The sequence below is a fragment of the Amborella trichopoda genome, chromosome 3 (genome assembly GCF_054954075.1).
Source record: "Amborella trichopoda isolate Santa Cruz 75 chromosome 3, AtrichopodaSantaCruz75HAP2 v2.0, whole genome shotgun sequence".
NCBI classification, from domain to species: Eukaryota; Viridiplantae; Streptophyta; class Magnoliopsida; order Amborellales; family Amborellaceae; genus Amborella; species Amborella trichopoda.
Genome location: NC_142338.1, coordinates 56123716 through 56182466, shown reverse-complemented (window position 1 = coordinate 56182466; position 58751 = coordinate 56123716). Strand labels below are relative to the sequence as shown.

At 34.4% G+C, this 58751-nt stretch overlaps 3 protein-coding genes and 1 pseudogene across 4 annotated transcripts; 2 read left to right on the top strand and 2 right to left on the bottom strand.

The window, feature by feature from the left end:
- Positions 1 to 338: 338 nt before the first annotated feature.
- On the bottom strand, positions 339 to 3017 carry LOC148782986 (AP2-like ethylene-responsive transcription factor AIL1 pseudogene; annotated as a pseudogene).
- A 1516-nt stretch (positions 3018 to 4533) lies between these two features.
- BHLH92 (basic helix-loop-helix (bHLH) DNA-binding superfamily protein) lies at positions 4534 to 6206 on the top strand. Of its 2 annotated transcripts, none has more exons than XM_006838784.4 (3): positions 4534 to 4970; positions 5339 to 5644; positions 5853 to 6206. In XM_006838784.4, the coding sequence occupies exons 1-3, from the start codon at positions 4680 to 4682 to the stop codon at positions 5922 to 5924; spliced, it is 669 nt and encodes a 222-aa protein (XP_006838847.2). In that variant the 5' UTR covers positions 4534 to 4679; the 3' UTR covers positions 5925 to 6206. The 2 variants fall into 2 exon arrangements, with proteins under 2 accessions (XP_006838847.2, XP_088717650.1); XM_088861524.1 differs by having other exon boundaries at positions 4535 to 4970; positions 5915 to 6206.
- A 4191-nt stretch (positions 6207 to 10397) lies between these two features.
- On the top strand, positions 10398 to 24364 carry LOC18429497 (Signal recognition particle, SRP9/SRP14 subunit). The gene is made up of 4 exons (XM_006838783.4): positions 10398 to 10828; positions 10947 to 11015; positions 23734 to 23827; positions 23996 to 24364. The coding sequence occupies exons 1-4, from the start codon at positions 10757 to 10759 to the stop codon at positions 24070 to 24072; spliced, it is 312 nt and encodes a 103-aa protein (XP_006838846.1). The 5' UTR covers positions 10398 to 10756; the 3' UTR covers positions 24073 to 24364.
- Positions 24365 to 33693: 9329 nt separating this feature from the next.
- WRKY39 (WRKY DNA-binding protein 39) lies at positions 33694 to 37026 on the bottom strand. Its single transcript, XM_006838782.4, has 3 exons — positions 35481 to 37026; positions 35228 to 35353; positions 33694 to 34235 (listed from the first exon to the last, which is right to left on the bottom strand). The coding sequence occupies exons 1-3, from the start codon at positions 36125 to 36127 to the stop codon at positions 34091 to 34093; spliced, it is 918 nt and encodes a 305-aa protein (XP_006838845.1). The 5' UTR covers positions 36128 to 37026; the 3' UTR covers positions 33694 to 34090.
- Positions 37027 to 58751: the final 21725 nt, after the last annotated feature.

Here is a 58751-nt window from a genome sequence, read left to right as displayed (position 1 = left end):
TGAAAACTTATCCTTAAAAAATAAGCATGAATGTATGTGCTCCCCTTGACGTTGTCACTACAACAATGGTGTGAAGAAGTCATCTGCTACATGGCGAGGCGCTAGGAGCTAATAACGTGTGAGACAACTGAAAAATGTGCATATACCGGAACTGATGTTGTTGTCTACATAGCGAGTATATTAGAGATGTTGACTTCATCTCTACTCATCTCATCTCCATATCTCCTATGCTCTCCCCCTCAAGTTGGGTGTGGATATGAAGAAACACCCAACTTGCGAAATACATTTTTTTTTTTTAGTACAATGATATAAAAAAAAATGCCAATGAAATTGGGCTTCTAGATAATAGCCCACATCTTAAAAAAAAATACCACCCTTTTTCTTTTTTTTTCCTTCTCTACTTCTTCGTTTTTTTTTTTTTTTTTTGCAAGATCACTACCGATCAGCGTCATGCTTGAGCATAATCTCTTGACTTCGTATTTGCGAATGTCGAAATTTGTGACTGCGGAGACACCTAGGAACTTAATGACTGCGATATCGTAGGCCTCGGCTGCCTCCTCTTACATACCGAGATAGAGGTCTTTGTTACTGGCAACTCTGCCAATGCGAGCTTGCCATCATTCGTGTTGATGATGCCTTATCACTCTACGGTAAACAGATGCCCCTTTGGAAAAGCCACTGCTTTTCCTCCTTAAGTTGGCCACAAACTCCTGCCTCATCATGTTCTTCATCTCCTCCAACTCCTTTTCGTCAGCGCTGCCAAATCATAGGCCTTTTCTGCCTTATCATATCCACCAAGATACACTTGTCTACCCTTCATGGTATGGCCTTCCTTTCTACAACTATTGTCCCATAGATGAGCTTCATATCTCCCGATCCAACGATGCCTGGTAGCCCCACGATAGTCCAACGATGCCTGGTAACCCCACGATACTGTGAAGTCCTCTGACCAAAGGTCTCAATGGATTTCCTTGGAACTGTAGTTTTTGGAGAGAGAGAGAGAGAGAGAGAGAGAGAGAGAGAGAGAGAGAGAGAGAGAGAGAGAGAGAGAGAGAGAGAGAGAGAGAGAGAGAGAGAGAGAGAGAGAGAGAGAGAGAGAGAGAGAGAGAGAGAGAGACATGGATCAGAAGCTACGGATCAAGGAACTGGTCTTGAAATTTCCCGACTTCAGATCTGGGGATGACGAGCTCAGATCTGATTTGAGACATCTATTGCAATGATACCATGTTAGAATTCGAGGGAACATAGAATGTTGTATATTAATATGAACCCAATATATCCATATCCTAACATGAATCACTGGCATAAATGAGAGCAGAAGTCAAAAATATATTCGTAAGATTAGAATATCGGAAGTGAAATAAGCTTCGAAGAGGATAAATATAGGAAAGACTTTAGAACCAGTTCGTATCCCGATACAAGTTTGGAAATGCACGGGGGAGATTGCCATTGATTGGCTAACCAAGTTGTTCAATAAGGTGTTGGGAATAAAGAAAATGCAAAACAAATGGAGAAAAAAACTACTGTGGTACCTATTTATAAGAACAAATGAGATATACAAAATTGTGCGAATTATCGAATGATCAAACTTATGAGCCACACTATGAAGATGTGAGAGAGAGAAAGAGAGAGAGAGTGATTGAGCAACAACTAAGACATGAAACAAGTAAATCAGAAAACCAATTTAATTTTGTATTAGGGAGGTCAACAACTTATAATACTTTCCTACTTAGGCAAACTGATTGAGAAGTTTAGAGTGAAAGAAAATGACCTCTACATGGTCTTTATTTATCTAGAGAAAGCTTATGATATAGTACCTAGAGATTTGATTTAGTAGGTATAGGAAAATAAATATGTCTCCAAACATGACATCAACTTAGTAAGAGACATGTACGAGGGAGCACTGACTAGTATACGAACAACTAGCGGATAGACAAATGAGTTTTCAGTAACAATAAGTCTACTCTAGGGGTCAGCATGGAGCCCATACCTTTTTGCCTCAGTTATTGGGTGACTTAACTGGGCACCTACAAGATGGGGTATTGTAGTGCATGTTATTCGTGAATGACATAGTTTTGACCGTTGAGACCTAAAATGATGTCAACATAAGAAATAAATCCTATGTTGTATTCAGACCTACTTTAAATATAAGATATTGTATCTACGCTTCCCAAATATGCATATTACAATATACACGTTCCATGTTAACCTGATAGACAATATATACTTTCCTTTCACACTCCCTCTCAAACTTAAGACGCTATGAGAGAGAGTAGCTGGAGTTTGAACAGTAATTGCAAAAAACGAGCAGTTGGATCTTTAGGTGCATAGCGCGACCAGTAGAAACAGTGGTTGTCAAGCTCAGATTGCTTGATCAACAAGCACAAAAAGCAGCGGCAGATCAACAAGTTTCAGAAGCAGGAGGCTCAAATAGAGCATATATGACAGATAATGGATCCAGAAAACAAGAAAAGAGTTGGAGGAGATCAAACAAATCAAATAGTCGAAACACCCCTTGGCATAGAGATAGATCAAAGAGTCGAAACACGACTCGACAGAGAGATAGATTAGAGAGTCGAAACACAACTCGATAGAGAGAATAGATCTGAGAGTAAAATACAACTCGGTAGAGAGTTGAACACGACTCGATAGAGATGATAGATCTGAGAGTAAAAAACAACTCGGTAGAGATTCGAAACATGACTCGACAAAAGTTGCACCAACTAAGTCAGCAATATACTCATTTTGAAAATCAGCCACAATGCTTCAGGGACGAAGAATTGACGCAATAAAGATGAATTTGGCTCTGATAACACGTGAAGAGTCTCAGATTTCTCTGAAGAGACTCAATGTCCATTAATCGTATGAATATATAGCCTTGTCTTTTATAGACAAATTACAGTTGAGAAAATATAGAAATAAATCACAGCTTCCTATACTATACCCAAACTAACCATAAATACAAGATATTGTATCTACCCTTGCTAAATATACATATTATAATATATACCTTCCATATTAACCAGGTACACAATATATAGTTTCCTTTCACAGATACATCTCTAAAGAGGAAAAACATGGCAGAGATAAAGAGAAAGGAAATGGCTGGAGCAAGATAGAGTTGAAAGATACTTGTATGAAGAGGAAGAGATAGAGCAAGAAATAAGAAATAAAAGTACGAGGATCTTTTAGAATGAGAATAAAGGGAGAGATATGAGATTTTTCAGAATGGGAATAAAGACAAAGAGTGGGTGGGGGGGGGGGGGGGGGGGGGGGGGAGAGAAAGGGGAGTTGGGTTAGTCGGGAGAGATGAGAGGAGATTACTATTTCTAATATGAACCCTAACACTATACGCCCATTTATATATTTAATTGTGTTCATCCCTTTAAAGAGAAAATTAATTTTTGGAAAAAAGATATATATAGACCTCAATTTTTAAAATCATAATCCTAAATAATACCCAGGATCCATGAAAATCCCACGTATATAAATAGAATTTGAGATACATATTTTAACCTACTTGTGAGGTTCACGAGATTAGAGAGAGATATGAGGGTTCAAGGGAAGTTGAGAGAGAGAGAAGGATGGGGGGAGGGGTGACCGGTTCACAAGTGAGGAAGAGAGAAGAAGAAAGGGGCACTTTTCTAGACCTTTGATGAAGGGTCATTAAAAAAAAAGAAAAAAGAAGATAAATATTGTAATTTGATCAATAAAAAAATTGCAAAGTGGTAAATGTCATTCTTTTTTAACTTTGATGGAGTCATGGCCTTCTCATAGACTGGGAAAGTTATTTGGCATTATAGTTTTAGAGATTGGGCCATTAATCAAATTTCAAACCTCTTGAAGGATATTTACAATGGTATTGGTTAGGGAAAGCAACTCCGACGTATATGCTTTCGCCAAATCTACTAACCCCCTCCTTGCCTTGATCGTTAATAGTTCTTAAGGCCCTCCTTTGTTCCCCCACCATCCCCCTGCTAGTTACGTTTTGCTTTTGTTTATCATCTTCTATCCCATTTGTTATACATCTTTTTCCTTTAATTTTTTTGGACTAAGGAAGCGAAAAACAATTTTTATGAGCTCAAAATATAGAAAACAATTTCTAGCAGAAAAAAAATTTCTGCCCCAAATTTTAGATCCAAACCCGGTGACCCAAATTATAGATAATGCTCAATACATATAACCATACAATAGACATTCCAAGAAAAAAAAAAAGTATAACCATGTAGTGCAATATATTATATTATTAATTATTAATATATTATTATATACTGTATAATATTTTTTATCTATAATTATATATTTTTGTTATAACAATATATCATATAAATCTACTCAAATGGGTCCCCATGGATGAAACTTGGGTGGGGGCAGTTTGTAAAGCGGGCCCAAGTCCACGTGGCGATGAACGTAGTCTACACCTTCTCTCATTCTCTCTCTTCCAAACTCTTGGAAACTTTCTAAACTTCTAAATGAAGAATGATTTCAAAATAATTCTAAAGAGCACGCGGGTGAAAGAAATGGTCCTGAACTGAAAGCCTCAAATTGACCATGTTTTCAAACTGAACACGACCATGACCCCCTCTTTTGTCATCACAACACAAACTGCCCTCAAACACCTCACATCTCTCTCTCTAAAATCTAAAATCTAAAATCTAAAGCCTTAAGCAGCAGCTGCAATGGGAAAGAGAGCAGCCATGTGTGATGATGCTTGTTATCAGTTGCACCTCAACGGAGCTTTTGCTCCGTACACAGGCATTTTCTTGGCCCGGAAAACTGGTCTTTCCGGCACCCGGAACTTGAATAAGAGAATGATCGAATTGTTGAGGGCCATTTGGGCTTCAAATAATAGTGGGGCTGGTTCTCTGGAGTCTCAGAGCCATAGGCATATGATGAAAGAGAGACAGAGGAGAGAGAAGATGAAGCAGAGCTACCTTCTCCTTCACTCCATGCTTCCACCTCGTTCCAAGGTGCTCTGTTTTTTATAACAAACAAAGCTTGAACTTTTTTGTGGAAGTGCTGAATATGCCTGAGCTTCTTGGGTTTTGCCCCTCTCTCTCTCTAAATTTCTTTCTCTGGGGAAGAGCTGGAATTTGAATTCACCTAAGTTTCTTGTGTTACTGTATAATTTGTCTCCAATTCGAGCTCTCTCTCAAAACACGTATTTGGAGCTTCAATAAGCAAAAGTTTGGAAATCGTGACCAATAAATGTTTTCTCAAATTCGAGCTACTGGGGACTCTATAATTGGTAGTTTTCAGGAGTATTTTGAATTTCTTGCCGCCCCTCTCCCTCTCTCTTTCCCCCTCTAATTTCATCTCTTTGATTCTCAATGTGCAGAATGATCAGGCATCAATAGTTCAACAAGCAACAATCGAATTGCAAAACCTGCAAAACTTGAAAAATGAGTTACAGAGAAGAAACCATGACCTCAACGAAAGGCTAATAGGCAAAAGGCCCATAACTGAAGAAGAGAAAAATAATGAATTTGTGAATATCAAATTAAAAGTAGGGAACCCAAGTTGTGGAATAGACTCCATGATCGCAGCTCTCCAGTCCTTAAAAAGCATGGGGTTGAGCACCAGAGCCATTCGATCGCAATTTTCGGAGCTTGAATTCGAAGCAACCATAGAGGTAGAAAATAAAGTGAGTACTCACTCTATATCTCTCTCAGATTGTAACATTTTTTTTCTTTTATGCAGAAAGAGAGAGAGAGAGAGGCATAAGCTAATTTTCAAGAACTAAAATTTGATAAAATGTGATTTTGCATAGTAGGAATTCTTATTTTATTTGTCGCAATAATGTCTTTAAAATTATAATAAATCAATATTTTTCCACATTATTTTTTGTAAAGCTTGAGGTGAGGGAAGTGGAGAAAGCAGTGGAAACGGCGCTCATGGAAGCTGAAAAATGCAGGTGGGATTAGATCGGCCCGTGACATCTCATGTAAGCTGCTCTTTCTAAGAAAGAGAGCGAGGCTTCGAGATGGTTCAAATTCAAATTTATGCACACGTGCATGCACCGCATTTGTTGGCGCCGATATTGACCAATGAGATTGGTTGGCGGGGCCAATTTTGGAGGGGAATAACTAACGGTTGTGGGTTTTCTAATGAAAATTGATATATCAATGAACAAATGGTGTGGTGTCGTTAACCACTTGTAATTTTATTTTTCTTTTCGAGTAATACACGGACAAGTAACATTTCGAGGATGCTGCTTCATTCATTCCTAGAAGCTTTTGTGCGTTTTAACATTTTAGAATTGAAGGGGCGTCAAATTTAACTCTCTCTCTCTATGCAATAACTAATACTATAATCTCTCTCTCTCTATACCATAACTACTACTGTAATCTGTCTCTACACCACAACTACTATAATCTCTCTCTCTACGCCATAACTACTACTGTAATCTCTCTCTCTCTCTAAAAATACACCGAAGCTACTGTAATCTTTGTTCTAGTTGTACTCGCCTTCTTGGTTCATGTGATTTAAAAAAATCAAATATCGAACAAGAATTTTTTTCACGGAAAATTACTAAAACCCCTTTCACTTAACTTTCTTAACATTCCTCCCCCAACAACGGTTAAAAACACTAAAAAAAACCTATTATATTATTTATTTTTATTTAAATCATATAATTCTTTGAATTTTGGGCTATAGGTTTATTTTTCTAAATATAAATTAAATAAAAATATTTAAAAATAATTTAAATAAAAACTCTAAAATACCTTTAAATTTGTTTTGGTCAATTTTTTTTATATAAAATATTATTTTTATTTTTATTCAATTATACTTATAAAAGTAAAAGTACAGCCCAAATTTCATATTAATATTATTTTTAAATTAAAATAAATAAATAAATATTTTTGTTTTTGACGCTTGGATGAGAGGAGAGGTTCGTTTAATATGAACCATTAAAAGATGCATGCACAGCTTTTAAGCATACGCAACTTGTGGATGCAAAATTCAACATGGAGGCATCATTGTACTTTTGGCTTATAATCGCAAAATCGTAACACCAAAGGAAACCCACATCAAAAGAGAAACCACAATCGCATCCACGTTACCGTCCACGTGTGGAGCGGACGACGATGACTCTAAGGCCCCATTTGGTTTCCCGGATATGCAATTGATATGGAATTGGCATCTCCTGGAATATGGAATTCTGTGTCTACACTTTGGAAAGGATCGAGACCTGAAAGATAATAGTATTAATATAAATTAATGTAGTAGGATATTATTATATTATGATATGGGATTATATACAAAAAGATACTATTTATCTTTGGGTAAAGTTTATATGAAGCTTAGGTTTTATAAAAATAAAAGTTTATAAAAGGATGTAACCTTATAATGTAAAACTACAAATGCACCTCAAAAATCCATCTGAAAAGGTAGTTTTAATGTTGAAAAACGCTTTGATTGATCATCTCGACATCGAGATGTATGACCATGAAAAATAAAAAAATTTTAAGTCTAAAAAATAGTGCATTTTACAACATATTATCTACACCATCCATTTTCAAGATTTTCATATGTTTATATATCTACTTGATTTTAACCATATTTGAATTTTAAAATTAGATATAAAAATAGATTTTGAGATAATCCTAATAACATTTTACGTCAAAATTATATAACATGATAAATTTTCAAGGTGCACCTTACCTCTACAGCTATGGATGCATCTGAATGCCAACTGCACCCATAAAATAAAGTTTCATCTTAAATCCTCGTCCGGAAAGCACTTTCGCTGATGAAAATCTTTGTGATCAATCTAAAATCAATTTCCAACACCGAAAATAAGATTTGAACTTAAAAGAATAGTACAAATCTTGCTGATCTATGAACACTTATTTTTAGGATGAACTGGATGGTCTAGATAATTTGTTACAATATACTCTATTTTTAGAGCTTAAAGTCCTAATTTGTTTTCACTATTGTGATGTTCACATTCGAGATGATCGATGTAAAGGTTTTTCAACGCTTGAACTATCATTTTTTTTTATGAGTTATGAGATGAGGATTTACTTATTTTGATAGTGTTGAAACTCTTATCAAACTTATTTTCATTATCTTTTGTACATGGAGGTCACAATCATTCATGTCTCTTAAATTTCAAAATGTGTCGTTGTAAAAGTATCATTGAATAGACACAAAATTTCAAAAAAGAATTTATTAGACTTTACAATCCACCACAAACCATTAAATTTGACATTTAATGAGCAGGAATAATTGCGACCTTCATATACAAAAGATAAATTCTCTATTTGTAAACAATCCCTTATAATATTGTTAATAATAAATATTAATAGTATTAATATAATAAATATATTAGTAATATAATATACTTATTAATAATATCAATATAACAATAATATCATAATAATCATATAATAATACTATTAATATAGTAAACATTAGTATTAATAATATAATATTAGTAATAATAAAAATATTAATGACATTATCATAAAAATAATAATATAATATATCAATAATATATCGTAATAGAATGATAATATGCATAACAATAATAATAATAATAACAGTAATAGTAATAAGAATAACAACAATAATAATAATCTCTCAAAATGTGAAAATACATATTCCATCTATTTTAGTACAACACATATCTACGGGTTTTGAACTCAAAATACGGACAATATCCACATGGAGATTAAAATCCCCATCTCCATATCGCATACAAACCGTAAGAATGGCTCGTATCTATGGCAATGGGTCTTGAGGGATCCAAACGACCCCCAAAATTGGGTATTCTACACTCGCAGGTGTTACATCATACGTGATATTTCTACTGTGAAATAAATCTCGTTCATTTCCATTAGACATAAAATAGGGATTCATTTAGATCCAGCATTTCAAAAATCAGATTGGTGGAACAGTTCTCCACAAATCCGTGACAAATTATATGATTGGTGATTCATTTTGGATCTGGATCAGTTTAAATTTAAAATGATCAAAAAAATATATTAAAAATAAATAAAATAAAATAAAAAAAAAAATTTACTCTATGGGGTAAGGCAATGGTTTAAAAACCGGATCGGTGACTCGGATCGGGTTTTTCAAAAATTTATCCGGATTAGAGAATCGGAGATCCGAATCGACGAATCGGAGATCCGGATCGGAATCGGGTGAATCGGTCATAATAAAGCTTCAAAAAAATCCGAAAAAATTATTAAAATTCATTATAAATATTGGTTTTTAGGAATTCAATAAAAAATGAGGGTACTCTATTAAGAATTTTCATGTTTTTGAATGAATATGCGAATATTGATATGTTCTTTCCCTGTATGAACCGCCATTCAGCATTTAATTTACAGTATTTCGTGCTCATCCCTACACTGTTGCTGTTGGGACTCGATATGTGAATTATATGGCTGGGATAGGGTGGCCTCAAAATCATCATCTCTCTCGTTTTCTCTTTGAATAATATGGATTAAAAAAAAAAAAAAACAAATTTTCAAAAAAATCGATCATGGATTAAAAAAAAAATCACAAATTTTCAAAAAATTCTATCATGGATTACAAAAAAAAATTCGATCATGGATTAAACAAAAAAAATCACAAATTTTCAAAAAATTCAATCATGGATTACATAAAATTCGATCATGGGTTACATAAAATTCGATCATGGATTACAAAAAAAAACAAACAAAAAAAGCAAAAAATTCAATCGTGGATTACAAAAAAAGAAAAAAATAGTTCGATCATGGATTACAAAAAATTCAATCATGGATTACAAAAAACTCTATCATGGGTTACAAAAAAAGCAAAAAACAAAAAATTCAATCATGGATTAAAAAAAAACAAACAAACATTTCGATCATGGATTACAAAAAAAAAACAAACATTTCGATCATATATTACAAAACATTCGATCATGGATTACAAAAAATTCTATCATGGGTTACAAAAAAAAAAAAAAAAACAAAAAAATCGATCATGGATTACAAGAAAAGAAAACAAACATTTCGATCATGGATTACAAAAAATTCTATTATGGGTTACAAAAAACCAAAAAATTCGATCATGGATTACAAAAAAATCTATCATGGATTACCAAAAAAAAAAAAAAAATCCGTACGGAATCGCCGATTCACTGTTCGGACTCGCCGATTCCATACAGTGAATCGGCGATTCACTGTACAGAATCGTCCGGTTCTCTCTAGAACCAGACGATTTCCGATTTTTGGGCGATCCGGTTCCTTTTTCACTATTTTCGAGTCGAACCGGACTCGTCCGGTTCGACTCGGCGTTTTTTAAAACGCTGGGGTAAGGATTTAGAGTGGAATTAAAAAATATTAAATAATTTTTTTTTTAAAAAAAAAAATACACAAAAGGCTTTTAAGTGGTTTGGTTTTATCCGGTTCCCATCCACTTCAGAGATCCGGACTGGATGTCTTAACGAGAGGGACGAACATCTTATTGGAAGTGGTTTCGTCTTAACTGGTTCCCATCCAGATCAGAGACCCGGACTGGAGATCGTCGGTTCTAAAACGGTATAGACGAGAGAGAGAATCCTCAAAACCCAAAGCCGAGAGACAGAGAGAGTGTGTGTGCACCACCTCAAAGCCCTGGAGAGTACTTTAACTCGAAGCTCTGAACGTCGACGGTTTCTCTCCTCACGGTTCAGAGTTAAAGTTTCTTATCAAATTTCTTTCCAATTTATTCTATCCCAATATAATCGCTTGATCTCTTAAATATATTTGCTAGTTTTTTTGGGATATTTTTCTCAATGGTTTACATAAGTTCATGGGACGAGTTTGTTGAAAGGTCCATCCAGCTATTCAAGGCTGATCCTCTATCTGTATCCATTTCTATTCAGTTTAATTATTGAAATTCGTGATAATTTTCTTTAGGTTTACTTTATTTTTGGCTTGGGCGGTGATTTGTGAATTTTGATCCTTAATTCTGAATTCGGTAAGTCGAGATACGTGATGAAATACAGGCATTGTGATGGAAAATTGGTTCTCAAGGTCACTGATAATCGAGAGGTATGCTTCTTGTTTCTTTTTATGAATTCTAATCCATTTTTTGCGGTACATTTTCCTTGTGATGAACTTTTTCCCTTGTGATGTTTTATGGATTATCTTGAATTGGGCATGATTCATAAATTGATTGTGCTCGGTCCTATTTTTTTTTTTTTTTCGAGAAGCTATTCTCTCTTCCTTTGTTGGATGCTCTTGATTTGGGATTTAGTAAACTTGTTTCTGATCTTCTTTCCGCCATTGCTGATTCTCGGCCATTCGGGATCGAGGAAGTATGTTTTTACACGATTCTTTTATTGCCATGATTGATTGAAAGAATTTTCTCATATTTTTACCATCAATGTATTGTGGGTGAGTTCCTCATTATTCCTTGGCCGCACTTTCCAAAACCCGTATTCTGGCATGTGAACGCTTCAAATGCATGTCCATGGAACCTTTTAAGAGTAGGATAATGAGTGCATCTTCCTATGAATCATGTTTTGTTCTATTTGTTTGCTCATATGCTTGTTTTGCTTCATTTCGAAGCAGTGGTTTGAACTTTGAACCTCCAAAATAGTCATGCTTCTTTGGATTATAGCGATTTAATTAATTTATTTTTTTTCATGATTTCTTACAGATATGGCTGCGTTGGGATCCCCAACTGCTGAAGTAGCTTTTTTTCTTTGTTGGTCTAGTCCACCTTTTTTGAGCGATACATTAGTATAGGTGCAATTTATGGGCATGGTCTGGTTTTTCCAATTCTTGGAGACTCTTAATTTGCAGGCTCTTGCTTGATGGTGTTCTTTGAGTCAGAGGGAAATTGTTACTAGATATGGGTTTTGCAAGATTCATTGGTACCTAACAATTTGTGAACCAATGTGGGAATCGTATGATTGCTTGTGCATCATAACATGCTGGAGCAAAATCTGGTTGTAAAGCCATTGTGTGTGTTTATTGCAAAACCTGGTAGTTGGTTTTTCTGATTTCAAATGGCAAGCAACTTAGTGGTTGTTGCATTCTTTTTCTTGAAAGGTCATGTGCATGCTTGGCATTATAGTTTGTGTCTTTGTGAACTAGTTGATTCATGTGAAGACTCTCAAAGATGAAACAGTTGGCAGGTGTGGCTAATAACATTGTTTTGTGCAAAAAGCATTGAGATCCTCCATTTTCTCTTTTTGAGTTCCATCTCCAATTCATTTTTGATATTTCTAGGGCATAATCCACTGGAATCACCTGCTTGATGATGACACCTTACCGTTACCTAGCCTATCTACAACATCATACCTTTGTTGTTTAACGAGGGTGATGAAACATGAGCTTACATTATTGTCAATTTCTCCAATTTCCTTCCAATACTCGTCTGCACATCATATGGGATTGCTTTCCCTTGTGAGTCAAGTTCAAGATGCCCAAGAAGCCTGATATGTTTTTTTACCATGCGTAGGCTAATGATTAACTTCCAGTGCATACTATCATCAGTAGAAGTAGAGATGCAGAGGAGCATATAACCTAACCCATTTATCTCTAGAGGCTCATTCGAATACTAGAGGCCTCCAAATGCTTTTATTGCTTTCATGAATTTCCAACTTCAGGTGACGTGAACTTAAATTCATACTCAATATCAGAGGACTTGCTTCTAAGAGGGGGTTCAGAGTCTAGAACCTAGAGCCTTCAAAATGTTGATTATATGAAAAGAAAAAGTTTTCTAGAAAACCTGTGCTTGTATTAGACAAAACTCATTATATCATTATTGCCTTTGCATTCTATTACATCCCATAAAAATATATTTTGACAGAATATGGAGATAACTTGTTATGAAGAGAAGCAATGGTTGAAAACTCGGCCGAGTCCACTCGGACTCAGCAAAGTTGCTCAGACTCAGCTCCTTGCTGAGCCGAGTACTCAAGTGCAACTTGGGGCACTTAGAAAAATTAAAAGAAATTGTAAAAAATTATATAAAAATGTGGAATCAATGTATAAAAATTATATACATAATTTGGACTTTTTTCAATGATTTGTGAGTTTTTCTTGTCACATGGCCAATTTTTATATATTCCTCTTTTTTTGGATTTATCTAACATGTCTCTAACCATAAACCATTTTTTTCTAAATCGATGTTTTATATTTTTTTAGCTTTACTGGGATTTTTATGTTGCCTTTGGTTTTGTTTGACTTCTACAGTTTTTATATTACTTTTAGACGATTTTTTTTATTTTCTTTTATTTTTTAGGGCCTTATGGGTCCTGCACTCTACTTGGCCGAGTTACTTGTCTTGGGCCAGTGCCGAGTTTGTGGACTTGGCCGAGTTACTTGTCTTGGGCCAGCGCTGAGTTCGAAGCCCGAGGCGAGTTGAAAAACATTAAAGAGTAGCGTAACTCTAAAAATAAGGTACAGCCTAACACCTGTAATCTGGAACACTCTGGTGTTGTTGCACTTAAGAATTCGATAGGTTAAGCATTATTAACAACCATTTGTAAAGTACAGCTGACTATAAGAGCATCTTCAGTCTGAAATCTCTGGAGCATGGAAAGGGATATGAAGGGATATTTAATTGTGTCTAAAGAATGTCAGATATTTATTTTCGTCATACCGTTCTGGAGAATGCTGCTGTAAATTTTGATGCATGATTGCCTTCTGCAAGTAATATATCCTAAATCTCTATTGGCATGTATTGTCCTCCTGATTTGGCTATGAAATATTTATGCTCTTGCTGTTTCAGGTTTCGACCATATTCTGGAAGCTCGAAAAGTATCCAGTATGCAGTTTGCAGTTATATAGTACATTATTGGAAAAGTATCCACTTACAATGTGGAATACCTTGCACCAGATCTAAATATAGGTGATGGTTGCAAAAATCAAAATCAGAACAATAGCTAGCTTTTTACTTTCTTTCTTTTTCTTTTGAATGTTAACTTTACAACACTAGATAGTCATTGCATCTCAAAGTAAATGGGATGGCTAAGTCGTTTCCTGATAAAAACTAATTCCACATATTCACTTTAATGCATGGAAACAATATCAAATGATTCATTGTTGTTTCTTTCTTCTAGAAGATATGTTCCTTGGAGTAGGCTACAACATTACCCTTTGACCTAATTGTCCTACTAGGTGGGCTGCCAGAAGTGCAAGTAATTGTGAATTCCAATATGCCAGTAAACCTACTAAAGAAGCAGGTAGAACCAAGTAAACCATATGGGGTGATCTATGCTTTACCGCACTAGTCTTAGAGGCTCATAGTTTACTCAGGGAAGACGGCCACGGCATATCCAATCTTGTGCAACAAGCTTGCTGATCAAAGCATGATTGAGGATATAGTTGTGGTGGAAGAGAACGCCAAAAATAACAAGTTTGAGGAACCAGACCAACCAATGCAAATTGTAGGAGAGAGTATGCAGATATCTTGCAGCTGATATTCATGACCTTGAGATAGATCCTGATCTCACATGGATGTTGATGATGACATGGAGGATCTAGAGATAGCTCCTGAGCTCTATATGGACAGCAGTGGTGACGCCGTCTATGCAATGTCCTAGGTTAAAGCCTCAACACTCTATGTTTACTCAGGGAAGACGGCCACGGCATATCCAATCTTGTGCAACAAGCTTGCTGATCAAAGCATGATTGGGGATATAGTTGTGGTGGAAGAGAACGCCAAAAATAACAAGTTTGAGGAACCAGACCAACCAATGCAAATTGTAGGAGAGAGTATGCAGATATCTTGCAGCTGATATTCATGACCTTGAGATAGATCCTGATCTCACATGGATGTTGATGATGACATGGAGGATCTAGAGATAGCTCCTGAGCTCTATATGGACAGCAGTGGTGACACCGTCTATGCAATATCCTAGGTTAAAGCCTCTGCCGTCTATGCAATGTCCTAGGTTAAAGCCTCAACACTCTATGTTTGGGTTGAAGAAGGCTGTGGGTTTAGCAAATATTTCATGTCAGTCAGCATCATAGTTGATGGGAATAGGACTAGGAATGTTTCCTGGGTCGAGATTGGGGTCGACGGATCATGAGAATCAAGAAGCTTTGGTAGGTCGGGATTGCCGTTCGTACATTATCAAACATATGATACTGGTTCCCATACTGGAAAGGAGCTTGATCCCAAATGCATCAGGAATCTTGATCCCAATTTTCAAGGGACCTCAATCCAAATTGGAGAGGATCTCGACAATATAAGATACCTCGCCCAATGTTCAGGGACCTAGATCCCAATTGGAAAGGGATCTCGATCCGGGAAGGCAAGGGATCATAATCCCAACAGTAAACAGAGTCATAAAATCAGCTTAGGATCACAGTCTCGGGAGCAATGTCTGCATAATAGTTTTATTTTCTTTTTCTTTTTATTTTTTTATTAAAGAATTTTGTTGAACATATCAGAAAACCAATTGTTCTAATTTGTGTAGTAAAATTCATTCTTCTATAAACAAATCAGAAAAAAGTATTCATTATATAGAATATTATTATTTCTTTCATTAGTATGGTTTCCACACCAATATGTCTATGTAAAATAATAGCATTCCTAGATGATGCCAAATTAGTCAAAAAGAATTAAGTTGCAGCAAAGTAATATTTATTGGGGCAATAGTATTAAGTACTAAGATGATGCCAAATTAGTCAAAAGGGCTCAACAATGGTACAACTAGATAGATAGATAGATTTAGAGAGAGAGAGAGAGAGAGAGAGAGAGAGAGAGAGACGGATTTAAGAGAAAACATGAAGGTATCTTCTCGTCCTTTCAGTCTATTGAAGATGGAAGATGAGAGTTGAGTGGAAGGATGCGCATCTTGGCTTGGTTTGCTGTCTGAGGGGAACAAACTATTAGGCCCTTCAGAAGGTTGTACATGTGTCACATGTCCTCCATGTATGTTCATCATTCAAATTTAAATTGCTATAATGCCCATTACATATCTCAAATGCGTGGAGTACAAAACCCCCAATGAAGGGCTTAATAGTAGAAAGTGCATAGGTTAGAGGCTATGATTAGCATAGGATTTCATAGGTTTTTTGAAATGACTATTATCTTGATGAGATTAATGCTATTATTATTATTATTATCCATTGAGGTTCCTCTTTCACCGTACCCATTTAATATAAATGTTTAGGCAACTACATATATTAATGAACCAATCTTTTTTGAGGTCATTTATCTTAAAAGATGAAGCTTCTTTAAGTCCCTTGTAGAGAGTCCGATTTTTTATGCGGGTGGGCCTGCATGCCATCCATGCATCTTGCACTGTACAATTCAGTCGGACGGTGCGAGTTTGCGACCGCAAATTAAGACAAAGTGCAATCTGTTACTGTCCAACTATGTTGGATGGTTGTGATGGCGGGTACACTTTTACTTGGTAAGAAATCCTTTGTATGTTATTTCATGGTCATAAAGTGTTGGGTATTGCCGTCTATGGTCTGTGCACCACATTAAATTCATGTTTTGATGGAACGAAGACACTAAAATATTTGTAGTTTGGACTTTGAAGTATGAACTTTTGAAACAAATTTAATGCCATCTCTCTTATAGTCTTTGGTTTCTTAATACTGATTAGGGTAGAGACACAAAGAACATAGAAATAATAAAATATGTAAGCGTTCAGCCATTGAAAGCCTTTGTGTACGGATGCGCTGCACTCTCTTCCCCTCAGAGTGTCACACAAGTCCAAAACTGGTGCAACTGGTTTATTTATTTTAAATTGTCTCGTGTCTTTTACAGGTCCTTTGCAGTATTTAGTATTACTATTTACTATTGAGTATCGAGTTAATCAATGCTTGAAATTTGAAAATGTAATACTGTAAAAATTGGGCCAATTTAATTCACACTCCTTGCCCCTCAATCTACTGTCTACTTCTTCGTTTTTTTCCCCTTTTTTGTTCTTTGACTTGTCTAGTTTCATTTCAATTTCAATTCTTCAATCCATTTTTATCATAGTTCATTTGAAATTTCGATGTTATAGGGAATTGCGCATGCTCTATGCCAACAGGTTATGAAACTCATATTTTTGGGGACACGTGCTCTCTTTGTACATGAGATCTCTGTCTTTAATATGAGTCTTAAATGTCTAAGACTCAAAGAGCCCTAATGTATTGTATTTAGTAAGGGTCTGGTTTTGATGTGTCCATTGACTCATCTATTCATCTAAGACCTCCTCCCTCCAAAATCCATCTTAGTGATGGATTTCGATCCAAATTTTTTTGGGGATAGACTATCTATAGACCATGGGGTTATGAATATGAACAAATAAATAAAATTTGAATTTTGAAAGTGATATCATTTGATTTTTTTTTACACCCTTAGTTGTGTGCCCCTTTTTTGCGGTCCATCACTCCATCTTAAAGATGGATGTTTGATGCTCAGGATTTAATTACTAATTTATTATGTAACCTTGGGGCGTCAAACACTCTCCCATGTAATATTTAATATGAGGGTTTAATTCTCTAATTTTAGTAAATATCATTATCAAAATATTAGGTATAAGTATAACAATGATAAGTTATTTGGTCTTAAATTTTTAAATTTTTAATAATTATCTAGGGTCTAGTAAATCATCATCATCATAGCCTTTTCCCAATTAATTGGGGTCGGCTACATGAATCCTGGTTTGCCATTTTGCTCTATTAAAGGCCATACCCTTAGTGAAGCCATAGGTTCTCATATTTTTTCGGACTGCTACCAACTACGTCTGTTTGGGCCTACCCCTTGCCCTTTAGTCCTTCTACTTGAACTAACTTGCACCTCCTAATAGGTGTTGTTCCTAGTCGGTGCCACACATGGCCAGCCCACTAAATCTTCTCTCTCTTATCTTGTCGTCTATTGGTGCCACGCCTAAATTCTCTCGAATGGATTAATTTTGAATTTTATCCTTTCTTGTCTTGCCACTCATCCATCTCAACATCTTCATCTTTGCTACTTTCATTCTATGGGCATATTGTTTTTTGTTCATCCGACATTTCGCCTATAGAGCAAAGCTGGTCTCACAGTTGTCCTATAGAACTTGCCCTTCAGCTTCATTGGCATGCGGCAATCACATAAAATTCCAGTTACACATCTCCACTTCTCCCACCCAGCTCTAATTATGTGTGCGACATCTTCCTCAAACTCACCATTTTCCTGGATTATCGACTCAAAATATCGAAAGTGCGGTCTTTTTTGTACTTCCTGGCCATCAATCTTAACTACTTCCTCATCTCTACTCCTATTATTACTAAACTTGCATTCCATATACTCTGTTTTAGTCTGGCTAATTTTAAAACTTTGGATTCTAGAACATTCCTCCAAAGTTCTAACTTTGTGTTGACACCATTTCGGGTCTCATCGATCAAAACTATGTCATTTGTGAACGACATGCACTACGGTACTTCATCATGTAGGTGCCTAGTTAAGTTGTCTATAACTAAGATAGAAAGGTACGGGCTCAATGCTGACCCTTGATGTATACCTATTGTCACTGAAAACTCACTGGTCTCTCACTAGTTGTTCATACACTAGTTAGTGCTCCATCATACGTATCTCTCACCAAGTCGATGTAGTTTCTGGAGATTCCTTTCTTTTCCAACGCCCGTTAAATCAAATCTCGAAGTACTCTATCATAAGATTTTTTTAGATCAATAAAGACCATGTGAAGGTCTTTTCCCCTTCGCCATAAACTTCTCAATCAATTGCCTAAGTAGGAAAATAGCCTTAGTTGTTGACCGTCTTGGCATAAAACCAAATTGGTTTTCAGATACACTTGTTTCATGTCTTAGTCGTTGCTCAATCACTCTCTCCCAGAGCTTCATAGTATGGCTCATAAGCTTGATGTCTCGATAGTTCGCATAATTTTGTATGTTTCCTTTGTTCTTGTAAATCGGTATCACAATACTTTTCCTCCATTCATCTGACATTTTCTTTGTTCTCAACACCTTATCGAACAACTTCGTCAGCCAGTCAATGCCAATCTACCCCAGGCACTTCCAAACCTCTATCGGGACACCATATGGTCCTAAAGTCTTTCCTATCTTCCAAACCTCTATCGGGATACCATATGGTCCTAAAGTCTTTCCTATCTTCCAAACCTCTATCGGGATACCGTCTAAGATCTAGTAATTATAAAGTTGAAATTCATGGAGTCACTTGACTACCGACTTATCTACTGTACATATCACAGAGGCGCAGACATACTCTCGAGTCTTGCCTTGAGTCTTGAGTCCTAGAATTAGTGAAAGCAAACTTATCGCAAAGGTAGTATGTTCCTGCCAATGTTTTAGAGCTTAGCAACCTTAGCTTGATAGTTGGAAGAGGATTTTATGTCATGAAAAGGGGATGCTGAGCATGTTTGAGATTCATAGTTCAGCACCTGCAGCGGTTTTTCAAAACTCAAGTTCAGGAAGTAGGACTTTAGGACTACATTGCATAACTAGTGTATTATATTTAGTTATGGAAAAAGTTTATATAAGGTTGCAACCTTATATTATAGAAGTAAGGTGCACCTCAAAATCCAGTAGAAACGAGTGTTCTAAAGTTGGAAAACCTTCCAATTGATCATCTCGACCTCAAGATGTATGGATATAAAGAAAATAAATTCAAGTCTTAAAAATAGTGCATCTTGTAACAAGTTATCTGCACTGTCTATTTTCAAGATTTTCAAGTGTTTATAGATTTGGTCGATCTGCACTATTTTTGGAAATTTGAATTTCATAATTAGGATTAAATATGGATTTTCAAGCCATTATAGGGTTTATGACATTGGAACTACATCTTCCGTCAAAATTTAGAGTTGTGCCTCAATTGTATAGCATATGGTGGGCACCTTATACAAAGATCATCCTTTAGTTATTTACAATTTTCCCAGCTTGGACGATATTAATTGTATTTATTTATTTGAATTTTGCATTGTCCTCGCCAACCCCATTTAGTTGGGAAAAGGCTTTGATGATAATGATGAATTTTGCATTGTCCCTCCTAGGATCAATAACTTGCAGTCTTCATTCTGTATCGCTGCCTGCCGCTTGTGCCTTATAACCTTATTCTTATCCTCGTTATTACCTGCAAAAGACACATTAGTACTTTGTGAGTTTGTTCATAACTCAAGATTTTTGCTCCAACTTTCCAATCCCAAAAAATATACCAAAATAAAATTTCAGTCCATTAACCTCAAGCCCCTGTTAATGGATCATCAATCCCTTTTTGATGGGACCTTGGTCTGGTGTAATAATCCCCTCATATAAGATGCTTTGGAGTTTGGCTCCCATGAGACTCAAGATCGAGATGCATTGTGTATCTAGATCGAGATCCCTAAGAAAAGGAAACCAAGATCCATGAGAAAGGGGATTGATATCCACATTTCGGATCGTGAGAACTGGATTATGGAGCCGGAGAGCTACCTAGGGGATTGACATCCACATTTCGGATCGTGAGAACTGGATTATGGAGCCGGAGAGCTACCTATGAGATGATCTTGGTACCTACGGTCCACATCGGAACTCGAAGACGAGTTTTCTCCAACCCATGGAGGATATGCAAATTATAATCAGGAGATGGCTGGTTAGTGCTTTTTTTTTCTCTTTTAATTGCATTTCAGGGGCATGACTGTAATTATTTTATTGTAAGTATATTTAGGGTCCATATTGTAGAGGGATTAGAGGGGAATTTTTTTATTGTGGACAAGGGTTAGTTAGTAATGTACACCTTTTCTTAAGATAGGGTTGAACTTTCTGTATTGGATTGGATTTATGTTGGGGTGTGCCACGATTTTTGGAAAAAGCGTTGGGGAAAACATAATATGAGACCTTTTGCTTGTTTACAATTTTCAGAAGAGTTCCACATTTTGTGGCGGTGATGGCCTGGGTGATTTAATTTCTCTCCCCCGCTGCATCACTTCCCATAGGGTGAGGATTAGAGTCTATTGACAACTGACCTTACATTAACTCTTTGGGGAATCTGCTGAGGAATGCGAAATCGGTGAAGATGCATGAAACCTATACTAAAAAATGAGCATGTAAATGGGGACATATAAAGCTCCACCACATGATAAAGCGCTTTGAACCTATTTTCTCATGAAAGCGCTTTCTTAGGAAAATACATTAGCAGCATGCTTTTGGCATACTGTTGTGCTTTACCAGGTGCTAGAGTCCACTGCCTTCACGAGGGAAATTTCCAGCAAAACAAACATGCCCTAAAAATATGCATGGGAAAAGGATATTCTGTCTAGAATGGATGACTTCTATAGTGAGAGAAAGGCAAGCAACTGCCATGATGTAAGCAGTTCAAAATTGTTCCCTCTTAAGTGAGGAGATTATTTTCTTGGTATTCCTATTAGAAGTCAATTGTTTTTCCATGGAAGGCTCTATAGAAAATTATGACTAACATGGCAGATTGTTTGAGTTGGTAAGCTTAGTAGGAGTCCTAAAAGAGTGTGGATGTTTGGTCTAGAGTGGATTCTCTTTAAGATCCATTCGCTTGCCAATATATGGTGATAATGTTAGGGCTATGGCTTGGCTAATGTAGGGTTCAATGGAGGGGTTTTGGGCTTTTGGGATTTTACTCTCACTTCGAGTTTCGACATGTGGTTTAGTGATTTTTGTTTTATTTTTATTGCATGGGATTGCTAGTGTTACTTGGCAAAGAAACAAAGCAAAACAAACTCCATGAGAATTCGTTGAAGAAAGAGCTGAGTTATGGCTTTAACATATGCTGGTGTTTGAAGAGAGACATCCATGTAGGGTTCTGATGGAGGTTGAAGGCTAAGATGCCCATATATGGACCCTGATACAGAGATCAGGGATACAACTTGGCATTTCTTGAAAATCAAGGTACGGATGTGGATACAAGTGCCCTATACTATCAGACACATCTGTTAATATAAGAAAAGTATAGTGTTCACATCGTGTCGACATATGAATGGTGCACAAGCACCCTCCAAACGGTTCAGATTGAAAGGGTAAAAATGGAGAGCCACAATTGTAAGAAGTGTTTTAGTTTTAATATTCTTTATATATATTCTTAATGAAAATTACAATAACTTGAAATTTTGGGAGTCCACACTGGTCAATCAGGTACACCTAAACCAAATATAAAAAATAATTTGTGATAAATAAGATGTCCAAAATATTCCTAAAACATTCAGGGGTATTTTGGTCAATTTAATTTTATATTTTTTAGGTGCGCCTATGGGATGCACACACCTTTAAACTTCATGTCAATCCAATATTTATAAATAATAAAAATAAAAATACCACATGGAATTATAAGTATATATTTTTCTTCCCTTCTAATCTAAACTGTTGGACGGTGCTTGTGCAACTTTTGAGCATCCACATCATGTGGAAGCTCCACCAACCCATTAATATATGGAGATTTATGAAAATGCACCTAGCACATTAACTATTTAACAACTTACCCAATTTTTTTTATTAAAATTCAAAAAGCTCATGAAATGACACTAATCATGAATTACAATAGTGATGTTTAGGTGTATTTCGATTAATGGGTAAAATATTAAATAGCTCAAAGTTTAGGTGTATTTTGATAAATTTCCCTTAATATATTTACAGCTTGTATAATGTAAGACATGTATGCATGCAACACTTTAATATTCATATATACCACATGATAAAGTGCAAGATTGTATTTTATTCATATTACGTTTACTATACTCGGGACATGCGACACCAGAACATGACACGTATAGAAGTATCCATTCGTCATAGGAAAAAGTTTATATAAGGTTGCAACCGTAAAATGTAGAATTACAGATGCACCTCAAAAATCCATTGGAAAAGGTTGTTTTAATGTTAAAAGACCTCTAATTGGTCATCTCGACATCGAGATGAATGAGTATGGAAAAAAAAAAAGATTTTGAGACCCAAAAATAGTGCATCTTGCAATACATTATCTAGACCGTCCATTTTCAAGGTTTTCATATATTTATAGATCTACTTGATTTTAACCATTTTTGGAGTTTTAAAATTTATAATTAGATAGAAAGATAGATTTTGAGATAATCCTAATAATTTTTTTCACCAAAATTACATGTTCTGATACAATTTGAGGGTGCGCCTTAATTGGATTGTTTAAGGTTGCAACCTTATAGAAACCACACCCTTCATCATATGAAGATGGTAGATGGGGTTCCCATTGGGGGAAGGGGGGGGGGGGAGAGATTGGAGGTAGAGGGGATTGACTGGCAGAATCACCAATGACCTGCGCTCCTTGCTGGGTGTGGGATTAGCTAATTTTATAGTTGAGATTTAGCAGTGGTACAAAACTGGTGCCTGTTTTGTAAGTTTCCTATGGGTGAGCTAGGTTGACAAACAATCAACAGAGTGTCTATAGTAAAAATTTTATATACCAAGTGACAGTACTGTATTTCTGCTTTTCTATTTTTTTGAAAATTTGCCCTGTTCTGTATATTCAAGTTCATTTGGTTTTTCTGATATAAAAGAAGTGTGCCTCATATTTTCGTCCGACTGCAGAGTAGAAACATTCCAATTTATGTGGTTTTCTCAGATTATTATCGTTATCTGCTTCCACTGGTATTCCTTTTCGTTGTTTGCTTTTCCTCTTGTGAAAGAGGAGGCAATGGACTTTATGTTAGTCTTTACATATTTGAATGTTTTGGACTGCCCTTTGTGTTATCTCAGTGTTTCGAATGTTCTGTGATGTTCTACAAACTTCAAATTATAGTAGTAGTCATATTGGGCATGCTGTTCTTTTCCTTTTCTTTCTAGGTAGGTGTTTCTGAATGAAATATGTGATTTCATGCAGTGCCTTAAGTTTAAGACCGACCAAGCTCAAGATGCTAAAAAGATGGAGAAGCTCAACAACATATTCTTTACCCTGATGGCCCGTGGTCCCACTGGTAAGTTTCATTCTTCATGTACATTTAGAATGTTTGCACATTCTTTGTTCTGATTTCAAATAATGTGCCACTTTGCTTTTCTTCATTCTTTTTCCTCTTGTTTTTTAGTATTCAGACATTAATTTTGTTTGTTTAGTAAAATCTCATATAATTGATTCAAACCTGCAGCTGATATAACTGAGGTCACGGGGAAAGAGCAACCTGATATGCAGCCTTCCAAGAAAGGACGGGGAAGGAGGCAATGACGAGCCTCAATTAAGATAGTTGGGATCAAAGTTAGTTACTCTTGTTGCTCAATTATGGCACAATCCATTTGTGTTCTTTTGGATGATTGGGAGGATTTTTTGTTTGCAAGTATCAGTGGCTAATTGGGGTTCTTCTTTTCCTTCTTTTTTATTTGAAAATTTTGGAGGTTTGGATGATTTGGCCTTATAATGTGAGGCATTGGTGATGCTGGATTTCCGTTTTGACATTGTGATTCACTCTGGGAAAATTCCTCTCTTGGTGATTGGATATCTGTAGTTTACTTCAGGAAAATTTACAGATCTAAGCTTTAACATGTTTGAAAAGTTTAGGGCATATTTATAACCGTTTAGAATTCAAATATCAATTACAAATCGGCAGAAGTTTTTAAATTTTGAAGTTGATTTTTGGACAGATCACAAATTATCCTGACAAATCCGAAGTTACATTAAAAAAAATCTAAAGTTAACATAAGCAATAGCCTGTTCGAAATTTGTTTAGAACGACACATTTGTAATAGTGCAAAATTCATATACGACTCAAAAGGTCAATGGGATATTTTTGTTTGGTCTTGAGAGGTTCCAAAAAGATAAAAATACCCTTTGCAATATATGAACAATATGTTGTTCAATGTTATTTTTTACTGTACGAAGGTATTTTGTGGTCAAATTTTTTTGCACATGTGCGGCTTAACTAGGTTCTCTATTTAAGTACTAAAGTGGATACCATATGAAAATAGGAAAAAATGTGTATGTTGTTTTCAGTTGCACAAATCACCACTCCATACTTGGGAGTATGGACAACTGGGTTTAGGCTATAATAAAGCTCTTTGGCTTATAGAACCTTATATGTATTGAAAGAGTTTCTATAAGGCTGCAAATGTAGAATTAACGTGCATCTAAAAAATCTATAAATAAAAAAAAAGCTGTTTGGATGTTGGAAAACCCTCTGATTTGGATCATCTCGACGTTTAGATAGATGAATATAAGAGAAGAAGATTTCGCGTCCCAAATATAGTGTATTATGCAACGTATCATGACTGTCCATTTTCAATATTTTAATGTGTTCATAGATCTACTTGATTTGAACTAGTTATTGGAGCTTAAAATTTAATAATTAGATATGAAAATGGATTCTAAGAATTTTTTACACCAAAATTACGATAAAATTGGAGGTGCGGCTCACTTTAATTGTTTAAGGTTGCAACCTTATACAATCATGTATATACCCTTGATGGCGAATTGTTGGATTAAAATTTACTTTTTGTTACTAGGGGTGGAAATGGGTTGGGTTGGATCCGGGTTGACCTGGACCTGGACCCGACCCAGACCTAACTCGGGTTCAGAGTTTGGACCCGGACCTGATGCATCGGGTCCAAAACTTAGACGTGGAATTGACCCGGTTTGGGTTTGAATCGAGAACCTAACAAAAAAAATTTGAAAAAATATTCAAAAATATATATTTCAAATACATGCACATCATATATACATAGATTCAAAATATTATATATACAAAAAGGGGAAAAGTTTACATATGGGAGAGGCTCTAAATAATCAAATCAAGGCACATCTTAACAATTTATTAGGAGAGGTCGTTTCAATGTTGCAAAACCTTGAATTCGGTCATCTCAACCTCAAGATATATAGACATGAGAAAAAATAGATTTCAAGTCTTGAAAATAGTGCATCTTGTAATACATTATCTAGACCGTCAATTTTTAATATTTTCAAGTGTTAATAGATTTGTTCGATCTATACTATTTTTTAATATTTAAATTTTATAATTAGATATGAAAGTAAATTTTCAAATCATCACAAAGATTTTTAATACTGAACTTTGATTGGTTAGTGCCTCAGCCTTCAACAAACTATACCCTTCAAAAAATACATTATATATATCATATAGTTTGTGTGTGTTTAGGGTCTAGGTCGGATGGACCTAGATTTGGATTCGACCTACCGGGTCCAAAAATTGGACCCAGACAACGGTCGACCTGACCCGATTGCCACCCCTAGGTGCAACCCTTATGTCCTATAAAATCTTTATTTACGTATACTTTATCGGCTTCCAACGGTGAATGTTTGAGATAAAAATTACCCTGGTGAAAGTTCATAATATGCAACTATGTTTGGTTGATCTACACCATCCCTTATCAAAAAGGAGAAGTTGGTACCCCCGTGCACCATATACCATACATTAGTGATGTGCGGTGTACCATGTACCATACATCAGTGATGTTATTATGGATTTGTACCATATACCATACATTAGTGATGTGCGGTGTAGGATGTACCATACATCAGTGATGTTATTATGGAGGTGTACCATATTACCCATATCTTAGTGATATAGTATGATTTCCACAATTTGGAGCATTGCCATGCCTTAGATACAGGCCAAGAGGTAAGCCCCATTCGCAAAATCGAACCGGAACGATTAACCAGACATGGGCCTAGAAGCGGTCTAACCGGTAAATCGGATGATTCAACCGCTCTAATCAAGCAAGTCCCAAAGGGTCAAAAAAGTGTTAAAAATAAAAAAGATACAAAAAAAAACTTTTAAAATATGAAATGCATATAAAGAATGATTAAAACAAAACTCTTTCAAATGAAGTTGAAGATTAATAAAAGAAATTAATTTTAACAAATTGATTTGTGTTTAGGAGTATTTTTAAATTTTTTTGAAAAAGATGGAAAAATATAAAAGTGAGTATTAATGATCAAAACAATTTTTAATTTTTACTATAATGTATTACAAATCAAATTTTTTATTTTTGAAAAAATATATATATATATATATATATATATATATATATATATATATATATATATATATATATATATATATATATATATATATATATATATATATATATATATATATATATATATATATATATATATATATATATATATATATATATATATATATATATATCGGTTGATTACCAAAACCGGCCATTGATTTAACCACGTGGTTAGAAGTTAGATCACCCCAATTTGCAAACATTGGGCCCCTTATATTAACCGTTGCTTTTTTTTTTTGGTTTGGCGGTGGTGGTGGGAATCGAACTTGAGATGTGTGTTGCTCAGCAACTGCGAACTACTATCCAAGCCCTATTACAATGTGGAATGGATTATGGACATTTAAGATGAGGAGTCTGTTACTCGAATTATAATTACTAATAATAACCGACATTATGATTACGACTAAAATTAGTCATGCAAATTGCACATATCTACTGAAAGGAAGGAAGAGATGTCAAACCAGATATTGGTAACAAGTCTCTTGCTGTGGAAAGAGGGTGGAGACATGGTGGTATAACTACCACATTCTAGTCACCACATCGTGATTTTCATTTCTATTAAGACCATCTCATTAACACCTTTGAAACTAAATCTTAAATTATTTAAAAAAACGGGTACTAAATTACCCATAAAAAACAAACAAGTCTCCTGTATAAAAAAATCAGATGCAAATACTTTCTGCTATATTATTTCCCGTGTGCGTAATGGATTGCCTATCCAATCTCATAAATGATGCAAAATCTTAAAAGAAAAAAGAAATGGGAAATTGATTTTGAAAGGGAAAAATTATGCTATATATTCTAGATTACAAAAATATGAAGAAAATAATAGATACAGAAAAAATTCTTCAAAATATGCCAAAAATCATAATTGATTTTCTTTTTATGGCATCCCAAATCCCACCCTCGGTTGGTCCTTTGTAATTCTATAATTATAATAATGTATATCTAAATTTTGTTTATAATTTAATTTCTTTCAACAATTATAAGTAAAAAACCATAAGAAAACCAAAACCCAAAAAAGGAAGGAAGAGAACCAAAATCATGGGAGAAGAAGGTTCCAAAACATGATAAGGTGGTCAGGGCAATGGGTACGATGATATCTTGAATTTTTATTTTCTATAACGTCTTGAGTTCCATTTTTTTTTAGCTTAAGAGTCCTAAACTACCCAAAAAGTTACTAAAAAAAAAGAAAAGAGAGAGAGATTCCATTCCTAACGTGGTAGCGACTCTTTCCCTGCTAAATTTCCCGAAAAGAAAAAAAAAATACAAACAAAGAAAATAAATAAATAAGTAAAGATTTGAAAAAAGCAATCATCAAATTAACGAAAAGAAAAAAAAACAAAAACCATTGGGAAAGAGAAAAATGAGAGAACAATTTGGTTGAAAAGTGCACGGGGAAAGTTGAAATAAAAGCAATTATCTTTTTTCTCAATTGTTCATTGATCCAAATCTTTTCCTTTTGCAAAGAATTAGGTTTGGGCTTGAGCTCGAGTGGTTAGCAATTGATGTTTGCAATACTACATTTCAAGTTCAATTCCTACTACTGAACTACAAAAAGAGGAAAAAAAAATCTTTTTCTTTATGCAGCTTAGCCTTGAGAGTTTGAGAGAGAAAGTAAGAGAATAATCTCTAGGGCACACCGTATTTCTCATTGTAAAATGGAAATTAGATTCAAAGTTAAAGGGAACGCTTGATTTTCAAAATTTAAAAAATTCGAACTCATATTTCACATTTTATATTAAAGTCTCACTTTTTTAGAGTATATAATGCATCCAACTTCATTTCATTTATTGGATTAAACTCAAATTCGCCATCCTGCACCTATAAAAATATATAGAAAATAACTCAATAATAAAAATTATGAAAATATCCCTTCATGGTTTGGGGGTATTTCGGTAATTTATTCTTTCAGTATTTCTACATTTGCGTGATGTGAGAATGTGCAAGCTCCAAATTTGAGCTTAATCAAGTATATAAAAATATAAAATTAAAATCCTTGCAAAAACTAGGACTTGAGCGTGAAATATGAAATATAAAGGATTTTTTTTATTTTAAAAATAAAGTGAGATTTTTATGTAAATTCTCCAAAATTGAACAATCAGGCAGCCCATGTTTTTAATTTTTTAAGCTTATCTTAGCAAAAATTTGAAAAACAATGAAAAGTTCATGCACCAAAAACATCACACGTAAGGAAAAGAGCATGGGCTTAATCGGATAGCGCTTGACATGGGCTTAATCGGATAGCGCTTGACAATTTACAACGTTATGTTCAAAGCTCAATTCCTACCGAGGTAGCGGCCCTCTCCCATTGACTCACCCAAAAAAAAAAAAGATTAAAAAAAAGTCAGTGGTATGATCGCATGTGTGTGCAAAAGAGAGAGAGAGTGAGCATGGTGACTTCATTTTCTGAACCACTACTTCCTTGACAGAATCCATGACATACAAAAGATAGATACAGCATCTATAGCTTATTCTGTTGGAACATACTGTAAACTTACTTTCTCGAGTGAAACACTCAATGTGTATAGGTTACTTTGTTGGACCATATTGTAAACTTACAACCTCAAGTAAAGTAAGCTACTGTAAACTTACATCCTCAAGTAGAACACTTAATTAGGAATTTTTTTTGATGCGTAATTTTAGGATCTATATTAAATCACCAGACTAATCATCAAAAAATTGGATACTCTATTGACTTTTCAATCACTTATGAAATGCCCATATTTCTTCTTTTTAGAAGTTGGTTGCTGATTTGATGAGGTATATCCAAAAATTTGGAATCCTAAGAATCGTCCTATATAGAAATTTCTCGAAGGTTTGATGTGGAGTGAATATACAATATGGTCCTGCAGGAGGGGATAATCTTTTGGCAAAAAAGATAAGCCTTTGATAAGTTTCGAAACCTCGAGTGCAAACGGTCCTGTTGCTTAAAGATTCGGAGCACTAGAATTCATTCCTATTGCATGTCACATCAACATAAAAAACAAAGGGAAAATAAATCATTGTGGCTTTTCTTTAATAAAAGTCTTCTAAAAAAATAGCATTCTAAGGATGGGGAACCCACTTGTTGCGGTATGAGTCGAGATCCTGGGTGGGTTCGATTCTTAGCATAGTATAGTATACTGGCATCTACTATACTATTAATTTTATATATTACATATGGGAATTTAATTTTAAATAATAAAACTCTTGGCTCCTAAGAAAAGAGAATAGGTAGGCTGATGCCCTTGTAAAGGAGCAAGTGTTCTATAGAAAATTTTTAAAAAAGCAATCCTGCAACCCCTCCCCAAGTTCTCTCTTTAAGAGAGGGGTGAGGTTCGTATACCGTGTCAATTTTATATTATTGAAGTAAGGTGTGCTTCAAAATTATGCCAAAAAAGCAGTTTATGAAAATCTATTGTTGCTCTCAATTATGAAATTTAAAGTTCCTGGTGACGATCAAGCAGATCTATAATCATTTAAAAACATTAAAAAATGGACAATAATCCAGATAATATGTTAGATAATGAACTAATTTTTGAACTGAAAATCCAAATTTTTTTTTTGTCTATGAATCTTGAGGTTGAGACGATTGATTTGAGGATTTTTCAACATAGAAACTACCTTTTCTAGTGAGTTCTTTAGGTACACCATACACGTACATGGTACGGTTGACACCTTATAAATTTCATTCGTTTAGGGATGAGAGAGAGAAGTCATTGTATGTGTGATGAGAGCGAGGTCATTGCATGAACCCAAACCGGCCAAGGGAATCTGCTATCTAAAAATCTAATCCATATCGGTGAATCATTGAACTGGAATTGAATAGTTGAATTAGCATGTTCTGGGTAGAAGAAAAATAAAAAATAATAAAATATATGTTAATTTGCTCGATTTAGATCATTAGTTTCCTAACATAATCGCCCAATTTCGTAATAATATCTGACAATTCCAATGAAACTAAACCGATTACCGGTTCGAGCAAAGAAGCAGATCAAACACTGGTAAGAAAGTAAAGGAGGAGGAAGAGAGAGAAAAGTGAATGCATGTGTGGAAGCCATTAAACAATGAAGAATTTCGTTGCTCGAAACGTCGGCTGCTACAATTTAATAGGGCGGGCGGGCGGGCGAAACTTAACCATTAATTGATGTGTGGAGTGGCTGAGAAGCAAAAGTCAAAAAATAAAGACAAAAAAAGGACTGAGAAAATCTAGTGGACAGGGCCCTACCATTTCTCTTCAGTCATGCCAATTGGCTTCCTTTATTTTATAAATAAAATAATATAAAGACCATAATGGATTTGGTGGAGGCCCAAATTTTGACTTTAGCATAGTGTAGTGGGCTGGGCTGGGCTGTCTTATTAAATAGAGGGAGGGGAGCAGATGAGGGGATGGATGGATAGTGCGATTCCCCTATCTACTTCCTAGGCACACTGCATTGCATTATCTCCCGCATGCATGCCTATCTAATCTTAATGACTTTTCTTACTCTCCTGTCTTTCCACTACGCATCACACACAAACATTAATCACTCACCATAAGTCAATATTCATGTCTCTGTGTGTGTGTGAGAGAGAGAGAGAGACAGGTGCACGGCAACTCAAGGATTACACGACAAATACGACTTTTGCTTTTGTATACATAGAGAGAGAGAGAGAGTTGTGAGCAACAAAGAATTTGTATTACAAAAAATTTGAAGTTCAAAAAATAGCATAGATCATACGGATTTGAAATACTTATTTTTTCGGACAAAATAGATGGCATTATTTATAGGACTTGAAAACCAAAATTTTTTCACAACCATAATGGATTTGACAGTTTTCCAACCCAAGAATTGCAATTTTTAGTAAGCAGCCCTATCAAACCATTTCCAAATTAAAAAAAAGGAGACCTCGTAAAAAATGAGAAAAACATGTATGGGGACCAGCCATTAAAACCTCCGAATTTTGAGTCAAAAAATAAATAAATAAATATGATCTGTTTGCTTAGATCCACAGCGGGGTGATAAATTTGTTATTTGGGGCATTCAAAATTCAAACATTGATTGGACAAGGCCAGATACCAAATATTGGTTGAAAATCCTGAAGCACGCAGCAGCCTCCTGAACGTTTTTCGACTACCGACACCAACCGTCAGACAACGAAAAGCTGCCGACTGAGGACCACCCTAACCCAACTCAACTCCCCTACACCCACTACAACAGCTTTACATATGGACAAGCTTTCTCTGATTCTTCTACATCATCAAACTTATATACTTCCCCTTATCCAACCATCATAAAACTTGTATTCTTCCCCTTATCCAACCATCATAAAACTTATATACTTCCCCTTATCCAACCATCCCTTCATAATGAATGGTAGGTCAAAATTGCCCCAATCACAATATCAAGTCTTTATACTATTTTATTTTTAATTTTTATTATATAAATTATTTTGACACCAAATTTTATACATCCAATACTCTATTAAACTCGTACTAGTAAAAATAAATAAAAACAAAATTCAACAAAATAAAATGATCAAAATACCCTTAAAAGTTTCTAGAGGTATTTTGATCATTATATTTTATCGAAAAAATATTTTTAATATTGTTTATAAATGCACCCCAATGAGAATATGATACATACCAAATTTCATATTCATAAAATTTGTATAAAAAAAACTAAAAATAAAATACCTTGAGGGTCGGATCCAAGATCAAACAGTGAACAGCTCTCTTGATCAAAATTGGACCGCTAGACGGTAGGAGAAGCATAAATCTTCTATATTGTAAGGCAAGTACAAAAACATTTCCCTTTACACATACCCATCAATGTTTATAATGTATGCAATGCTCCCTCCATAGTAGTGCTTACTTCTACTAGATTATTCTCAAAAAAAAAAAAAAAAAAAATATTATTAGTTTTCTAACAAGTAAATCTCATTTTCTAAAAATTGGAAGGTTCTATTCAATCTTGAGACATTATTTTTTTAAAGTACTTGAAGCGTGCAATTGGGAAAGAAAAAAATTATCCCGGTTAAGAGGTTATATCCCCATGATCCTAAAACTAATCCTAGGTGGCGTTTTACCTAAGGGAGGGGAGTAAATAGAAAGTATACTCCCGAGGGAGTAGAACATCTTTTGGCTTTTCCCTAAGCCAATGATCTACCACAAAATGATTTGAAGAATTTTCCCCATCGATGTGATAGAAGGAAGAAAACCCAACTCTAATATCTTTTGGCACGTTGCAAAATCGGTCAATAACCGAGTGCTCTGCTCCAGTCACATTAAGCACCTTAATGTTCATTCAATCATCGCCTTCAGACAAAACATCAAGCTCCATAGGCATGCAGAACCCATAGCCATAGGACACTACAAAGTGATTCAGATTATGAATCCAACAAGATGTAATTAACCTTATGAGATGCGAACCAAAAAAAGAAAGAAGGTTTGACCATGATCTTGGCCACTGAAAATCAATGTTTAACTTAGAACCGGGTCATAGAATGAGGGTTTGACAGATTGGAATGCAAATAAAAACTGAGTCCTCCGTTTTTTTTTACAATCACAACATTTAGAAAACAAGCTCGCTTGAAAAATTCCAGTTCTCCATTCATGGAACAAACTGTTAATAGAAATCAAAGAAAAATAAAATTATGCCTCGGAGAATAATATCTAAGAAAACAACCTCAGTATACCTAGAGACTACCATTGAATTCTAAATTTCTAGTGCATTAGAACAGATAGTATCAACATTTCACTCTTGTCCTCTTGAATGTTTCCTCCATCTTTATGCATAATTTGATGTAATGACCATTTTGTTGAATAGATATTATGATTCTACATCTGAACAAATTTTTTCCTTTAACCATGGTTTACTGCTTTGCTAAAAGTCTGCAAAACAAAATTTTACTCAAAACCAGAAAAGCTCAGATCAAAACAGGGCCAGACAAGAGAGATTAAAGTAAGTACTCTGGAGTGTGAAATGTGGAATAAGAAAAAGGAAGCAAAAAAGGATCAAAGTAGGATGCAGCCACCATAAAAACAATTCTTACATTTTTCTTTTTCATCTTGCAGGGAGCCTGTCTCACTCCAAAAAGGCCACAATGGCTCAAAAAACCAACCTTTTCCCATCTGTATTTCTTCTCCATCACCCCCGTATTTACAGGACAACGTTTTGGTAAATGGCAGCCACGAAGATGAAAGAGCACAGGGTAGAACGTTTCAAACTGAGGCTAGCCAAGTTGAAACACTAAGATTGATTGGGTTGGGATAATAAACGCGAATGGTTGTGCTCCCCTTCATAAGTGACTATTAGCATTGAAGGGTCTTCTAAGCACCTCTCAACATGTTTCCTAGCAGGGCAACCCCTCATGCTGCTACATTTGTAATATCCCCTGCAAAAGGCCCAGATTGTTAGTCATTACTTGATTTTATTATTCCGAAGTTTCTTTTTGTGATTAAAAGGTTCCCACTTTCTCATTTACGACAGAAACTACATTCTGATTAAAAATAATCCATATTTAATATCCAGCTGTAGCTTCAACATCGTAGAAACTTCAACACTAAACACTATACTGTTATCAATGTGTCACAAGTAACTACAGCCAATCTATAAAAATCTGGTACAGATATCGCTAACGAACACATGCATTAATCATTCACAACATAAAAATGGCAAACCACCATTGTTATAATGCTTAAAATTGAGAGGAGAGAGCAAAGAAATTTAGGGTGACAACAACCAATTTCAATTTGTGCTTTATATATATGCCCTGCTCAATTATGCAGGCCATATTCAGACAGACGGATCAAATAGCAGAATTGCAAAGACAACACATCAATAATACATGAAGAAACAGATACAGTAAGATAGATCCATAATTTCAGCAAGTAAGAAGAAAGTTCCATTTTCAACATTACGGAGTACCTTCCACGGATGTGCTTAAAAAAGGCATCATATAAGATCCCACCACAACATAATCCAAAACCAAAACAGAAGCCATAGAGTAATACCGGCTACTCGTATCATATCTGCTACTTATACAAATGGAAGACAATGTGTTTATGTGGCAAAAAACTCAAAATGGGTAAGAATTTTAAAGAGTGAAAATCCCATATTATAATCATCAGAATGAAGAATATAGAGCAGAAACATCGATCAATCGGCAACCAAGCTGCAGAAAATATACAGATACTGGGACTGATAGAAGCAAATCACTGTAATAGACATATACAGAACATACTTAAGCAAAGAAATAAACTGCCAGTGGGTGCAAATAAGCCCATCTCCATGCAAATAAATCATCAAAACAATTACAAGAGAACAAAGAGAGAGAGGAGAAATCTCAGAGATGAAATGAAGGGAAAGATTAGTCTCAAATTATACCTTGGATGAGGAGAACCTTTAATTGGTTTTTGTCCATACTTCCTCCATGAATACTCATCAGGAGGGATATCAGCAAGCTTGTTACTAATTGCAGGAACCTTAATGGATCTCTTCACCCTAATTTTCCTGCAAAAAAACCTACCCATACTCAAAACGAAGAAAACAAACATAAAAACCTAAATTCTTTCTCCCTCTTCTTCTCATGCAAAACAAAACAAAAAAAAATCGAGAATGAAAAGGAAAAGAAAATGACCTTCTCTTTGAACAATGACATCTCCCACTGGTGCCACATTTCCCACTCCCATCTTCACCTTTACCAGAGCACCTCCTCTTCTGGCTATGACCACTTCTATCCTGGGAAGAAGCAGGAATCAAATGGAACGGCTTCCCATCCATACTAGCTACACTTCCATCCATGCTCAGTGATGAAATGAATGACCTCGATGAAATCGTCGGCGTACAGCTCGAATTATCAAACTTCAAATTCATGCTCCCACTGTTGCTTCTCCTGTACATGAGATCAGCTTGGGCCTGCAACTTCATTTGTTGCTGAAACTGCATCATGTGCTGAATCTGCTGTTGCTGAATAATCTGTAAATGGGTGTTTGGTCCCTGAATTTGAAGTTGGGTTTTGGAATCAGAGATGGGTTGTTCGATTTGGGTGGTCTCCAGTAGAGATTGCTGGCACGTGGAAGGTTTCGAAGGGGCTTTCCTGAACCTTGCATGGCCTAATCTCTGGTTCAGGAGAGAGACAACCTTCTGAAATTTCACTAAAGCCTCTGAAGTGGTGGAACCCATAAGGGTTTTCAACTGTAACTGATCTTGGGGCTGAGATAAAAGGCTCAACACTCTGTGGCAGCATTCAACAGCTGCTCTATTAGCTTCTTCCACCTCATCCATTGAACCCCCTAAACCAGAAAAACCCTAACCCTGATATTGAAACCCTAACCCTAATACTGAGTAACAAATCCCAGAAAAACCATCATATTTCTCCTATCAAACAAGAACAAAAACTTGGCTTTCCTCAACCAGATCTGTGGTACAAAAGAGGGTTCTAAAATTCAGAATCAGAGAGAGATGTCCATCGATCTAGAGAGAGAAAAAAAACCCAAACTGGGATTCGATCATGGCCGCCAAGGAGTCGAGCTTTAAGCCACGTAAAGATATTACAGAGAGAAAATGAATATAAAGGAGGGGGGACATGATTCTTTTCAGTTTAAAATGGGAAAGAGACCATGAAAACTGTGGTTTTTCAAAGAGGATGAAAGCGAAGGTGGGCTCCCGCCGCTAGGGTACGAAAAAACCCTAGAATTCTCGATCTGCCATGGATGCTGAGATCGAAGAACACGGAAAAAACGACTAAGGAACAGTGGAAAAGATTGAAAAGGGGGAGAAAAAATGGAGGTTACAGGCATAAGGCTTTGACAAAATGGAGGGTCGTACCACGCTGCTACAGACAAACGAAAGAGAGAAATTAATGATCAAAAAAAAAAGAGGAAAGAAAAAGGTCTTCGTAATCATTTTAAATGGAAAAAATTTACTATAATACCCTCCGTAGTTTCGGTTTGGAACGAAACTACCCCTAACGGGTTTGCTCGTAACTGACAACTCGTTTGAAATACCCACGAGATTGAGGAATATGTCCCTCAGGTCCTTCAGGAGGAGGCCCTGTTTCGTAACGCCTACGGAATATATGAGAAACAGGAAGCCTTAGAGAAAAAACGCAGAATAGAAAACTTATCGCTAGAAGCGGGAAAAGCTTTAGGTGCAATTTTTGTAAAAATCAAATAGAGCTTGGATAAAGAGAAATTGAGAGATGGTGAGCAGACCAACCAAATAAAAGAGTAAGGGGGGGGGACCTCCCTCCCATTTCCCCCTTATTTATCTGAGAAATCTGGCGGCTATAAATTTCCCTAAATTTTTGGGGAAAAAGTGTGGAAACAGTGAGAAATACCTGTATTTTCTACACTTTTTTCCATTTCTAAACAGGCGAAAATGGCGTAAATGATAATAAGGAGAAAATGACATATTTTATCAATTGTTGTGTTTCTCTTGTTTGGGAATGGGAAAAAAAAGTGCGGAAATGTGGAGCTTCGCATTCCTTTGGGTTTTGCTCACTTTTTTCTAAATTTAGGGAAAACTGCAGCACACCCTAAGGGGTGGGGTGATCCACCTATTTCTTAGAGAAAAGGAGAAAACGCGAGCCCCTTCATCCTCATTTTATTTTTCTAACCTCATGATCTCTCTCTCCCCCTCTCAATCTACCTTTGACCTAAGCTTTTTCCCGTTTTCACATACAAGTTACCACAGAAAGGTTCTCAACTTCTACCCTTTTTTTTTTTTTTTTTTTGTTTCTTCAAAGCTTCCACTTTTAAGAGATTCTCCAGGAAAACAACATTCACAGTTATCAAACGGCTCCTAAAGGTATTTGGTTTTCTTTAGCGGAGTGACCATCATTAAGGTAAGTGATGATTTTAGAACCATCAGTATAAATTCTTATATTCTTTTGCCACTGAATATTTACAACTAATAAGAAGTTCTCAAATGGCATTGACCTTGTCATCCATTATGCGGATAATCTAATATTAAAATTTATAGGATATTTATATCTTCATCATTTTTATATTTTTTGAATTTTTAATTAAAAATAAAAATAAAATTTCAAACTACCATATAGGTTTTGACACCAAATGTGCATCTGCCGATAGGATTTGGACGTGTATGTTAATACTGTATTAAATAGCACCCAGATATTTGTTTCTAATTATGTACAGTATGGTTTTCTAAGTAAATTCTACCATACAAATTCTAGAACCAACTGCTGGACGTACTTCATCGGTTTTCAATTGTTATGATAGAGAGAGAGAGAGAGAAAGCGGGGTAGCCAGCATCAACCAACCCCTCATCTGCTGCAACAGTTCAAGAAAGAGTGAGTAGTGAGAGAAACAACAAAACCATTACCACCACTTTGTCGAGTGTTTTGGAATCGGCCGAGTCGGATCAGAATCACGAGCTTCTCAATTCTTAACTAAGCGAATTATGTTGGTTTGACATGAACGGGCACACTTTGTATATTATCCATTTACTCCCTTAAGTAAAACCCAATCAGCCGATAAACTAACCCAAAGTTAAAAACTTCCAATTGAGCTCTCTATGCATTAAGAAAAACATAACTCAAGATTAAACAAAGGTTGTCCAATTTTTGAAGGACGAGATCTAAACGTCATAACACTCATAATTTAATATTTATTCTGAAAATAATCATCAAGTGATTCTTAAGTTATTCCAAAATTTCAAAACGAAAAAGTCCTCCTATTTTTATATATATATATATATATATATTGGAAAATTGTTTTATGGGGGCTAGACCGTATTTCTACAATATGTGGTCCCAAAGTATAAAGCATACATCTTTAAGATGGATGCAAATAGGTGGCTCATCTAAAAACAATTGAAACTAACGGTCCAAATGCTATTTTAATATAATTATTATTTTTAAATTAAAATATTTATTTATTTATTCATATTCATAATCTTCTTGACAGAGATTACATGTTTTTAAAAATTAAATGTAATATCTCAAAAATAGATTTCAAATATGTGAGTCACAAAAACTGTGTCTATATATGTTTTAAGAGTAATGATCTTATGAAACCCTTCCACACTCATGTGTATAGGATTTCAAATGATCACTATTAAATTTGATACAGATATTTAAAATTTTCAAATATTACATCCACATGATAAATTTTGTAAAGATGTGTACCAAATTTAATGGTAATCTTTTGTATGGGTATAAAAAAAATATAATAAATTTACTGTTTATATTTTAACCAAAAAAAGTAAATGTACAATATATGAACGGCTTCTCCCAAGTTTCATAAGAAGTTGAGGGTAGTCAATGGTTGCTTATTAAGGTGAGAAAATGGCATATTAGAGATTTATTTTTTCAAATACGAGAATACCCCTAAGTGCGCTAAACTGGGCCACCTGTAGCCGTAATGATTAAGACCTAACGTGGCGATCCAAAAGTCGGAGATTAATTTTACGGTGATTATTGCTGTAATCTTTTGTGCCAACCTTATTGTTACCATAATCACGTCACGTTTTTTTTTCCTTCACATGGTCAAGTGAGAACTGCATTTCCATTTCTACCCCCAATGCTTATACACGTTCGCCATCTTCAGTGGTTCTAGAGAGAGAGTGAGACTAGAGCTCAAGAGGACACGGAGCATCGCCTATGGACAGTGTTATAGAGGAATATACACGTGGGAATATCACATATGAGAGGGAGGCACGTGGTAGAGAGATACTTACAGGGTGAAATACCTCCCAGAAGTGATATTTCAATGATGTGGGATAGAGAGAAAAACGATTCACTCAAAAAAAAAAAAGTTAAGAGAGATAAACAACTGTGAGAGAGAGAGAGAGACCGAAGTGCGATGGTAGGCGGTGACCAATGGTGTTTTTGTTTTTTTTTTTATTGAGACGTGGAAATAACGTGTTTTTTTTTCGGTAAGTAAGAATAACATGTTCAAACACTGTAATTAGTTAGGGAAAAGTAGTTGATAATTAATAATTTAACGATAATCCCGATAAAGGTTTAGATTTAGTGAAAATAGAATATAAGTCCATCTCAAATCTTTGTCTGAAAAATACTTTGGACCAATGGTTTAAAAACCGGATCGGTGACTCGGATCGGGCTTTTCAAAAACCGATCCGGATCGGAGAATCGGCGATCCGGATCGAAATCGGGTGAATCGGTCAGAATAAAGCTTCAAAAAAATCCGAAAAAATTATTAAAATTCATTATAAGTATTGGTTTTTAGGAATTCAATAAAAAATGAGGGTACTCCATTAAGAATTTTCATGTTTTTGAATGAATATGCGAATATTGATATGTTCTTTCCCTGCATGAACCGCCATTCAGCATTTAATTTACAGTATTTCGTGCTCATCCCTACACTGTTGCTGTTGGGACTCGATATGTGAATTATATGGCTGGGATAGGGTGGCCTCAAAATCATCATCTCTCTCGTTTTCTCTTTGAATAATATGGATTAAAAAAAAAAAAAAACAAATTTTCAAAAAAATCGATCATGGATTAAAAAAAAAATCACAAATTTTCAAAAAATTCTATCATGGATTACAAAAAAAAAATTCAATCATGGATTAAACAAAAAAAATCACAAATTTTCAAAAAATTCAATCATGGATTACATAAAATTCGATCATGGATTACATAAAATTCGATCATGGATTACAAAAAAAAACAAAAAATTCAATCGTGGATTACAAAAAAAGAAAAAAATAGTTCGATCATGGATTACAAAAAATTCAATCATGGATTACAAAAAACTCTATCATGGGTTACAAAAAAAGCAAAAAACAAAAAATTCAATCATGGATTAAAAAAAAACAAACAAACATTTCGATCATGGATTACAAAAAAAAAACAAACATTTCGATCATATATTACAAAACATTCGATCATGGATTACAAAAAATTCTATCATGGGTTACAAAAAAAAAAAAAAAAACAAAAAAATCGATCATGGATTACAAGAAAAGAAAACAAACATTTCGATCATGGATTACAAAAAATTCTATTATGGGTTACAAAAAACCAAAAAATTCGATCATGGATTACAAAAAAATCTATCATGGATTACCAAAAAAAAAAAAAAAAAAAAAACCGTACGGAATCGCGATTCATTGTTCGGACTCGCCGATTCCGTACAGTGAATCGGCGATTCACTGTACAGAATCGTCCGGTTCTCTCTAAAACCGGACGATTTCCGATTTTTGGGCGATCCGGTTCCTTTTTCACTATTTCCGAGTCGAACCGGGCGAGTCCGGTTCGACTCGGCGTTTTTTAAAACGCTGCTTTGGACAATAAAAATTAGGTTTAGAATCAAATTCCGACACCCACTATAAACTTGAAACTCAAAAAAATATACATATCTTACGGCTCTGAGTATTTATTTTAGGGTGATACAAATAATATTTATTTTTATGACGAAAATGAACTCATTTTTTATAGGGTGGTGCAGTTTGTATAGAGCCTAGGCTCTAAACGATAAAATTAAAGCGTACTTTCAAATAGTATCCAGAAATATGATTTTAATATTGAAAATTATTGTTATAGCTTTAAAATACAATTTTATATTTATTTATAAAGTTTAAAGCTTCAAAACTAATGTAAATCGACATATCTATGAAAACTTGAAAAACTTGAAAATTGACGGTCCAAAAATATGTTATAAAATACATTATTTTTAAAACTTACAATCCATTTTTTTCTCATGTCCATGTACCTTGATGTCGAGATGATCAATTTGAAGATATTTGGGCATCAAAACAACATTTTTTAGTGAAATTTTTGAAGTAGGCTCAAATTTGATTGTTTAGAGCCTCGGCTCTATATAAAATGTTCTCATTTTTATAATATATATACTTTTAAGTATTGAAATCTAACCAAGGTCAAGGCGATCTATTTAAAGGGGTGCCGTTTGTATGGAGCCTAGGCTCTAAATAATCAAATTAGAGCCTAATTTCAAATACTATCTAAAAATGTGGTTTTACCACTGGAAATATTTATGATGGCTTTAAAATATATTTTCATATTTATTTATAAAATTTAGAGTTTGAAAAATAGTATAGATCGATAGATCTATAAAAACTTTAAAATTTTGAAAATTAACAATTAAAAAATACATTACAAAATAAATTATTTTCAAAACTTGAAATCTGTTTTTTTTTCTCATGTCTATGGATATTGATGTCAAGATGATCGATATGAAGATATTTAAACATCAAAACAATATCTTCTAATGAAATTTTTGAGATTTGCTCAAATTTGATTGTTTAAAGGGTCGGCTATATGTAAACTTTTCCCCCTATTTTGAAAGCTTTCCACCATCAGATTTATAATTTTAATGAATTTTGAGGTGAAATTTTACTTTTTAGAAGCCTTAACAAACTATTTTCCCTAATTATTTTTCCGGATAAAACTTAACGCTCATCATGGTTTCGTCGTGGAGCGTGTGCCATAAAAAGGCGTCAAGGGCATCTTCGTCCTCTTGCTTCTAAACTTTTTAATCCAGCATCATTAATCACCATCTCTTTTATTAGGCGTTAAAAAATTTACCATGAAAGTCTCTTTTATATTGCAACCTTGCCCCTCACGCTGAAGTTGTTTTCCGTCCAACGTCACCCCCATTATAAAAGCCAAAATATATTATAGTAAGTCACATGCAAAGACTTTGTTATAGAATAATAATAATAAATTAATAATTAAAAGAAGACTAGAGGGTTGATTAATGTATGGATGTGCCGTAGGGGCAAATCCAGAATAAAGCATCCCCCTTTTCCTCAGAATTCCTTGAAAGGAGCCGCGACAATAGCATGGAACATTTTCTTTAAATACTAATTTAGAGTGGAAGTGTGGATTATATTGGTAAATCAATAAGTCTTTCTCTCTTTAATGGCCCTCTCTCTTTAGTCTCTATGGTCTCACTCAATCGTTTGTCAAGCCTGCCCACCTTGAGGTCTCTCTCTTGACCCGTTAGGGTTCTCTCTCTCAAATCCTTCCTAGAACCCGACCGGTGTCCGGTTAATCGAGCTCGTCTACTTTTTGGGAGCTTGAGTATCTTCGAGTTGAATGGCCAACTCAAATAAGGGATCTTCAAAAATCCCAAAAAACGTACTTTAAAAAAATATATTATTTGTAACATGTTTTTTTTTTTTATGTTCTATTATTTTGGTAAATATTAAAAAGTATTTTGACCATTAATACTTATTTTTATATCTTTCAATTTTTCTGGATATTCTTAAAAGGATTTTATTAAATTTTAACGTCTTTCATCTTTAGATTTACTTAAAATTTTCAACATATTTTCTTTTGCTAGCTGGGCACCTGGCCAACTCGAGCTGATACCCGTACCGGTTCTAGGTTCCTTGGTCCCGTTTCCACGACCTGTTCTTGCAATCAAACACTGCCCTCGACCTATTTATTGTACGAAACATACTTGACACCACTACGACTCCCTCTCTCTCTCTCTCTCTCCACTTACCACTTGCTACTTCTCCCACTCTCTTAAGACATCATTACGTCTCTCTCTCTACAACAGACACGTCGCATTCACTAGAGACAAAGAATTTGGGTATATTTTGTCTCCTCCTTGGAAAACGACCAAGTTCTATTTTATTCTTAACCTAACCCTAATTTACGACAGTTTCTCTCCACACCACTAAAAACTTCTACCTCCCTTTCCATGTAGAACAAACTCTTACTTCCATCCATATCTTTAAATCTAAATTAAAAAAAAAAAACCATGACTCATATCGGCCAAGGTATTTGGCTATGATACAAGTAATTCGGCTGAGTCTAAAATATACTTGGCACATATAAATAAATAGGATTTTTTTTGAAAGAGTTAATAGAAATGGTTAGAAGACTATGAAACCTGAAAAAATTATAAAAAAAATTCTTGAAATTTTTTATTTAAACATTTAATATTTTATAAAAATGAAAAATAAAAATTTACAACGCATCTTAAAAATTATTAAAATTATCTAAAAACATATTCCTAACCACTACTAAGAGGTTTTCAACTTTCTACATCATTTTCCAGGTCTTTTGGGCCTTCGCCAATTGCCCGGGAGGCCTGACCCTCTTGTGGCCCGAGTTATTTCCTGCACGGAATAAACGCATCTAGCGCAATGGCAAAATAGTCATTGCAGCCAAAAGGACCCTTACGGGATTTTACACAAGTCGGGAGTAATGAGAAAAAACATTAGTCAGAAAGAATACATCTAAAAATGAATAGCCCAATAAAAAAATTTGAAACTGCCGTCTCCGTCAAACATCTCGTGGTCCCCACGTCTTGAAATTCCGGCGAACGGCGCCCACGGTAACCGAAGATGCCTGTGCTAATAGGCCAATAATATGACACCATGTGGAATAGTCCCTCTCGATATCTGACACGTTTGAGATGTGGTTGACTGAGACTGTAAGGTGGGCCCAACCTCTCTTGCTGCCGTTGTGAGAGAGTGGCGGGTCGCGGGCCCCACTCTCGGTCTGCAAAACGTTGACCGAAAGCGAATGCACTCCAATAGAGGGCCCCATCGGAGAAGCTGACAAATGACAATACCGCCCTTGAACGGTACTTCATTCTAGAAACCCGTGATAACGTAGCTGTTATTCTAACGTCTATGCTACTTCCAACCCTGTTTGAAAATTCGGATTGGTGAGGCGGATCGTTCATAAAAAAATATGTGCGCGTAGGATCGTGGATCAGTGATATAGATCGGGTCTGAATCGGTTTGAATTGATGATTACAAATTTATTCAAAAATTTATTTTAAAAATAAAAATAAAAATAATATTTTATGGAGTGAAGATTTAGATAAGACCTAAAAATATAATATATAAGCTTAAAAAAAGGGGAAAAATATATATATAGGGGTATTAGTGGGGAATCGGGTAGGGACCCATTCAGATCGGCGATTTGGATTGAAAATTGTCGACAGATGCTTTAGGGTACATGTGGAAGGTTTGGTCCATTCAAAATCGCTTAGGCTACTAGTTGAATTAGTTACATTACATTTAAAAAATATGAGGTTTGTATATTGCCGAATATGTCGTTCCATTATAAAAAACCTTATGGTGGAATGGAATTTTATGTTCAACCTAATTATAAAATTAAATATCTAAAAATGGTGCATATTGAGAAAATCTATAAATATTTGAAAATCACAGACCTATAAACTTTTTAAAATTTTACAATTTGACGGTCTAAATGACTCGTTATTAGATGCATTATTTTTAGAAGCTATAAGTCATTTTCTTTTCTAATTTAAAAATAAAAATTATTATATTTTTGAAATGCACCTTACTTCTATAGTATAAGGTTGTAAACTTATACAAACTTTTTCCTTTAAAAAAATATGAAAAAAACAAGGTAGTAATCTTAAGATATGAAATACATATTACATAGTAGTGGGTATAAGTGGTAGGGGTGAGACTTCACTAGCGGCTCCATGAGAAATTGAAGAACACAACGCAATCAAGGACCGCAAATAGAGGGGATCAATGGATATGTTCTGGAATTCTAGGGACCTTGAGTACCCAACTTCTATTGAAATAGGGATCGATACATTTTTGTATTATTATAAAGGGTGCGGTTTGTATAGAGCGAATGCTCTAAACAATCAAATTTGAACCACCTTCAAATAGTGTAGAGAAATATGGTTTCAATGTTGGAAAGTTTTGAATTATATTTTCATCTTTAGTTATAAAATTTAAAAATTAAAAAAAAGTGTAGATCAATCAGATCTATGAAAACTTGAAAATCTAAAAAATTGACAGTCGAAAATTACGTTACAAGATGCCCTGTTTCCAAAACTTGAAATTCATTTTTTTCTCATGTCCAAGCATCTTGATGTTGAGATTATTAATTTGATAATATTCGGGTATCAAAACGACCTATTCTAATGATTGTTTTGAAGTAGGCTCTAATTCGATTGTTTAGAGCCTTGCTCTATATAAACTTTTCCCTATATAGAGCCTAGGGAAAAAATTATATAGAGCCTAGGCTTTAAACAATCGAATTAGAGCCTACTTCAAAACATTCATTAGAATAGGTCGTTTTGATACCCGAATATCATCAAATTAATAATCTCAACATCAAGATGCATGGACATGAGAAACAAATAGATTTCAAGTTTTGAAAATAATATATTTTGTAACACATTTTTTGACCATCAATTTTAAAGGTTTTCAAGTTTTCATAGATATGTCATTCTACACTATTTTTAAAGCTTTAAAATTCATTAATAAATATGAAAATATATTTTAAGGCTATAACAAAGATTTCCAATATTGAAACCACATTTATCAACACTATTTGAAGGTAGGCTCTAATTTGATTGTTTAGAGCCTAGGCTCTATACAAACCGCACCCTATTATAAAACGAATATGTGAATTTAAATGTATAATTAAAAAAAGGGTGGGCATTATGCACGGCATTTAATTTAAACAATCAAAATAAAACATAATTTCAAATTATGTTGGAAGACTATAGTTTAAATGTCGTAAACCTTATGATGAAGTCGAAATATATTTTCACTTTCACTTATGACGGATTAAACAGATCTATGAACGATGAAAATATTGAAAAGTGACAATCCACATTACTATAAGATGAACTATTTATAGGGCTTACAAATTATTTATTTATTTCTATATAACTCGAGTTCGAGTTGATCAATGAAGATTTTATATTATAAGTGTTGGCTTGTGTGGCCATGAGGTCTCAGCTGCGTCACCTATTTCTATAGATCTCATTTATTTTTATAGGAGTTATCCCATGTATGTTTATGATTATCTATTTGTAAATAATTTTATTAAAGGGAAAATTTCGTATAGAACCAACTCTAATTCTTCGTATTATTTTATGGTAAACTCTCATTCCGATTTTCTTTCTAACTACATAAGAAAACCCATCAAGAAAATATAGAAAATTTTATCGAGCCTTATGAAGCTTCTCTTGTCTCTTTAAAGGGAAAAGTTTCTATAGAGCCGAGGCTCTAAACAATCAAATTTGAGCCTACCAGAAAAATTTCACTAGAAAAGGTTGTTTTGATGCCCAAATATCTTCAAATTGATCATCTTGACATCAAGATGTATAGACATGAGAAACAAATGGAATTCAAGTTTTGGAAATAGTGTATTTGTAATGCATTTTTTGACTGTCAATTTTCAAAATTTTCAAATTTTCATAGATCTGTCGATTTACACTATTGAAGTTTTAAACTTTATAAATAAAAAAAAATATATATTTTAAGGCGATCACGAAGATTTTCAGTATTGAAACCACATTTCTCAAACATTATTTGAAAGTAGGCTCTAATTTAATTGTTTAGAGCCTTGGCTCTATGCAAACAACACATCTCTTTAAAACGGCTCTTAGTAAAAATCTGAGCTCTGTGATCACCAGTCTCACTGCAGACCCCTCTCAAATCTCGGCATGTCACTCATCCATGCTCCAAAATTTTGCTTTGAATAAGAACAACCATTTTCAATATAGTTTTGAGGTTTACCTTATGAAATACAAGGTCGATACCTTGTGCAAATCTTTTCCTTAAAAAATAACAAATCTAAATACATATACGTTATCCACCAAAATTAGTTTCAAGGAAATTTTGTTCTTTATTAAATAAAAACTTCAGGGGTAGGGAGTACACACCATGCACCAAAATACTCCTTTAGAGTTCCATAAGGTACGTGAGGGACATTTTGGGTAAAATAAAGTTATCGATGGCAGGCCCACACCATATGCATGATTGTCAGAAGTTTATGAAATTTTCCTAAAACAAAAACATTCCAAATCAAATTCAGGGGCAGTTTCGTCCAATAACCCCAATTACAGAACAGGTAGGGCTAGGGGCTTCACGTACCGTTAGATGGAGGGCAATCCAGTAATTTATCTGTCTTTCTTTCCAATCACCGTCAAATCATGACGCCCTCATTCGTCAAACCTTGGCGGCTTTTTGTCTTCCCTATGCTCTTTTTGACATCTTGCTTTTAAAAAAATAAATTATTAGTGAAATAAATTGGGTGATTTTCATTAAAAAAAATGAAAGATAGTGAGAAAAAGGTGAAGCGGGAGTGGGTGGGGGAATATTTTGTTTGAGAAGCGTGCAAAAGTCAAAGAGGGAACAGCGCAGCGTCTTGTCTTTGTTTTGTTTTCAATGTTTTATTTTTTAATTTTTTTCCTTTTTATTCAAAATTTTCCTGTTTTTTCGCCTTCTGCTTTTTCAGGTCTTTGCCGAGAAGGAAGGAATACGAGAGGGACGACGCCTTCATATTTGCCACGTGGCAACACTTTACTTTGACCACGGAAGTTAAACTTGGGGGATTAAATTACCTAGGATACCCTCGCCTAAGTTTGAAATAATGGGCCCTTCGGTTTTCTATTTTTCTTGCTCCTCGCCCCCGCGGGAACGGAGCAAGCGAGCATGGGGTGCCAAAGTTTAGACTTCCATTTTCACCCTCACGATTTTAAAAACCACTAATTAGAACCTCATAATTTGTCCACCTTTTAAGACGGTAATTTGTCCATTTATTATAAGATAATAGTGTGCATACAAAAAAACAAACGGAATTTGTCCACGTTTTGTAGTCATCAAGGCGTACAAAAAAACAAAAAGTCATTTAAACTAGTGATCTGATTTTGCACCAAATCTTCTATGCACCAAAGTGACTTGCATGTAGAGAGAGAAAGTAGACACATTTTTTTATTTTCAGAGAAAAAAAAACTAGTGGGAAATTATGGGGAGAGAGAAACTAAGTTGTTAAAAAGTGGTCGGAAATAGAGAAGAATGTATTTTTTAAATAATGAAGTTTCTATAAAACCTAGGTTTTATAAAAACAAAATAAAACCTCATCTCAAATCTCTTTCGAAAATCATTTTTGGCAACATAAATCTCCATGATAGCTCTAAAATCAATTTTCAACATCGACAATAAAATTTGAAACTAAAAACATATAAAGATTTTACGGATATATGAACACTTATTTTTAGGACGAATGGACCGTCTAAATAATTTGTTAGAATATACAGTATTTTAAGAGCTAGAAATCATAATTTTTTTTACAACCGTAATGTTCAAGATGATCGATATAAAAGTTTTTCAATGCCTGAATTACAATTTTTTATGAGTTATGAGGTGAGGCTTTGTTTATTTTGATCGGGCTACAACCCTATCAAACCATTCTCTTTTGCTAAAGAGTGAATGATCGCTGTCACTACTGTTTATATGATATGTGATTGTGGACTTTCCAACACCATGTATGCAGCTTTTGTCTCATGGGCGTGTCTTAGCCGTTGGATCTCACCTTAGGGCGCGTCATTTATTCCCATACATGCAAACTACAATTTCAAAGTTTTTTAAGGTCACGCATTAGTTTTGAGATGGTAGATCAGGTTCCTAAAATTACTCCTAAATTGGATTTGTACTTGAGCGAGTAATGGGCAATGTCCTGTAGAATATTTTGAATTATTTTATTTTATTTTTAATTTGGATGTTTTGTTGCCGAATAAATATTAAAAATGAAAAAGGGGTATTTCTTAGATTTGGGATCAGTTGGTGATACTTTTGGCCCCAATTTAAGCCTCAAATCCTTTCCCGGGAATCTTTTTTAATCCATTTTAACATTTTTTATTTATCTACTGGCTTTTTGAAAATCAAAATAATATGGAATTGCAGTTTTTTAAATAATGGGAAATTGTGAATTTATGGTCAAAAGCTCTTACAAAATCATTCTGGGCTTAAAATGGTCCTATTTAACACGTGAGGTTATTTTTTAATTTTTATTTCAGTGGGGTACCTCCTAAAAAATTAAAAATACTTAAAATTGCTCATGTTTGTGATTAAAAAATCTGAATAATTGAGGTATTTTGGTAATTTAGCTAAAGCAAGGGTAATCACGTTACATGTGTTTTAATCTAAAATACTAAAATGTCCATGATTATTCACGGTTTCTCATCTTAAATTAGGACAATTCAAGTATTTTAAATTTTTTTTGAAGAGGTACCAATTGAAATGATAACGAAAAACCAGTAACCCCTACATTGTTAAATGAGATAATTTGACCTCCTCAATGATTTTGTTATGGCTTTGGACTTTTTAACTGATATTTTTTCTTAATTTATTTTATATTTATTTATTATTTATGAAGGGGAGAACAACACTTTGTGAGCCGAATCGTCGAGGCAACTCGCACTAGGCATGCCCAAGTCAGGAGCCGAGCGCAAGTTTTCAAACACCAAAAGTGAACCATAATTTTGTTGGATTTTCAGATACTTCAATTTTAGTTTTCTTAAATCTTTCTAAAGTAGTTGGGAAGTTTGGTATATCATTGAAATCTTTAAGTAAGTTGGTGATATCACTGAAATTTTCCGTTATTTGACCTTGAAAGTTGGGAATTTTGGGTTAGTTGCATTACATTCATGCACTATGAGAAGCATGTAATTTCTTTAGCTAATAACCAAGTCATATCAAATTTGCTTTTATACCAACTTTCAGCAATAATATATAACCATTTTATGCCCATGTTTTGACTCTTGGTGACCATCACGTGATATAATTTTGAAATAAGGGAAGAGTATACAAGCTCCCCCTAGAGCATACGACACATTTTTTTTGTTTTTTTTTTTTGTGGAACAGGCTACCATACACCTACTGCAGATGACCTACATGAGGGATGTTTTCAATATGTGAAATTTTGGGAAGCACTTAATAATTGTTTGATCATTATTTTTAAAAGAAGAAGTATGAATTTCAAGTTTTCTAACATTGAGATATGCCCCTTTGCAACATTGGACGATCTCTCATCAATATTGAGACATTATTTCCTTTTTAATTGGATATAGATTGGGGTTTGGAAAGTATTTTTTTTTCAATTTTCAATACAACACCTATTAGGAGGTATTCTTTTAAAAGGGAAAAGAGTACGCGTTAAGATGACACAATTGAGGCTACTGAGAAAATAAATGGGGATTTATTGCATCATTAACCATATGATCCTTCATAGAAGGGAATTGACCCCAAATAGTTGAAAAATAAATGATTAGTTATATAAGCTTAAGGTATTACATCCCCAAAATTTAGGGTCCTCTTAGATTGATTATCCGAGGAACAAATACATAGTATGCTCCTCGAGGAGCATGATATGTTTTGGCTTTGAAAACTTACATCCCAATTATACATGTGATTGTACTTTGTGCAGGGAGATGATTTCCATTATATAATGTTCAAAATTTTTAGGGATAAACCTAGTGCAGGCCTTGTATTTATATATAGTGGCAGTCACTTAAGTCTTGGTGCGATGTGAAACATCGCATGATTAACTTTAAAAAATGCCATAAAAATATGGGCACGGTTTTTATGCTTTTCCTACAGCTCTATCCTTTCCCTTATCCAACTGTCCATTATGAATGGAGAGCTAAGATTGTCCCAATCATAATGTCACGTCTTTACATTATTTTATTTTTAATTTTTTTTTATAAAGTATTTTGACACCAAATTTTGGACGTCCATTCATCTATTAAAGTCACAATAGTGAAAAATATAATTTTTTTTTTCAATAAAATAAAATGACCAAAATAATCGTGAAAGTTTCAAAAGGTATTTTAATCATTATATTTTATCAAAAAAATATTTTTAATAGGCATACCCAATGAGAAGATGACACGTACCAAATTTCATATTTATAAGGAAGATAAAACTTCTATGCTATAGGAGAAGCATAGAAACATTTCCCTAAAAATATTTACTTTCCCTTCATCAGTGAGGGATGATAGAACTTCTATGCTATAGGAGAAACATAAAAACCTTTCCCTAAAAATATTTGCTTTCCCCTCATAAGTGAGGAACATAAGTAGTGACTTACAGTTTAGAAATGGAGACCGCAAGCAACTAACTCTCTCTCTCTCTGCATATTTGGCATCCAATGAACGAAAAGGTTTAATGCACCATTAGGTCTAATTAACTATAGTTTTGTTTAATGTAATGGGTCAATTCAATCTATTATCTTGAAAAAGCTTCCACGACCAGGGTTTGTTTGCCATTATGTTTTGGTGGAAGCCTTTTCAGATTACAATTAAAAGGATTTCATGTAAGTGGAAATAGCTCATTCACTTTTTAAGGGATAAGGTTTAAAAACACGGTTTGGTGATTTGGATCTCTTTTTCAAAAACTGGTCCAGATCAGCAGATCGGTGGTCTCGCTAAGTGAACCGAAGATCATATTTAAAAAAAAATAGAAAACAAAAAATATTTAAAAAACACAAGTAGAACTGGTTCCCGATATTTAGGTGGAACTGAACCGGCCCGATCAGTTCCCATCCAAACCGGCTGGTTCAGATTTGGTTCACCGATTTTTTAAATCTTGAAAATGACTATTTGAATAATAAATGGTAAAGTCCATGATCTCTGAGAGAATTAATTAGTTTGGATTCTCCTTGTTTGATCCTCCCGTTTATTCAATCGTGGTCCATCTCAAGTAGCTTGTCCACAGGTCAGGTCGGGTCGGGTCCAAGTCGACCTCATCAGTTTGAGGTCAATTGGCCCTAGACTAATCAAGTTCAGTATAAAATATAAAAAACTATAGATCTACAAAATAAGGGTGCGGTTTCTATAAGGTTGCATCATTTCGGTGTAAAAAATTATTAAGATTATTTGAAAATATATTTTCGTATTTAATTATACAATTTTAAACTCTAAAATGATTAAAATCCAATAGATTTATAAACATATGAAAATATTGAAAATGGATAGTCTGAAATAATGTGTTGCAAGATGCATTATTTCTGGGACTCAAATTTTTTTTTTTTTTTTTCATATTCATATATCTCGATGTCGATATGATCAATTAGAGAGTTTTCAACATTAAAACCATTGTTTTCGATGAATTTTTGAGGTGGTTATTTAATTCTACATTTTAAGGTTGCAACTTTATATGAACTTTTTCTATAAAATAATTATATGTATTTTAACTATGTGTTTTGTACATACATGCTTAAATGTTCTAACTATTGTGTGCGAAAGCTCTAAACCCAACGGGTTATTTTTTGGTAAATAAAGTACGAGAAATAAAACATGAAACACATACCACAAGAGCGCAAAGATTTACATTGTTCATCCCATAAGGGTTACATCCTTGGGCTCTGGCAAACTAATATCCACTATACCAATGAAAGTTATATCAAAGATTTTGGGATATATAGTTACCTCTCTAACCTCGACAAAAACCGAATCGAATAAACCCATTTTAAACCACTCTCTCAACCGACACCACATTGTTCTTCCTTCTCTTTACTTCAATTAACTATTATAGACAACATTAAATAGAGACACGAGAGCAACGATAAACTTTCCATCTAACTAAAAAAAAAAACCACCCAAAATATCTATGAAAACCAATTCTCTACAAAAAAAAAAACCAGCTTCTCAATCTTCATGAGTTTACAAGAGGCATCATTGTAATGTTTCTCTTCAAAAGAAGCTCTTTTGTCTCTAAAAAGTAGACATTGCATCTTATATACAAGAGACTTGCCTCCCTCTCTAGAGGAATTCACCTTTCCACATATATAAGGTTAGGAATCCAATTTAAATAAAAAACTTCTTATAAATGTTACATATATCTCAAGAACCAAGAGTCCTAATCTTATTGGATTTCTATTTACTTTAAAAACTTATCAATATCAATCTTAATCCCACTTAATATGGGATTTTTTTATGTGGGTGATTTTGGATCGCACCAAATCCAATAATTTCCACCTTGATATCAAAATCACATGCTCACTATGCCAACATCCATTAGTTTCATAAATTCATCTTTTGTCAAAAACAATTTCTTCATCATTCTTGCTGAAAAATAGTGCTTGCTATCAAATTTCTCCATCTCGAACTTATTTGATATCTTTACCGACATACCAACAACCACAAACCAGACTCTGATACCACTTGTTGTGTGCAAAACCTCTATGCCCGATGGGTTAATTTTTTACAAAGAAAGTACAAAAAATAAAACATGAAACACATACCACAAAAATACAAAGATTTACGTGGTTCACCCCAGAAGGGCTACATCCACAGGCACGACAAACTGAAATCCACTATACTAATAAAAGTTACGTCAAATATTTTGGTACATAGAGTTACCTCTCTAACCTCGACAAAAATCAAGTTGAGCAAACTCCTTTTAAACCACTATCTTGACCGACACTACATGTCGTTCTTCATTTTTTTTACTTCTGAAAATCATTACGGACAACACCAGATAAGAGACGTGAGAGCAACGAGAAACTGACTTTTGCTTTTGCTATAAGCAGGTAACAATGATTGTTGACTATGAGATATGAAATTGAGTCCATAGGAATATTGGGGACAAAGTCTAAACCAATTTATTTTGAACCTTCTAAGATTCCCAAACAGTCAAGCATTACATCCAATGGCTAGGAATGAATGTGACTTATGATGATCTTACATTATGCAATCCCTTGAACGTTATGACCTTAAGAGATAGCATTGTAGATCTTAGCAGCATAATTGGATTTCAAGTGCATTGCTTGCGCAATGCAAGCTGCACTTATGCGCTGCTAACTCTAATCGGAGAACATAAGCGATGTCATTAAGAAATAGCTCTTCACTTTAAATGGCATAAATAGTATTTTACAACAACTGATCTTGATTAGGAATTGGTTGATACCAATTCTCGGAAGGTGTCGGTATTGGCATGGTTTCCCCCCTAAAAACCCCATAGTCTTTTCGTTTTTTTTTAAACTTATTTAATGTTTTTTTAGTTACCCTTTCCAAATCCCTATTTTAATTTATTTATATTTTTAATTTTTAAATAACTTCCCTTATTAGCGATTTAGATTGATCCAGGTAGACAATAGAGGATCGGATTTGCATAGTGGAAAATTACCCCACCAGTCGGGGTTTTGAACCACCAAACATAACATATGACAAAGCCAATAGGAGACAGCGTTTTGCACTTAATGGTGGGATAGATGGCAGTGCCATTAGGAAATGGCCTTTTACTACTTATTTTATTTTATTTTTTGTTTTTATTTTTATATTGATTTTATTAGGGGTGCAGTTTACATACGGACGCATCCGTAGGTGTAGAGGTAAGGTGCACCTTCAAATTTTATCATGGTATATAATTTTGATGTAAAATGTTCTTAGGATGATCTCAAAATCTATTTTTATATATAATTATAAAATTTTAAATTTCAAAAATGGATAAAATCAAGTAGATCTATAAACATATGAAAATCTAGAAAATTGATAGTGTAGATAATATGTTGTATAATGTACTATTTCTGAAACTTAAAATCTTTTTATGTTTCATATTCATATATCTCGATGTCGAGATGATCAATCAAAGGGTTTTTCAATATTAAAACTACCTTTTCAGATGGATTTTTTAGGGGCATCCGTAGTTTTACATTATAAGGTAGCATCCTTATAAAAAGTTTTTCCTTTTATTAGATATAAGAACAAATAAGTGGAACGTTATGTTGAGGCATCCATAATCAATTGTATCCCAACCCCATTTAGGATATGGCCTTTTACTTTTTTTTTTGGGTAAGTATTAAAAGGTAAGTCACTGAAGATTTGGGCTGCTACCTTTTGATGAGAATGGAGTCAGAGACTTTATTATAGGGCTCGTTGGCACTACCGCCAAGGCCCCAACCCATTCTCAAAAGGTAAGTTAATGCGGATTTGGGCCCCTACTCTTTGGTGAAAATAGAACCAGAGACCTCATCGAATGCTCGACAGGCCCTTTACTCTCAACACCGGAATATATGAAACGGCCTTTTCCTCTTTTGTCTTAGCAGCCGACCATATGACTCTGCTGTTAGGAAACGACATTTTACTCTTAACAAGAAACATATGACAATGCATTTGGGTAATTGCTTAAGCAAATGACTATGCTCGATGCTCAAACAACATGAAGCTTCAATGTTAATGGTGAACTCGATGCACTAGCATGAAGTTCTACCATTAATAGCAATAAATAGACCTTTTTTAAAAAAAAGAAGTAAAAATCATATTAAGAAAATACTTCTATCTTGAACAAACATTCTGCAAAATTTAAGTAAATACAGATAAGGCAAATTATGATTTATTTGGACTCGATTTCGCAATATGCAGTCTAGTTATAGCGATGATACCCCTAGGAGATGATACCTAGAGAATGAACAACTGGCTGATTTGCCTTTTACTAAAACTCAAATCAAATTTGGGATGAGAATTTTTGTTTTGGTGGTTTAAGCTTTGATTCTATGAAGATGATGCTTTATGGGGTTCATTCCAGAACAAGAATGAGAGATTATATCAGGAAACAGGTTAGGGTTAAGACGGTACATGCTAAATTTTCATAGCCCAATGTCTCAAGTTTCATTTCTATATAACCTTGTCAAAAAGAAGAAGAAGAGAGATGATATCGAGAGAGAGAGAACCTTCTTCAAATTCCACAAGAGAGAGACAAACAGAACATGTATGTTTAAGATCCCCTCCCTCTCAAAGTTTATGTGTATTGACCTCCTCCTTGGAAGCCAATACCTCTAAAAAGCAATTATGTCTACCATGACACTTACTGGCATTTGAGGTTGATTTTATTAATAGGCTATAGAGGCCAATACCTTTAAAAAGCACTAATGTCTACCATAACACTCCTATGTGTTTAAAATGGATTCTATTCATTAAGGAACACGTTTATATAAGGTTGCAATATTTTATTATATAAGTAAGGTGCACCTAAAAAATCCAATAGAAAAGAGTATTTCGAAGTTGAAAAACTATCCTATTGATTATCTCGATCTCGAAATGTATGGATGTAAAGAAAAAAAAAATTCAAGTCTTAAAAATAATGCATCTTGTAACAAGTAATCTAGACCTTCTATTTTCAAGATTTTCAAGTGTTTATAGATCTATTCAATTTGCATATTTTTTAAATTTGAATTTCATAATTAAGATTGAATATAAATTTTAAAGTCATTAAATGGTTCCGGACACTAAAACTGTAGGTGCACCTTACTTGTACAGTATAAGGTGGAAACTTATACAAACCTCACCGTTCTATTAATTAACAATGTTACGTCTCATGTTCGATTACTACCAAAAAGAGATAAAACGTAGAGATGGGAGACCATTGGCCTACCAAGAGGGGATCTCAATGACCCAAGTGGAAAAAAAAACAAAAACAAGTAAAAAAGGAAAAGTGGGTGGCCCTCAACGGCCTAACAAGAGATCGTCTCGCACAATTAAACCCAAAAAGTTTCAAAATAACATTATTATTCTTTGGTCATAAAACACCACTAATAATTTTCAAAATTACAACACTTGTTTAAAAATAAAATTTTCACGGACAAATTAGAAATAACCATAGTTGTTTTGAAACACAAAAAACTATCGAAAAAAAATAAGAAATAAAAAAAAATAGATAATACAAAACGTCTACACTTTTTAGAGTAAGTATAATTTTGAAAAGCCAAAAGATTTCATGCTCTTGAGGGGCAGTTGCTCACTCTTGTCTCATATATCTATTATTATTAATGGATTGTCTAAAATTACAGTGTAAGAGATCAATGTGTTCGATTTTACCATTGTACATCTTGTTTCATGCTACCAATATGGCTGCTTTTTTTATGGCTAGTTGCAAATATGGCTGCTTAGATATCATAGAACAGTTTGACTGTATGCAGTGGTTTATCTCTGAAAGAACCATTCATTATATGATTCCCCTGCCATTCAACTTATTTATTTGGAGCCTTTGAAGTAACAAATTCAGATTCTGAAATGGATCAAGCTATGCAATTTGGCTTTTTTGATTCCGAAGAGATATCCACTCCTAGAATAAAAATCCATTCACTTAGAGTTTGGCTCCCTGAAATTTTCATTCTAATTTGCATTGCCTCAAGCTTCTAATGCAACACGAACTTCATTTAATGAACACTAATGAATAGTTGCTTTTAGATGCTTTAGATATCTAATGATATTTAACTGTTTGGTTTTGTGTTGTTAATTCCAAAATATCCCTATTTAAAACAGTTAAACATGGCAAGTTTTTAAATAATATTAAAAAAACCAGTTTAGTCCCAGGTCATGGGGTGTGACTACATGAACAATCATGGTTTTTTTATGGATTTTGAAGGGCCATAGCTTCTTCTATATGACTCCAGTTGCCTAAATATTTTTGCACTTCTTCTCTAATATAAAACTTGTGCATCTACTAAATTTGGGAGCATTTTGGTACTAGAATTGGAAGTTACAAGCTTCCCATATTGTTCTAGTTGTACATCTGAAAAATTCTACATGAGCATATTAAAAAGTGTTCTGTGGATTCTCAAACCGTCCATGAGTACGCAAGTCAGTGCATGTGTCCTGGAGCAATGCCACCAAATAACCAATTGCATTGAATAACTCCATAATCAGGTGGGCCGATGGCTCGACGCATGGCCTAAAGAAAGAAATTCTATCATTCCACAAGTTTAGTTTATTGAGTATTCATTGATGATTGAAAATGTCAGGATAAAGAGAACAGAGAAATCAATCTCTGTGAATGATCTGTTGATCTGATGTTTCATTCATATTTATGTCGAATTCTCAAGAACAAATGGTAGTGAGTTGTGGAGATCTGTAGAGTGCCGAGCAGATTAGCTTTTGTGTTGATGGTCAGGATCAAAGGAAAGGGTCATGGAAGATTCAAGATGAGTGATTACCTTGTAGGATTTTTGGGACCTCTTGAGTTTTAGAAAGAAAAGACACGGTGCTTGTCTTTATCATATACACCATTATTTTTTATAGATTCTAGTGCCAATTCTTGTACTTGGTCTTGTTATGCTGGTTGATAATAGTGGAGTTGGTAATTTCTTTAATACAGTGTTTTGTAATTTGTATATTCAAGGTAAAATCATAGCTTCCAATGTACTAATGAGAATCAA

Coding starts and splice junctions, on each gene's coding strand:
- BHLH92 (XM_006838784.4), top strand. CDS start 4,680: ATGGGAAAGAGAGCAGCCATGTGTGATGATGCTTGTTATCAGTTGCAC. Junction 4,971..5,338: donor TGCTTCCACCTCGTTCCAAG/GTGCTCTGTTTT, acceptor CTCAATGTGCAG/AATGATCAGGCATCAATAGT. Junction 5,645..5,852: donor CCATAGAGGTAGAAAATAAA/GTGAGTACTCAC, acceptor TTTTTTGTAAAG/CTTGAGGTGAGGGAAGTGGA.
- WRKY39 (XM_006838782.4), bottom strand. CDS start 36,127: ATGGATGAGGTGGAAGAAGCTAATAGAGCAGCTGTTGAATGCTGCCAC. Junction 35,354..35,480: donor TGTCATTGTTCAAAGAGAAG/GTCATTTTCTTT, acceptor GTTTTTTTGCAG/GAAAATTAGGGTGAAGAGAT. Junction 34,236..35,227: donor AAAGGTTCTCCTCATCCAAG/GTATAATTTGAG, acceptor GGCCTTTTGCAG/GGGATATTACAAATGTAGCA.
- LOC18429497 (XM_006838783.4), top strand. CDS start 10,757: ATGGTTTACATAAGTTCATGGGACGAGTTTGTTGAAAGGTCCATCCAG. Junction 10,829..10,946: donor TCAAGGCTGATCCTCTATCT/GTATCCATTTCT, acceptor GAATTCGGTAAG/TCGAGATACGTGATGAAATA. Junction 11,016..23,733: donor AGGTCACTGATAATCGAGAG/GTATGCTTCTTG, acceptor GATTTCATGCAG/TGCCTTAAGTTTAAGACCGA.